Below are 57,622 nucleotides of genomic sequence, written 5' to 3'. Positions count from 1 at the left end.
AGCCATGCCAACAGTACATCCTTCCTGTGTCACATTCGTTTGCTATTCCTAGAATCTAGAGAGCCCTCGTGTTGCCTTTTCTGCAGCTCCCTATCTTTAGTGTTAAATTTCACTTTCCGGTGCCAGGTGCAGTGGCCTAGCAGCTAAAGTCCTCATCTTGAATGTGCCAGGGATCCCATATGGGCACTGGTTCTAAGCCTGGCAGCCCCACTTCCCATCCAGCTCCCTGCTTGCGGCCTGGGAAAGCAGTCAAGGACGGCCCAAAGCCTTGGGACCCTGCACCCGTGTGGAAGACCTGGAAGAGGATCTGGACTCCTGGCTTCAGATTGGCACAGCACCAGCCGTTGCGGTCACTTAGGGAGTGAATCATTGGTCGGAAGATATTTCTCCCTGACTCTCCTCCTCTCTATATCTGACTTTGTAATAAATAAATCTTTAAAAAAAAAAATTCCACTTTCCAAAACTTTTTCTATTAACTCCTGCTTTCCAAAAGTGTGCCACAGACAGGCAAAAGTAGCTCCTCCCTTAAATATGAGGAGTCGAAGTATCAGGAACCAGTGTAGTGTAAAAGGGGTTAAGAAACCATCTGCAATACATCCTACTTAGATGCCAGTTTGTGTCAAGGGTGCGCCACTCATTGAGTTTCCTGCTAATGGCTTGGGATGCAGTAGATGACTAGTCAAGTACTTGACCAGTCTGCCACCCACGTGGGAAACCTGGATGGAGTCGCAGGTTCCTGGCTTTCGCTTTCGCCTGGGTAGCCACAGCTATTGAGGGCAAGTGGAGAGCAAATCAACTGGTGGTATCCTTCCTTTCAAATAAAAGTATATTTAAATAAATTTCAAAAAAAAAATCATTTTTATTGGAAACAGTGATCTACAGAGAGAAGGTGAGACAAACAGAAACAAACAGAAAGATAATCCATGCACTGGTTCACTCCCCAAATGGTCACAATGGCTGAGCTAAGCCAGTCCGAAGCCAGGAGCCTCTTCCCAATTACCCATGCATGTACAAAATCCCAAGACTTTGGTCCATCATCTGCCTTTTTCCGAGGCCACAAAGCAGGGAGCTGGATGTGAAGTGGAGCGTCCAGGACACAAACTGGCATCCACATGAGAAACTGGTGTTCGCAGGTAAAGGGTTAGCCAACCAAACCTTCACATCAAACCCAAGCAGCACTATATTATCTAAAGGAAGTATTAGAGACACTATCTAAAGGAAGAAAGGAGAGTGGAAAAAACTATCTACTTTAACATGTATCACACTCATCTTAACTACCAGCCTGTCAGATTGCTAAACACCTTTGCTACCTGTTAGAAAACAGATGCACTGGCGTTCTGGTTCAGTAGGTAAAGCAGCTGCCAGGGACACAGAGCATGGGGAAGAAGCAGGTCAAGCCGCAGCTGCTCCAATTCTGACCCAGCTCCCTGCTAATGTGCTTGGGCCCCTGCTGCCTGATGGTAGACCTTGAACAAGCTCTGGCTCCTTTCTTTGGCCTGGTATAGCCTGTGCCTTTTCAGCCATTTGGAGAGTGAACCAGCAGATAGAATCTGTCACCCTTCTCCTTGTCTCCCTCTAATTCTGCCTTTCAATCATCATTGAAAATAAAGTACAGGGCCCAGCAGCATGGCCTAGCGGCTCAAGTCCTCGCCTTGAATGCCCCGGGATCCCATATGGGCGCCGGTTCTAATCCCAGCAGCTCCACTTCCCGTCCAGCTCCCTGCTTGTGGCCTGGGAAAGCAGTCGAGGACAGCCCAAAGCCTCAGGATCCTGCACCCGCGTAGGAGACCCGGAAGAGGTTCCTGGTTCCCGGCTTCTGATCGGCGCGCGGCTCACTTGGGGAGTGAATCATCGGATGGAAGATCTTCTTCTCTCTCTCCTCCTCTCTGTATATCTGACTTTGTAATAAAATAAATAAATCTTTAAAAAAAAAAAGTACAAAGTATGAAAAAAATAAAAAGTTTAAGAAGTCTTCTGAGTACAAAACACATTTCCCTTTTCTAATTCTGCCTTTCAGTCAAGGACGGCCCAATGCTTTGAGACCCTGTACCCACGTGGGAGACCCGGAAGAGGTTCCTGGTTCCCGGCTTTGGATCTGCACAGCACCAGGCGTTGTGGTCACTTGGGGGAGTGAATCATCGGCAGGAAGATCTTCCTGTCTTTCCTCCTCTCTGTATATCTGACTTAGTAATAAAAATAAATAAATCTAAAAAAAAAAAAAAAAAAAAAAAAAAAAAAAAAACGGGGCCCGGTGCAGTGGCCTAGCGGCTAAAGTCCTTGCCTTAAAGTGTGCCGAGATCTATCCATATGAGTGCTGGTTCTAACCCTGGCATCCCGGCTTCCCATCCAGCTCCCTGCTGGTGGCCTGGGAAAGAAGTCAAGGATGGCCCAAAGCCTTGGGTACCTCTACCAACGTGGGAGACCCGGAAGAGGCTCCAGGCTCCTGGCCTCAGCTCCAGCCATTGTGGTCCCTTGGGAGTGAACCATTGGATGGAGGATCTTCCTCTCCTACTCTCTGTATATCTGACTTTCAATAAAAATAAATTAATCTTAAAAAAAAACAGTAGGAAGTATGAAAAAACAAATATTTGAGTCTTCTGAGTACTATACACATTTCAAAAACCATTTACTTTTTCAGAAGTAAATCATCTCAAATTTTTAGTCTTAAAAATCAAAATTTTCGGTAAAGAATCCAAACTTTCATTTACATTATTTCACCAAAAAACCTTGCTTAAATTCCTTCAACTGCACTGCTCTATGCCCTGTGAATAAATAAGGACTATTAATACAAGAAAATATGTGACAGCAGACACTAAAGAACCACCTAGATTATTTCACTAATAAGCACAAGATTTTCTTGGCAATCTGCAGTCCAGTGGGAGTACTACCGTATCACACAATGCTCACACTCCTCAACAGGTAGGAAAAAGAAACTGGTGCTTTTTGGAAACATGAATTTACTTCATTTATCCTAGAAAATCCTCCAATAAAAACATTTTTCTGGTCTTTAGATCATTTAAGAGTTGCTTAAAGAGTACAATTTATAAATAATAAACTAGTCACAAATTACAAAAATCTTCACTGGAAAATCCATAACAGATAAAATAACAAATATTAACGAAATGACAGTTTGATGGTTTTTTTAAGCCATTGAACCTGATAGAATGTATGCTCTTAAGTCTAGAAGTGAGCAAGTGACAGACAAGTGCTTCCTAGCCTTTTGGCTAAGGTAAGTGTGATGCACAAACCACAACTCCTTAGGTCTTGGCTGAGCTTCCAAGTAGCCCCTCTGGAAATCCTCTAGTACCAGCTTCACTTCCTTCAAATGCCACGTCACCTCAAAAAAAGTTTATCTTCTAAGGTATCTCAAGGCCTACCACACTGCCAAGAGGGATTATATTTCTCAAAATCTTTGCTTAATGTTCTCAACTCCCACATAGGAAGTTACTCATTTGTCCCTGTAAGTTATGATAGACATATGACTTAAATATCAGTAACTGTTAACACGACATTGAGAACACATTAACTATTTCTGAAAGGTCCAAGTAACTCACATTTAACTTAAGTCTCTAACTACATGTTCAATCGTTAATATAACCTAGTTACTTTAATGTTGGGAAACATACTTTAATTTATGGGAAACAAGGGATTCATATGCATATGATTGAAACAAAACATTTAAAAATCATTCAGTAAAAACACTTCAAAATCAGTTTAAAAACTTTTTGGTGGACTAGCTTAACTTTTGCAGCTGGGTATCCATTTAGATACCGTCAACATATAAAAGATCTCTGATAGGTAGGTTTGAACACTGGAGGTCTACATAAGGTACTTCCGTCATTTGTCACAATCAATTTGGCCCATTTAGACATTATCACACCCCCTGGGAAAATGGAAGATACAGGGTAGGGAAAAAGAGATTTCTAATAGAAGGGAGAAAACTTAGCCTAATAACTTTAAACAGGATACATCTGTTTCACCCAAAATAATTTTTATCATGTGTGAAGGACTTAGTCTTTTGCTTGGTCGCTTAAGTGCAGTGGGAATGTCCCTTCAGGGACATATTAAATTCATTAAGAAGAGCACAACACTTCACAAGGTTGTGCTTGCTGCTGGTAGGTTCAAGCCTTCAGGTAGCAGCATCTGATGGATGGCCACCGCTTCTGGACCAGGATGTGCCACGTTCCAGGTGAGGGTAAGGGAACAGAGCCCAAGCCACGGCCATTACATGTTGCAAGCTTGCAAGCAAATGGAGCCTCAAGTAAAACAAGTTTTCCAAAGTCTATCAAAATCTGCCTTCAGTGGTGGCTATTACAGAGGCAGATTTGAACCCAAAATGACAAAACAAGAAGCATCATTAATATTAAGTGTAAACCTAACTGCCAATAAAAGAAAAATAAGGTAAGCACATCAACAAATTATGCTCAGAGCTCAAAGGAGGATCTTCTTAGATCACAATGAAAATCAATGAAGCCAAAGATTTACTAAAAGGTCACACTAAAAAAATAAGTAAACATGAATTCCCAGTTCAAACTGGTGTCTGTGTGAGCAACAACTTTTTATAATAACTCAGAGCTACAATTTTTTAAAATGATGTAGAAAAACAGCACAAATAAGTACCCACTTTTTTCAAGATTTACCTATCTAAAAAGCAGATGGAGGAAAGAAAGAGAAGGGTTATCTTTCATCTGCTGATTTCACTCTCCAAATGTCTGCCAGGCTAAACTGAAGTCAGGTGTCTGGAACCCCATCAGAGGCCCCCACTGGAGTAGGGCAGTGGGAGTGGTGTAGGAAGAAGTGCAAGTACTTAGGCCACCTGGGTGTTTTCCCAGGTGCATTAGTCGGGAACTGGATGGGAAGCAGAGCAGCCAAGTCTCAAGCCAGCATTTATATGGGATGTCAGCTTGGAAAGCAGCATTTAACACACTGAGCCACAATGGTGGTTCCAGTATCCAGTTTCTATATTCATCATTTCCACAGAAAGATTTTGAGGGAGTTGAAATGAGGGGAAAAGAAGAAAGAAAAAAGTTTCATAGTTCATCTGTAACTGTATTCACAAATATAAAGAACAAGCATAATTCTTTGATCTATTACTTTGATCTATTACATTTCAATTAACTCGAAAGTCCCTATCAGTATGTTTACACAGCTTATCTACCAACTTGCATCATAAAAACATGTGGTTTCCTGTTACCTATTAGCAAACAATTCATGATAAGATAAAGGTCTTGCTTCATATTTAACTTTCAATTTTGTTTCCCTGAGGAAATACCACGGACTGGCTGATCAACTAACTGCCAAAGAAATCAAAGTAGATGCTTTTACACAAACCTAAATTTAGAAAGAACTTCCCATACATACAGGGCTTTTTTTGTTTCCCAAAGTTGTGATGGGTTTTTTTCCCTTTGCCAACACAACCTCAATTAACTTTAACATTTGTTTATTTTTATTAGAAAGATTTACATAGAGAAAGAGACAAAGGTCCTCTGTCCGCTGGTTCACTCCCCAAGTGGCCACAACAGCCAGAGCTGAGCCGATTTGAAGCCAGGAGCAAATAGCCTCTTCTGGGTCTCCCACATAGGTGCAGGGTCCCAAGCCTTTGGGCTGTCCTCCACTGCTTTTCCCAGGCCACAAGCAGGGAGCTGGATAGGAAGTGGAGCAGCTGGAAAGGGAACTGGTGCCCATATGGGATTCCGGTTGCAAGGCGAGGATTTAGCTACTGAGCATGCCCTGGGGCCTCAAATAACTCTTGAATCACACCATAAACAATTGTTAGGGGTAGGCATGTAACCTACCACTTCAGATTTGGTTAAAACATCTATGCCCTACTGAGAAGTATCTGGGTTTCACACCCAGTGAAAGCATCTGTCTCTAGTTTTTAACTCCAGTTTCCTGCTGATGGATAGGCTTGGGAGACGGCAGTGATGGCTCAGTAACTGCATTCCCACCACCCACATGGCACATGTGGACTGAGCTCTTGGTTTCACCTGGCCCCATCACATGCTGCTTCAGATGTGTCCGAGTGAAAAACAAGATGGGTGTTTGTCTCTCGCTCTCTGTCTCTGCACATTTCAAATAGATAAATGCTCACTAAAAATTTTTTACTGAGATAAAATTGTTAAGTCAGATCATGCTTCAACCAATACGACTGCTCTATAGATACTTCAAACAAACAGTTCTACTTCCAACACTGATAGCAAACCTTGTGAAGATATACATGCTAAAATCCACACTGGCATATTTCCACAAACCTTAGTCACACACACAAAAAATTCACACATTTTCGTTTCTGCAAAAATATTAAGTCCCACAATATCCTGAACAAGACCTAGTTTCAATACCCCTGTATTATGGGTTTATACAAGAAATCTTAAGGCTCTTATCCTATTACAGTCAGGTTATCTAAGGGTCTAAGAACTCATGTTTCTCACTCAGGACCAAAGAAGAAATCCGTTTTGAATAAAAATGTGATTTTGACAAGCAATTATGTAATTTATGCATCTTTTCTTTCTGTAGCTTAGAAGCAAAATTTTCTGAAAAAATAAGAAATCCTTTTATGTGAAACATGACATCCTCTATGTAAGTAAGAAGACAACACAGTTGGAAACTCAAATCTGACATTTTCAAAGTCTGGAAACAAGAAAGATTTTGTCTTTAAAATATAAAGTATACAAGCTGGCCAAACATAACTCTTTTTCCAAATGTTCATTTTAGGTGAGCAGGCAATAATTAATAATATTTTATAGGGGACAAGAAAACGTTTTCTATAGATGAAATTAGAAATCCTTAAATCCCTAACTAAATAAAGGCAGTCAACTACTGCACCAGTGTGTATTTTCAAGTCAATACAGAAGCAAAACTCATTAACTCTTTTAAAAATACACACATTTAATGTTGGTCTGTTTTAATTCTAAGTAAAGCAATTCCAAAAATACAAACTGAACATCAGAGCCATGTGAACCACCATAATAAAATAAAACAGACATTCACAATAATTAAGTCTAAAGACAGTTCAGCTTGATAAATTGCTTTCCAAGTATGTTAAAGAAAGAGTTACTAAAAATACTGCTGGTGTTCAGTTAGAATTAAAGGACTTTGGGGAAAATGAAATAATATTATACAGGTGGAGTGAATAAAGTTACACGGGATTTACATTTTCCATTACCCCTAGATATAAACAAACATTCAAAAATTAACACAAACTTTGTGTGTTATCCAAAATATTGCAGCTGCAGGAAAGGCAACTTTAAATTAATAGCTAGGGGAAAATCAAGTTTTGGTGGAGGTAAACAGAAATGACAGTTTTTAATTTGCACTTTTGTAAAGCTCATTTACACCTGGCCAACCAAGAACCAAGTACAGGACAACCAAGTTCTCTGCTTCTTTTGGCTATAACGTGACTCCCCCCCTTTCCAAAAAAGGTCATCTTTTGAAGATGTTTAAAGAAATAAAGCAATTTTCTTCATAAACAGTCAAAAAATCATCAATGGAATAAATAAGTACTAACCCACACTTGCACCACTCTGTAATCACTACACTTTACATATTTTTCCATTTTGGTGGCAAATACCCCAATTTTTAGTCTAAAATCCACCAACCACTTTTAAAAGTAAAATGGACAGCCACCAAGAAAGAATATTCTTCTGTTTACTCTTTGGCTAAAAACAAAACAAAACAAAAAGAAATAGAAGACAACTCTAACACTGGTGATAAAAGAAATTGGTTTTTTTTTTTAACATGTAAAATAAAGTTATCAATTTAAATCTTGGTACATTTTATAAAAACAAGAGGTAATGTTGTAATAAGACAGCAGGAGCCTCAACTGGCAACATACTGCTTGTTAACCCTGTGCAATAAAATACTTTGTTCATACTACACTTATCCAAACATGACTAACAGTTACTACAAACATTGTAGGAATCTTCAAGGGACTCCTATAGACTTACTGTTAAAACCGAGACATTTACAATCATAACGTGCCATGAAAACGTGAAAACGGTACTTCTAGTAGGAGATAACGTTCATCTTATTTGAATTTGTTTTAGGTACTGAACAGCTGAGTTACAAGGACTGAAAGTGAAAAGCATTCTAAAAGCCCATGAACACTTCTTCACATCCTTCTTCAGAACACACTAGACTTGTTTGACACATTTCTCTTCATACATAGTAAGCAACAGCACCCAAAAAAGCCTGAGAAGAAATGCTGCTGTGTAAATACTGCAACTATTCCTGAAAAAAGAATTATGGGATATATATACTCCAAAGCTGCCCATTCCCATAATTTGTATTGCATAGGTCACATAATCACACACATATATATACACATATGTGTATATATATGCACATGCAAAGAATATATTAAGACGACAATGAAGTCTAGTCACAGAGCAATTTACAGGCTCAATATATTTTTTACACTTTGCTTGAAAGAAAATTTCAATATTTTACAGTCTTTTCAGTAGGCATTATATACACTGCACTTTATGAAATCGAAAAGGTACTGAAATAAATCTTTTCCAACATTTTGGTAACAAAACAGACAGTGTTTCTCCAAATACTTGTGCTATCTACATGATCTCTTTGCTCTGATAACCACTAATCACAAAAACTGACTCAATGGACTAATTAGAAAAGTTATCTAACACCATGCATGGGTTTGAATCATTTTTAATATCCTATCCTAGAAACACTCTACAAATCTTAAGATTTAAAAAATTAAGTCTCTGTTCTGATTTTTAAAAGATATCTTTTTATGACAATATCCATAACATTAACAGGTCTATGTTAAGGCTAGTATCGTCCCCATTTGTGAATTTTTTTGACCTTTCCCTCCCCCTTTCTTGTAAGAAAGATAGTAAAAGCCAGACTCCTTTAGGACTTTCAACTGTACCTACAGAAACTGAGTGCAGTGAACATAATGTTCAAGTCTTACAGTCAGGATGCAGTCGCTCCTTCCCATTCCACAAGATACTGCACCTTTCCGTCAAGTGTCACCCGACGAGCCAAAACTCGGTATTTTTCACCACATGCTATTCTACCTGCAGCACCAAAATAACTAGTAATGGAGTTTTTCAGGTGATTGAGTTGTAACTCCTGATCTGCTAAGTTATTTAGGATCTCTGTGTTGAGTTCATCAAATTGATAATCTTCTTTGCCTTCATCATCTTTTACAATTTCTGAGTTCTGAGTCTGGAGTGCTCTTCTTGGAAGCCGACCTCTTCTTCTCCGCAAATGTGGTATTGCAGCAGGCCAAGATCTTCCAGTTCGAGTTCTTTTTCTGGAGTCAGACAATCTGTGAAACCGAGAAGATAAAAACTGTCTACCAAGCATTTAAAGCATCCTTTGCCCAAGCAATATGTTCTGACTTTTTAAAAATCACTCTTCTGTAAGAATATATCCTAAAATCAGCCAAAGCAAAACAGAACATGCTATATAAATGCACTACCATTTGCCTTTATTACTTTAGATGCCACCACCTCCTTGGGATTGACCTTTGTAGAGCTTCCCCTCCTTAACCATGCACTATTAAGCGTAAAAGAGCCAAGTTTTAAATAGGAGGGCAATGAGGCAAAATATGACTAAGTAGTCCATTATTGCCAACAACCTCATCATAAACAAGTTTGCCAAGTACCAACTACACACAAGACACTATTCTGTGTGCTTAAAAAGTAGAACTAAATATTCTCTTATTACTAATTCTCTGCATAGCGAAGTAATGTAATGAACAGGAATAAACACAAACTAGAATTCAGAATGCGCTATTACTAGGCCAAATAAAATTTCTTAACTTCGGTGCTCACATATTTGATTAAAGCCTTGAGCTACACAATATTTGAAGCCCTTTACTCAAAACAAAAATGTAGTAGTATGATCTTATGACAAAAGAAACAGACAGCATAAAGGCTAAATTCAAAGACTTTACAATCACATGGCTTCAAATTTACAACGCAGCAATTTTACACAAGTTAAATATGCAAAGTTGCTATTTAACGTCCTCTGAGCCTCAGCTTTTTTTCTTAAAAAGATTTATTTTTATTGTAAAGTGAGATACATAAAGAGGAGGAGACACAGAAAGATCTTCATCCAATGATTCACTCCCCACGTAGCCAAATTGGCCAGAGCTGCACCGATCTGAAGCTAGGAGCCCAGAGCCTATTCCGGGTCTCCCACACAGGTGCAGGGTCTCAAGTCTTTGGGCCATCCGCAACTACTTTCCCAAGCCACAAGCAGGGAGCTAGATGGGAAGTGGGGCTGCCAGGATTAGAACTGGCGCCTATATGGGATACCAGTTTGTTCAAGGCAAGGACTTTAGCCACCCAGGCTACTGCATCCGGCCCCAGTTTTCTCATTTGTAAATGGTAAGAGCAGGATCTACAACTCAAAAACTGTGACTCCAAGTAGACTGTGCTCTTCATATTTGACATGACACGTTTTAGGACAAATTGAGCCTGGAGAGTTAAGTTAGATAAAATAAAGTTATATATCACTTAACAAGAGAACATGTTCCAAGGAATACATACTTAGGCAATTTCATCATGGTATCATAGAGTATACCTCCACAAACTAACACCTCAATATCACTTATCAATATGAATTCATCAGACCACCACATGTGAGATTCATCATTGACAGAAATATCCTGTGTTATATGACTGTATTAGGGAGGAGTCTACATACATGGGGGATCTGACTAAACCTCCTGGCTTCAGCCTGGTTCAACGTTGGTTATCGCAGCCTTCTAGGGAGTGAACCAGTGGATGGAAGATGTCTCCCTCTCTTTCAAATTGTTTCAAATACATATATAACTTTTTTTTTTTTTATTTTTCTAACTCTCTGAAAAGCCAGGCATGCTTACATATAGCAGGAACACAAAAAGGCCTAACAGAAACAAGAATTGCTTGTAACCATTGGTCTGCAGTGGAAAATTTCCTAGAAAATCTGAAAAACGTGATCCTTGTGGCTCTAAAAAGAAAAAAAATACTCAATTATTAATACGCTGCCTGGGACATCAACATTCAGAGTATCTGGCTCAAATCCCAGTTCTTATGCTTCCAATCCAGCTCCCTGCTAATGTGCACCTTGGGTGGCAACTACAGACGGAATACCAGGCTCCTGGCTTCAGGCTTCAGTCTGACCCAACCCCAACTACCGCAGCAGAGTAAATCAGCAAATTACTCTATTTGTTTCTCTGCCTATCAAATAAAATTAAAATTAAAAAAATTTTAGAGTAATAAAGAGAATCCACGTATGGACTGCTTCTAAAAAGGTACAAGATACATTTACATCAGCTTCAACTGTTAAAAAATTGCTACACCAACACTTTGCAAAGAGAAAGAATCTAGAAAAAAATTAACTAAAAATATTAAATATCTACCCATAATGCCTGGAAATGGTAGACGAGGTAGTTTCTTTCGTACTGGAAGCACCCGTGAAATCCACATCTGAGGTATTGGATGAATGTGCAGTTCCCTCAGTTCTCCTGAGACAAAAGAATTTAGATGGTATAAAAACTATATTACACAACAATAGAAACACTAATTTCCCCCCAAAATAAAATTCCTAAGAAAGCAAAAAATTATTTTCTATTTACCCTATAGAACAAGGTAAATCCAAAGCAGGATTCTCAGAAACTGATTCCTTATCCTGGAAGACAGAATGATACACTAAACCATGGTTCTAAAGCATGCGATACATTACTAACTTCCTGGTGACGCCACATACCCTTCTTTGACAACACACATGAATATATCCTCTTACCAAAGGTGGCTCAGCAGTTTTTTGAATCATTTTTCTTGTATATGGGCCAGGAGGACGACCCACTGACTTTTTCTTTCCTTTTTTTTCTATGCCATTGCTTACTTCCCTAAAATAGAAACCACAACACATGTTTTTAATCTTCACACAAAGAAAATTAAAAAATAGCAGCTTTATATATGTAACTAGATCTATACATACTGTACTTTTATATTAATGACAACATAAAAATTGCATTTAAATTCAAACATTTAAGAGATTTTTTTACATTATAGAAGGTTGATATGAAAATATCTTTTATGCTAATTAAAAATATATACCATCTAAGATCAGCAACAACAAAAACCAGATAACTAGTAGATGCAGGATTTGAAAAAAAATTTAGTATGCATTCTCCTATTTTAGGAATGCTTAAAATTACCACTAAAAATGGCTATGAATTTTAGCAGTTAATCTTCAGGAGCTAGGAACTATCGATGATAAAATTATAGTGAATTTGAAGAGGGACTGTCTTTAAAAAATTGTGTATGTCTGTCTGTCTGTCTTCCCAAGTTCTATTAACATGTAGAGAATTATGCCTGGGTTAGCAGAATGTAAAAAAAAAGGAGTAAAGAATCCTTCTCACACTGGCAGCAAGTCACTCACTCAAAAAGCAAAAGGAAGGAAAACTGGGGTAAATAGCCAAGGGCACTTCCAATTAATACAAAGGAAGAAAAAAGGCAAACAATAGTATACAAACATCTATTTCATTTACTCAACAACAGCTATCATATAAAAGAGACACTAGATAAAAAGGAAACAAAAACATTTACTGTGCTAGAAAGTTCATAATATAGTTCAAAGACCACAAATGTATATACAAGCAAGGTATTAGTACTATTTCTCATTAACCTATGGAAATTCAATTTCAAAAAGGGAAAAAGGAACAATACTACATAACAGGCGTAAAAAGGGTAAATGGGAAGTAGGGGAACACCACGGTGTATCAGCCTGAGCACCTGTGACACCAGCATCCCATAGGGACACCCGCTGGAGTCCCAGCTACTCTGATCCAGCTCCTTGCCAATGTGCCTGGGAAAGGAGCAGAGGACAGCTGAGGTCTTTTGGCCCTGAACCCGTATGGCAGGCCTGGAAGCTCCTGGCTCCTAGTTCTGGACCAGCCCATGTCTAGCTGCTGTAACTATTTTGGTGAGTGCACCAGTGGGTGGAAAATTGTTGTCACCTTTTCTTTCTTTGTAAACCTACCCTTCAAAAAAAAATAAGTAAATATTTTTAAAGGGGGGAGATGGGAAGGATTAAAGGAGAAAATTAGGGAAAACACTATCACTCTAGAAATTAAACTAAGGTCAGAGAGTAAGGATGAAGGACAAATTTAAGGGAGCCATAAGAAATAAAAACAGAGCACAATTAGACCTATAATCCAAACAGGGCAAAGCAAGGCGGATGGGACACAAAATGTTTTGAAAGATGATCAATATAATCCCTAAGGATCACTGACTAAAGAAAAACTAAAAGACCCTGTCCATACACAAAGCCCAGGAGAAATTGAGAGTGTCTTTAAAGAAACCTGGAATTTTGGCGGCTGTGGGGGGTGCCCCTACCGGGTCGGACCCAATGCTGGGGACTCACGCCAAAGGCACTGCCGGAACACAGTGAACAAGTCCTCGGCCTTGGGTGGCCAGTGCACCAAGTGGTGCCAGCTTTGCTTGCGGGCCACCCGGAGGCGAACTCTGGGGTTTTTATGATATGTAGTTGCTGCCTGGGGACACTCATGATTAAGGCCAGTTTTAGTGTAGGTGAGAAGTGAATTCTGCGTGATACCCAGTGACAGGGTCATGAAAGTTTCAGGCATGCGTGGGGACCGAGGCTGGTGGTTTAGAGAGAAGTATCCAGAAGATAATTTGGGTTAGACAGATTCACCAGCCCAATTAGGAATCCAGAGATGGGCTGTTAGTATAGAACATCACTGATCGCCACACACCAGCCCACACCAAAGCTATGCATGGGGGCCTCTTTGGCAGTGTTAGGTACCATTACCCGACTGAGTGGTGGAGTGGTCACATTTGGAGGGTCAAGACACTATCCAGCACACAAGAGAACGTGGTCTGGGGGTAAACTCTGTGGAGCTGTGTGGGCCCAACCCTGTGGAAGCACAAGTCCCACTGGTTAGCTCGCAAGCTGGGGTTGCGATGGACTGTTAGGTGTGACTATCCCACCTGCCATCACTCACAGGTAAAAGAATCCACAACAGTCATGGCAGGTCAAGGCAGCAGCACCTGAATGTGCATCCTAAAACAGGATGTGGGGTGGGCTGGGCTGCCACTGGAAGGGGGCAGAATGGGCAGGGCTGAACAAACCTTAACTCACAAGAAACAACAGAAATCAGGTTGGAGCACAGGTCACACCAAGTAGGCCCTTGCACCTACTGATCTGCGTGAGTCAGGGACGCTAAGCCACAGCATCTAAGGGGCCAGGACAAGTGAAGGGCTCTGCCAAGCTGAGTCAGAGCAACCACTGGCCTGCACGTGATCTATGGCTGGGAATAGGCCCGGTTGGGCAGCTAAGGGGACACCCTAACTGGGTTGAATTTTCCACCAAGCAGTGCATGGACTGGAACTGGTACTGCGTTCTGATCAGGATATGGTTGTAATCTCACTTGGCACAAGTCTGGACTAGGACTGGAAGCACCAACCCGGGCCAGACTCCAAAACCATCTGGTGCTCTGGAGGACCAGGGGAGATGTGTGACAGACTAGGCTAGGTCTCAGCCCTTACTGAACCATGTGTGAGTTGTATGGGGGTATGGCAGAGCCGTGGCTGGGTTGAAACATCCTACAGTAAAAACCAGATTGGGTTGAAGGCCAGTCAAGATAAGCCACTGTTCCTGCTAGGACAGGAGGTGAACTGAGTAGGGCTGGCTCATGGACCCACTGGTATGTGCGAAATCTGGCACTGCAAGAGTTTCTGATGGAGGAGCCTGGGCAACTCCTTTGGCAGGACACAGTCCCTGCAGGTAAGCACAAGAAACACAATAGGAAAACAGCCCAGAACAGGCTATGGAAATTATCCCACTGGCATACACATGGCATGGGTTGGGGGCAGACCAGGCTGAACCTGTTCACATCACCCGCTGGTGAGTCCGAGCACCAGAATAGAGTGTGGGCCGAGCAAGGTTTGGCTGCGGCACATACCAGTACACATTAAGGAATGCCAAGGTGAGATGAGCCGTACCAGATGTGGTTGCAGCGCCCAAACAGCACATGTGAAAACCCGGGGGAGGAGGCAAAGCTGACAGGGGAATGTGGGCTCCCCTGCTGGACAACTACTTCCATTGGAAAGCATGAGTCGGGATGGGGACAGATCAGACTAGGCAGGGCTATAACACCTGTGGGCCTCATGTGAACTAGATAAGGGAAGGGTCACGGTGGGCTGACTGTTCCAACTGGTGCAAACTAAAATTAGAGTGGGTGAGGGATGGTTGGGCTTAGCCGCAGCATTAGCTGGCAGAGGCTGGCACTGGGAGCTAATTCTGTCTGGTCAAATGCCAGAACCACCTGGAGAGTGCATAATCTGGGAGTGGGTGTGGCCTAGGAGGGAAATAGTAGGCACCTCCCTCAGGGTTACTACTCACTGGACAGCACGAAAACCAGGACAGGGCAGCAGTAGCTAGACAGACAGGCATCTGCCAGTAGGTATATAGGATGGATAGCAGGTTGGTTGGGTTGAACTAGGCTTCAATGCCCATTGACATGTGTGAGAGCTAAATGGGATGTGGGACAGACTGGACAAGTCTGCGGTTCATACTGGCAAGCATGGGAACCAGGGTAGGGGGCAGAATTGGTGGGGGTTATGGGGAGTCGCCCCAACTAGGCTGCAGCTCCAACTGGTTTGCATGAGGACTGAGTATGAAGTGGGTAGGATCAAGCTGGACTACAACACCTGTTGGTTCACGAGGAAGACAGGGCTGGAAACAGAACAGACCCAGCAATCCCAACAACCAGCATGTGCATAAACTGATTGGTGAGACGTACGGTGTTGGACCCTGTACTAGCAAATTCATGCAAGAATCAGGTCTGGGATCATCTCAGATGAAGTTTCTTTGGAGATCCCTCTAACTGAACTGCTGATCTTAGAACCCCAACCATGAAGAGACTGTCAGCCAGTGGACTCTGAATAGGTTTCATTGTGATTGGAACTGCAAGACTGGCAGCAATCCAGAACTGATGAACTATCAAAACTGTTTGAGCAGGACCTTCAGAGCGCGCCTCCCGTTGGGGATCTGGGATGGGTGGGAGGTTGGGTGGGGCTTTTCTCTTTGTTTCTCCCCTGACCCCAGATACAGGGGGAAAATATTAGTGTGGAAACAATGGTATTACCCACTTTCGCCCTGTAGCCCTTGACCCTTTGTACCCTAATCAATTAAGTAAGCTTATTACAAAATAATTTAAAAAATAAAACTATCCTTGTAAACAAACAAAAAAAGAAACCTGAAATTCTGCCCAGTAGCACCACACACGATCCATTCTCTATCAAAATCGTAACAGGGGGCCCGGCGGCGTGGTCTAGTGGCTAAAGTCCTCGCCTTGGGCATGCCGGGATCCCATATGGGCACCGGCAGCTCCACTTCCCATCCAACTCCCTGCTTGTGGCCTGGGAAAGCAGCCGAGGACGGCCCAGAGCACCGGGACCCTGCACCAGCGTGGGAGACCTGGAGGAAGTTCCTGGTTCCTGGCTTCAGATCGGCATAGCACTGGCCGTTGCGGTCACTTGCGGAGTGAATCATCGGACAGAAGATCTTCCTCTCTGTCTCTCCTCCTCTCTGTATATTGACTTTGTAATAAAAATAAATAAATCTTTAAAAAAAAATAACAGGGATGACACGGAGCATTAGTGAAATTCCTTTTCTCCTCTAATTCATAATTTGGGTAACTACAATACTAGCAAAAGTTCAGTGATAAATTCCAACGTGATAGGAATAATGAGCATGCTTTCAGGAAAGACATGTTAGCAACCACTCTTACCAACTTCAAATGGCTATGATGTATTGTAAACCCTTTGCTAGTTTGTAATTTTCTAAGAGTACCTGCTTCATATTTTTTATTTCCTCCTTACATTTCCCTCTCTTTACAACTCTCTTATCTATCTTGGCCTCCTATCTCATTGTGAAAATAGCTCTTGCAATCAGGGAAAAACTTTAGTGATTTTCTAACCATCCAAACTACAAAGAGAATTAGCATCTGTAAATGCCTTGCCTTTTCATCCCAACTAAAAAAAAAAAAAAAGGCGTCTCTCTTCCTATCAATACCTTCTATTGGTTTTTCGAAGGCACCACAATCCTTTCAGTAGGTTTGACTCCTATAACAACCTCTTATCCATGGGCTCATTTCTACCAGCACAGAGATTCCAACTGTCTCCCATTTAAAAGACGACCATTTAAGAGGTTCCATCTTCATTTGTTGTTGCACTTTTTATGATTTATTTTTATTTAAAACGCAGATTTACAGAGCAAAGGAGAGGAACTTAAAGATCTTCTACCCACTGATTTATTCCCCACGTGACTGCAACAACAGCTGGAGCTGAGCCACCTGAAGCTGGAAGCTTCTTATAGGTCTCGCATGCAGGTTCAGGCTCCCAAGATTTTGGGCCACCCTCTACCACTTTCCCAGGCCACAAGCAGGGAGCTGGATGGGGAATGAAGAGGCCAAACAGGAAACAGTGCCCATATGAGATCCCAGCCCTTGCTAAGTGAGGATTTAGCCACTGAGCCCTGTCATTCCATTTATTTAATTCTCTTCAGAGTATCACTTTTTTTTTAGAAGATTTAATTTTTATTTTTACTGCAAAGTCATATATATACACACACACACACACACACACACACACACACACACACACACAATTTATATATATAGAAAGAGAGAGAGAGGAAGAGAGACAGAGAAGAAGATCTCGTGTCCGATGATTCACTTCCCAAGTGACCTCAACGGTCAGAGCTGAGCCAATCTGAAGCTAAGAGTCAGGAACTTCCTCCAGGTCTTCCACATGGGTTCAGGGTCCCAGGGCTTTGGGCTGTCCTCGACTGCTTTCCCAGGCCACAAGCAGGGAGCTGGATGGGAAGTGGAGCTGCCGGGATTAGAACCGGTGCCCATATTGGAACCTGGCGCATTCCTGGCGCATTCAAGACAAGGAATTTAGCCGCTAGGCCACGCCGCCATGCCCCAGAGTATCACTTTTAAGAGTCAATGAAATATGTTCTTCCACTTTCTCTTACCCACTCCAGAATTTTAAATTGCAAGGCTTACCCCTTCTTGTTATAACTGTTTTTGAGTCTACTTACAACCCTCATACTTTTTTCGCATGTCATTTTCTGTCATTCACTGGCATTTAACATAGCTTAACGTACCACCTTTCTTCAAACATTCCCTTTTTGGTTTTCAGGGCTTCATGCTTATCTCACTGATCATCCTTTCTCAGCCTCCTTTGCCTATTTCATCTCTTACAGATTTGTCATCTGGGCTACAATGCATTCTTTTCGCTACTTGCTCCTCTAGTTAATTTTACTCATACTCATGGCTTTATGAACTCAAATTTTTATTTCTTGTCCTGACTTTCCAAACGTTCGTAAGTTACAAGTCCACATATCTGTATCTCACACTATAATTTAGATACGTCTAAAACAAAATTCAAGTTCAATGAGTAGAAACAGAAGAAATTTTCATTTTGCCAAAAACATACTTGGATAACAACTTCAACCATCCACCAATTGGTTCAAGCCAAATACTCCTATTAACTTTATTTAACTTTACTCTATTTAACTCTATTCTCCTTTCCTTCAAAAATTCAAATAGCAAAGCCAATAAATTTTGCCTCCAAAAGATGCCCTGTTTCTGTCTCTCTCCTTAAACTGTTAACCATTTGCCTCGACAAAGGAATCATCACCTATTTCCCACTTAGACCTATTCAAAAGCCCCAATTGCTTGCTGTGTCTGTTACTTAACACAATATGGAAATAATTGTTTTAAAAATGACTCAATCTGGGCCTGGCGCGGTGGCCTAGCAGCTAAAGTCCTCACCTTGAACACACAAGGATCCTGTAAGGTTGCCGGTTCTAATCCTGACAGTTCCACTTCCCATCCAACTCCCTCCACTCCCTGGAAAAGCAGTGGAGGATGGCCCAAAGCTTTGGGACCCTGCACCCACATGGGAGACCCGGAAGAGCTCCTGGCTCTTAGCTTCGGATTCGCTCAGCACTGGCCACTGTGGTCACTTGGGGAGTGATACATCGGACGGAAGATATTCCTCTCTGTCTCTCCTCCTCTCTATATATATACATCTGACTTTTTTAAGAAAAATAAATCTTTTTTAAAAAATGATTCAATCTGCATTCCAAGTGTCCTCAGAAACCACCCAAACTTAACAGACCTATAAGACCCTACACATTCCAATTCTACCCGATCTTCCTAATACCAGATGCTACGTTCTAGTCCTAACACAATATTCTGAAAATTTCTAGTATATGCTACAAGTCTTTGCATTTTATATTGCTGCCACCCTTGATCACCTCTGTTCTTCACATTGTTAGATTAGTCTCATTAACTCTCAGCTTAAATACTATTTAAATCATCCCACTTTTAAAACAAATTTCCCATCCCTACTAATCTCAGTTAAATTACTGTTAAAACAGTATGCTTTTTCCTAGCAACAAGCGATTATTCTACTTATCAGCTTTCCTCCCCCTATACATATACTCCATCAAGGTAGAAAGAAAATCTGTCTTATTATTGATTCCCCAGCTCTTAAAACAGTAAGACATTGACAAATGGCACGAATTAGTAAGTGAATTACTGAATGAATGATAAATGAGTAGGTCAGTTCCTAAGTTAATATGTAAATAAAACAGGGTTTATTACTGGAAAGCAAAAAACCTAAAACAAGTATCTAGCATCAATTTTATGTATCTTGTCTATGTAAGGAAACTACAAACAGGAAACAAAATGTCAGGGTTAACTGACACTTGCTTTGTAAAATATGAGATTAAACAACATTGTTAGTTACAAATAAACTAATGAGAAAAACTAAGCCATAATTTTTACCTTGAATCAGCTATAGGTTTAGATGCCTTTCTGCCTTTAATTTTAAATTCATGGGATGTTCCTTCAGGTTCTTTCTCTGCTTTGAAAGCTACATTTGGCGGCACAGGAGGAACACGAATTCGCAAACCAAATAAATGCTTCTTCTTCTTTATTTCTTTCCCAGACATAAACCTAAATTTTTGAGAAAATTAGCTTAAAATTTAAATATTAAAAACAAATACATGGTAGATACTAACTCATAACTTTCAGATACAAGGTCTTTATATATGAAAGTCCACCAAGTAATACAAAAACTCTTGTTGCCTTCTGCTTTCCTTAACTTTTATTTGTCCAACTGGGAGGAACAGGAGCACAGAAGAGAAAAGCACTCTTACACTTCTCTTTTTAAAACATGGCCTCTAACTCTTTAAAGGAAGAAGAGCACAAAGCATTGTCTTTTTTATTTTTTTCCATTATTTTAGCACTGTAATAGAAATCTAAAAACAGCTTTAGAAGGAGAAGCATTTCCTTTCTGAGCAGATCTTAAATAGTCTTGGTTGAAATAACAGGTGACACTACTTGAGGAGAAAGATAAATCCCAGAAGCCAGGAAAATTAAGAGTATTAAATACATACTATTGGGCATCTACACAATACGGCCCTCAGCCCTATCCTTTAGCTTCACGGTTCTTGTCCCCAAAAACCTCCATCCACTTCAGCTCTGCTGTAGCCCAGCTGGCCACAATAACCTCCACTTACAATCTGGAATCTTCTTCCACTCTTACATGCATTTAAGAAAGGAGACCCCTATTTCTACATACCAGCTATATTTCATTGCACATTGAAATTCCAAATTAACTGTTCTCTAAAATAACTTTATTAGTACAGTAACTATTCCATTAACTTAGGGCTTTGTTGAGTTGGTCTGAAGACCTAGCCACGAGAAATTGCTATCATTATTTAATCTTTAAAAAGCTACTAAATTCAAATCAGCAACCTGTTAGTAATGAAAATGTATACCTCGAGAGTTCATAGGAATCAATACATGCATTCATAAACCTTTTATTTAAGTAAAATTTTGAAAATATTTCAAAAACATACATACGTTGGTTTAAAAAAACGAGGGAGATACATATGAAAAATTATCAAGCAATATCATTTCATTATCTTACACAACTTGACATAGAAAATTATGTCTATAATGGACAGCAGTTACACATCTCAAACCACCAATTTCAATGTTTTTTAAAACTTTATACATTAATCTTTCAATGTTTTTTAAAACTTTATACATTAATCTCACAATTCTTAAGACAATGCCACTAATTTTTATATATACTAAATGTATTCTCACTCATAAGGATACACAAATCAACTTACATGGTCTTGTAATCATTTAATGCCTCCAGAACATGCTCATATCTTTCAGATTTTGGTGTGTCTGCCAGCTGTGAAGTATCAAGAAAAAATTTATCATACTATAATCGCATCAGTAACATAAACATGCCACACAGAGGCAACGTGATATAGATAAATGTACTCGTAGTCCTAAGACCTATGTTCTCATTCCAGACATTCACTGATATTACAGCCATCCATCAAGTCTCATTTTCTCACCCTCAAAGATGACAGTATGAATTCTACACCAACCAAATTAGTTCAATACATGAATCAAGTCATAGATGATTATTAGGAAACTGCAAATCGGAAATGCTATAAAAACTGGATTTTTTTACTAGCTATTAATATTCAGGAAATACATTAAGTGTATTTAATATTTACAAAAACTTCTAACAGCAGATACACAAAATGAAAGTAGTAAGAAGCATACTGCTTTATTTCCTACATCATCTATTATTTTCATAAACTAATAATCTCTTACTTTTAAAATTTTATGTGAGTCAGCACTGTGGTATAGATTTAACGCCAGCTGACATCCCACATGGGAGTATTAAAATCTTGGCTGCTCCACTTCCAATCCAGGCCCCTGCTAATTCACATGAGTAAGCAGCAGAAAATGCCCAAGTGCCTGTACCTGGCCAACCCTCAGCTGCAGCAGCCATCTGGGAAACAAACCAGCAGACAGATCTCTTCATCTTTTTGTAACTCTCACAAATAATAATTTAAAAAAATACGAATTGGAGAATTTTTATTTTCGTTACAGACCTTAGCACTAAGTGGCTCAATAATTTCTCATCATCATAAACTATCTATAAATACTGAGAGGTCTTGAGGCATGGAGGCTCAAGTTGCCACTTGCTACTTCAGCATTCCACACCAGAAAGTCAGTTTGAGTCCCGGCTGCTCTGCTTCCAATCAGTCTTAAATTGCACCTGGGAAGGCAGCAGAAAACATCAAGTGCCTGGCCAAGGCCACTGATGTGGGGAGAGCCAGATGAAATTCCTGGCTCTAGACTGGCCCAGCCATGGCTGTTGTAGCCCTTTTAGGTAGAGAACCAGTAGATGAAAGATCTCTCGTCTTCCCTGTCCTGACTCCCCACCATATTCTTTAGCCCTTAAGATTTCTAGGCCTCAAAACTTGAAAAACCAACACATTAGTCAAAAAAAATGCTCAAGCTAGATGAGACTTAAAGATCATCTAGTCCTATAATAGTTTACACAATTTAACAAATACAAAAGTTAACTGAAATGCTCAAATTAACCTGCCGATGTAGGAAAAGAACTAGAACCTGACCCCAGGTGTTGATCAATCAACTGTCAACATTTACTGAGAGCTCAGTCTCTGCTAACATGTTGGATGATACCAAACACATAAAAAAAGAAGTTATTGGTGCTCATTCCACTGTATCATACCACCTCCAACTATTTTAACTTTGGAAGAGTCCAGTAACAAAGAATTTTTCTTGAAATATAGAGAGAGTCTAACTTTAAAGATCCTTAGTCTAAACTCAATCTTCCACCAAGATTACAGTCTCCGATTACCACAGTTAATGAAGAATCCACTCAGGAAATCCATTTAGTAATTATGCAAAAATCTTCTATCTTAAAATGCTTTTATTCTCTCTTTTATAAACTTACCAAAAACTTGAAAGCTACTATAATATCTAAGTATGAGATTGGGTTGAACTTTTTAACAGCAACAATGCTTCTTCCACACCAGACTGTGCTGATAAAAAATATGAACATCTAAACTCTAATTCTTGCTTTTGATAAATACACCATTCATTATTACTGACTTCCATGAGATTAAGGCATTTAAGAATGCCAAAGTTTAAGTAATCTGTTTTAGCAACATTTATGCTATGTGCTAACCATACAACACTCAGACCCCAAGGACTGCTGTTAACCAGATTTCTATTTTAGCAGTTAACACATCATGTCACACCCTACTACAGTGGCTCAGGTTGCTCTGCTTCCAGTTCCAGCTTCCTGCTAATGCACACCCAGTTCAGGTTACTGGGTCCCTGCCACTCATATGCAAGAGCCACACTGCTCCATCCTGGACACAGCCTGGCCCATCTCCAAGTATTGTTGGAATGTGGGGAGTGAAACAGCTAATGGGGAGACACTGCAATCCCTCACAACTTCGGAAAAATGTATTAAAGGACACCTCTATCACACCTTTCTTTTTTCTAGCCAAAATAGCATTTACATCATAAAAGTTTGAGCTGCACCCTTATTCTTCTTATTTCCCTCAAATCGAGGTAGCACTCAGTATTATACTTTTTTCAAGAGTTATTTATTTTTACTGGAAAGGCAGATCTTTCACCTGTTGGTTCACTCCAAAAGTGGTCTCAACGACCAGAGTTAAGCTGGAGTCAGCAGCTTCTTTTGGGTCTCCCACGCTGATGCAGTGGTCCCAAGGCTTTGGGCCATCTTCAACTACTTTCCCAGACCACAAGCAGGGAGCTGGATGGGATATGGAGCAGCTAGGACATGAACTGGTGCCCATATAGGATCCGGACACTTGCAAGGTGAGGATTTAGCAATTAAGCCATCACACCATGCCTGATACAGTCCTTTATAACATGTATTTATTTTATTTGAAACACAGTCCACCTCCACGCACTGGATCAGAATACAAAAGCCTGGACACCACAGCAGGCTTATGAAATAGCTTAAACACAAATATATTGGGGCTGGTGGTGTGGCACAATGAGTTAAGCCCCTGACCGTCCAATTGGCATACCACCTATATCCTGGTTTCAGTCCCAGTTGCTACATTTCCAATCTAGCTCCTATCAGAAGTATCTCGGAAAGAAGCAGAGTTCAAGTGCTTGGACCCCTGCCAACAATGTGGGAGACCTGAATGGATTTTAGCCACTAGGCTATCATACCGGGCCGAAAAACAAATGCATCTTAAACAACTAAAAAAATAAATAAATAAATAGAAATATGTGGGGGCCCAGCGGCGCGGCCTAGCAGCTAAAGTCCTCGCCTTGAACAAGCCCCGGGATCCCATATGGGCGCCGGTTCTAATCCCGGCAGCTCCACTTCCCATCCAGCTCCCTGCTTGTGACCTGGGAAAGCAGTCTAGGACGGCCCAGTGCTTTGGGACACTGCACCCGTGTGGGAGACCTGGAAGAGGTTCCTGGTTCCCGGCATCGGATCTGCGCAGCTCCGGCCCATTGCGGCTCACTTGGGGAGTGAATCATCGGATGGAAGATCTTCCTCTCTGTCTCTCCTCCTCTGTGTATATCTGACTTTGTAATAAAAATAAATCTTTAAAAAAAAAAAATATGTGATGCATAAATATTAAATTCTGCCTTTCAGTATGAAAGGAGATTATCTCTAAGATTATTTTTTGACACATTCCTTAATATTTAAAAAAGCTGCAGTCTTAAGTAGTAACAATTCCCCATGTATTTCATCAAATATAATGCACTACTCTGGGCAATATACTGATAATGGACCAGGCAACTACACGAAAAAAAAAAGAAAAAAAAAAAAAAAACACGGGTTATTTCAATATCCTCTGTTCAAATATGCTGTAAGACTACATCTATCTGCTGTTTAAAATTAAACTTAAAAAACAGGGCCCAGGGCCTGGCACGGTGGTCTAGCGGCTAAAGCCCTCGCCTCGAAAGGGCAGGGATCCCATATGAGTGCCAGTTCTAATTCCAGCTGTTCCACTTCCCATCCAGCTCCCTGCTTGTGGCCTGGGAAAGCAGTTGAGGATGGCCCAAAGCCTTGGAATCCCGCACCTGCGAGGAACACCTTGAAGAAATTCCTGGCTCCTAGCTTCTGCTCTGCTCAGCTGTGGCCACTGAGGCCACTTGGGGAGGGAATCAACGGACAGAAGATCTTCCTCACTGTCTCTATCTATATATCTGACTTCGCCATAAAAAAAAAAAAAACCTCAAGGAAAAAAAGATTAAAAGTCTTTAAAATAAATCTTTAAAATTATTTCCTTTCTGACAATCCAAAACAAACAAGCACAACACAAAAAAGATGATTCAACCAAAGATGACCAGAATATTTACAAATGTACATATGAATTAGGCTTCCAAAATAATACACAAGTATCACTGAAACTTAATCAGTGTCATCATACAAAAAAATTATTAAACAAGCGAAAAGGACAAATAAGTGTCACGCTGGAAGTAGGTGTGCAGTATAAACAGATCTCTAAGCAAAATGCAAGAAAAACTTTTCAGGAACTTCTCAATACAAACCATAAGCTATTTTTAATTTTGTCTGCACTTAATTTCCACATTAAACAGAAACTACTGCATGTTCTTTTTTTTTTTAAAGATTTTATTATATCTTTATTTGGAAGTCACATACACAGAGAGGAAGATCTTCTGTTCAGCGATTCACTCCCCAAGTGGCCAAAGCAACTGGAGCTGAGCCGATCCAAAACTAGGAGCCAGGAGCCTCTTTCAGGTCTTGCACAATATTGCATGGTACTAAGATTTGGGCCACCAATATCTGGGCCGTCCCCCACTGCTTTCCCAGGCCACAAGCAGGGAGCTCGACAGGAAGTGGAGCCGCTGAGATTAGAACCAGCACCCATATGGGATCCCAGCACATGCAAAGTGAGGACTTTGGCCACTAGGCTATCATGCCGGGACTTTGCTTCATTTTTAAGAGAAATTTATAATGCAAATGCTTATATAATCTACAGTGTTTATAATAAGCTGATAAAAAAATCACTTTAATACCTCAAGTACTCAATTACAAATGTAATGGGGGCCTGGCCAGGTTTGGTTGCAATAAAAAACAGTACAAAACACAAAATGCCAATGTGAAATGGCCTGTGCCAGTAGGGAATGCAGCACCCAACCAGCACACCTCCCACTGGTTTAGGTGAGGGACTAGTGTGTGACGGGCAGAGCCAGAGAGAGCTGCAATACTCATTGGTTCCAATGGAGGTCGGGGCTCAGAATAGATCCAACCCAGGGGTTACAACCACCAGCTGATCGGAGTGATGGACGGTGGCAGGCACTGTGCTTACTAGTAGTACATGTAGGAGCCTGGCCTGGGAACGCCTCAAAGTTTCTTTGGGGATTCCTTTGAACAAAATGGAGGAATCAAAACATTAACCAAGAAAAGATGGAAGATGGAGTAGATCAATCAACCACCTCAGCTATATGCTTGCAGCGGAAAACTGGACCAGGGGAAACTCTAAGATGGACTATGTCAATCAGTGGACTCTGCACCAGCCTCATCGTACCTGGACTGTTGCTGATGATATGTTGGAGCTTCTAATTGCTAGAGGTGACGCTCTGCTGGCTCTGCCTTCAAACCTGAGAGGGCCTCCCTAAGAGGCCGTTGAACTTGACTGGATATTGGGATGCTGGACTCTGTATGGTGTGAGCTTGTAATTAGGGAATCCCAACGGAACCTGAGCTGTGGTTATGCATCATGGTGAAGGAATTCACCATGGGGAAGGGTTTGGGGTGAAGGGGGGACAATCCCAGTACCTATGAAATAGTGTCATGTAATACAATGTAATTAATGAAAAAAAATTACAAATGTAAATATATTAATATATTTAGCATATATTTCTCATGCTTTGACAAGAATAATCAGCAGTTTTTAGAAAAATGTTGAATATAAACAAATTTCATTAATCTAAGAATGGATTAGTGACTCAGTTTTAGCTTTGCAATCCGATTTCAGCTAATAAAGATTTACTATTAAAATCATGTGGAGGGAAAAAAAAAATCATGTGGAGGGCCTGATGTGGTAGCCTAGTGTCTGAAGCTCATCCTTGCATGCACCTGGACCCCACACAGCGCATATTTGTACTGTATAGTAAGAACGGGCCAATACTCTAGGACCCTGCACCATGTGGGAGACCCAGAAGAAGCTCCTGGCTTCGGATTGGCTCAGTTCCGGCCATGGCGGCCTCTTGGGGAGTAAACCAGTAGACAGAAGATCTTTCTCCCTGTCTTTCGTTCTCTCTGTAAATCTGTCTTTCCAATGAAAATAATCAATCTTGAAAAATAAAAACTGGAATGGCACATTATTCGTATTTATTTCATATCTGAACTTACCAATACAGACATTTTAAAGTCTAGAAAACCAAAAACACTGCATAAACATTACATATAGACTGGCACAAACTTAATGATCCCTTTATTAACAAGTTTTCCTTAAAATCTAATTGCACTGGGGCCGGCGGCATGGCCTAGAGGCTAAAGTCCTCGCCTTGAACAAGCCCCGGGATCCCATATGGGCGCCGGTTCTAATCCCGGCAGCTCCACTTCCCATCCAGCTCCCTGCTTGTGGCCTGGGAAAGCAGTCGAGGACGGCCCAAAGCCTTGGGACCCTGCACCCGCGTGGGAGACCCGGAAGAGGTTCCTGGTTCCTGGCATCGGATTGGCGCGCACCGGCCCGTTGCGGCTCACTTGGGGAGTGAATCATCGGATGGAAGATCTTCCTCTCTGTCTCTCCTCCTCTGTGTATATCCGGCTTTCCAATAATAATAAAATCTTTAAAAAAAAAAATCTAATTGCACGGCCCAGTGTGGTGTCCTTTCGCTAAAGTGCTCACCTTGAATGTGCCAGGATCCCATATAGGTGCTGGTTCTAATCCCAGCTGCTGCACATCCCATCCAGCTCCCTGCTTGTGGCCTGGGAAAGCAGCTGAGTACAGCCCAAAGCCTTTAGGACCCTGTACCCATGTGGGAGACCCAGAAGAGGCTCCAGGCTCTTGGCTTTGGATTGGCTCAGCTCCCGACATTAAGGCCGCTTGGGGAGTGAATCAACAGATTGAAGATCTTCCTATCTGTCTCTCCTCCTCTCTGCATATCTGACTTTCCAATAAAAGAAAATTCTTTAAAAAAATATAATTGCAGTACAAAGGTATAAAAGACAAACAGAAAATAATTAAAACCCTCAACTTTAGTCAACTACTCTGCATGATACTTAATTTTCATGCAAAGCTACAGCAATGAGAAAGGATTCTAATAATAAATTTGATGGCTCAAAAAATAATATTTCTAAGACATTACTCTCACAGATCACAGAAAACAAAAACATGCAATTGCTGAAGTAAATTTTTCTAATATGTATCAGAAGCTCAAGGAATTGAGGTATATGGAATTTACAGTTTTTCTTTAAAAATACTTTGTTTTGTATTTTCAGTCCCTCACGTAAAATCTAAATATTTACATTTTACTATAAGATCAGGTATTTAACCTCCAATGAAAGAATGTCAACTGAATTTGAACTATGGTAATGCAACAAGGTGGAGCAATCCGCCGTGGGGGGAGGGTGTGGGGAGGGGCGGGGGGAATCCCAGTGCATAAAAAATGTATCACATAATGCAATGTAATTAATTTTCAAAAAAATGAAATGCAATAAAAATATGTTTAAAAAAAAAGATCAGGGGCTTGGCAGCGTGGCCTAGTGGCTAAGGTCTTCGCCTTGATCCCATATGGCCGCTGGTTCTAATCCCGGCAGCTCCACTTCCTCTCTGTCTCTCCTCCTCTCAGTGTATCTGACTTTGTAATAAAAATAAAATAAATCTTTAAAAAAAAAAAAAAAAAAAAAAAAAAAGATCAGGTATTTAAACTAACTGCAACTCCATTTTTTAAATGTGTACTACATACATCAAGTTAACAATTATAGTGAACAGGTAACAGTCGTATGGGTATATAATAGTAGTGAAATCAAGATTCACTTATTTTCCTCGGAAAGGCAGATTTACAGAGAGAAGAAACAGAAAGACCTTCCATCCAGTACATCCCCTAAATTCCCACAACTGCCAGAGTTGAGGGGATCACAAATCAGAAGCCAAAAACATACTTCAAGTCCCCCATGGGGTGCAGGTACCCAAGACTTTGTGCCATCCTCTGCTGCCACAAACAGAGAACTGGATGGGGACTGGAGCAGCTGGGACACAAACCAGTGCCCAGATGGGATATTGGAGCCTGCAGGCAGGCATTTAGCCAGTTGAATCACTGCATTGGTCACAAGGGTCAGGACATTTTGAAAGCATTCTACAATTCAATATTTAGATAATTTTAAGGAGCACAACAAGGACTAGTGCTGCGATGGAGTGAACGCAGCCATGCCTGCAATGGCATCCCAAATGAGCACTGGTTTGAGTACCAGATGCTCTACTTCCAATCTGGCTCTCTGCTAACGCACCTGGGGAAGTAGCAAGGCAGATGAGCCAAGTGCACAGGGTCTCTGCACTCATTTGGAAGATTCAGATGAAGCTCCTGCCTCTCAGCCTCAGTCTGACCCAATCCTGGCCATTTGGGGTGAAAAGCAGCAGATGGAAGATCTGTATAACTCTTGGAAGCTCTCTGTAACTTTTTCAAACAACATAAGTCTTTGAAAAAAAGTCCTAGTTACTAGTACTGCCTTACTTTTTTTTTGTTACAAACTGATTCATTAAAATTTATCACCCAGGGCCAACAGGTAGCTTAATTCTATAATTTCTGATTTTAATACTACTTCTGTAAAGAAACACCAACCAAAATGGAAAGAATACTATTTACACATGTAAGTTAATAGAAAACACAGAAAAAAGGAGGTGGAAACTGTGAATCCAACACTAAGGATTGTTCCCTTTTATTTTTTGCCACAATCATTCTCACTTCAGAAACTGGAAAACTTAACCAATTTATTTCCTCCTGCAATCTTCCTAAGCCAACAAAGCAATGAACAATGCATAAAAGGGCTGTCCTGATAACCAAAATTATTTCTCAGCAGAGTTAACTAAAATTCTACTTTAGTGTCTCAGTTATATAGGTGTCTTAGTTGTTTTTCACAAAAACAAAACAAAAAAGACATCAAGTAGCTAATAACTTAGCTCCAAGATCACCTACCTCTCCAGGGTGCAATCTATCCCAGTTTTCATTAATGTATGTCATAAGCTCAAGTTCAGAATCAAAGTATTTCTTCTTGTGAATAACACTTAGGTTGTAAAGGCAAAGGTGTGCTATATCTACCCTGGAATCCAAAAATAATCAAAATATACGAAATAATGTTTGTGTTTATTACTAAATCACAATTTCTTTATAGAACTTAAATTTTAAAATCTGATATATTTCAGTGCATGAGGACAATATTCTAAGTCATACTCATAAACAATGAATTACATATAAAAACAATTGGAATACACTGACTAAACATCTATTTATCCTTCAACAACTATCAGTTACCTGAATTATTTCAATGCATTCATAGAGGATATGACCTTAAACTACAGAATACTTTGCAAACGTTATTTTATTCATGAACAAAATGTTTCTATAAAGTATCTAACTAGAATTGTCAGCACTTTATTACTCAATCTCCAAAATTCATCACTTTTCCATAAATACAAACTGGCTTGAAGCAAAATTGTCAATTTAATATAGTCCTCTCTCTTCTACTGAATTCTAAAGGTCCAAAAGAAATGGAAACCTAAATAAGGATACTGATGGTTCATACACTGCCAAAAAGCTACACTGATGCCCTTTCTCATGAATAGTAATAAAACTGGGTAGTCCTTGGTAAAGATGATATGAAGCTTAAGATAAAGCTGAGCATAACGAATAACCATATTAAAATGGCATGTTGAAAGAGTATTGTTTAAGGGTACAGCCTTCTTTTTGTTTTTTCCTAACAGAACTGCTTACCACTGTAATGGTAGACGTTTGAGGTATTCTGGTCCAGAACTGCAGACAGAGCAAATAAATGTATAAAACCTAAGGGAACACAAGAAAAATCGTATACTGAGTAATACAGAGTACACAAAAATTTACAATTATAGCTATTTACAGTCAAAAAGTAAGTATCCTACAATTGTTATAAGGAGTGATAAACTAAAATGCAATTATGGCACTGTGATCCAATAACTTTTCCAGTAACAACAGAAAGCTAATTCCAACTGAGGGAGAAGGGACAGTTTTATTTTTTAACCTTGAGAGAGCACTAAGGATCACACATACTTCTCTAAGTGTCAGGAATTATGATGGATGTCCCTTACACATCAGTTCATTCAATGTTCAAAAAATGACCTGATAAAATAAAGTCCAAAGAAAAAAAGCTGACATTCTTGAGAAACAGTAACAACAACAACAAAGGCTTAATAAGCCTTAACAAGCCAAGATTTAAACATCAGCTTCCTGCTAACGTTCATCCCTTAAAGTACCTGGATTCCTGTCCCCACATGCGTATCTGCATTGAGTTCTGGGCTACTAGCTTCAGCCAGGTCAAGCCCATTTGGGGAGTGAACCAGTATACAGAAGATTCTCCTCTTCCCCCCCTCCTCCCTCCCTCTCTCTCTCTCTCTCTCTCTCTCTCTCTCTCTCTCTCTCTCTCTCACACACACACACACACACACACACACACAGAGTAAAATTAACAAGCCCTGGTTTTCTCAGAGGGGCACTTGGCAAAACAGTTAAAACGCCATTTGGGACACACCTGCATTCTATATGAAGAGTGCTTAAATCGAGTTCCAACTCCATTCCCAATTCCAGCTTCCCACTAATGTGCACCCTGGCAGGCAGCAAATGATGGCTCAAGTACTTGAGTCCTTGCCCACATGGAAAACCTGGATCGAGTTCCCAGCTCCCATCTTTCGCCTGGCCTGGCGCTAGCTCTTGTGGCATTTGGAGAGTGAGCCAGACATGGCAGATCGCTATTCTGTTTTGTTTTCTCTGCCTTTCAAATAAAAAAAATCTTTTAAAAAAGAATAAATTAGGTTTTATTATGCCACATTTATTGTTTTGTTTCTAGTGTTCATTCTGCTATTCCACATCATCATAATATAAACAGCGGAATAACTCCACCTAATACCAAATGTAAATCAATTGCAATTTTAGAAATTCCTTATATTCAAGATACAAATTCTGTCTGTAACAAGGTCCTATTGCCTTTTCCAATTCTCTATCCCACTAACTCTAAAGCTCATGAAACAAAAGTCAACAGTGAGAGTATTTCAGATCACCATAGCAGAACAGGAACAAATGTAAATACTTCAGAAGCTTCTTGGAATAATATCAAAAAGCAAAAAAATTGTAAGTTTTTTAAATATATTATTCCATATTTTCCCTCTAAAATGATTTCTGATACACTTATTTTTAGAAACCTAAAACTGTATTCTTAAGCATGCTTGAAGTCATAAAAATCAATTGAAAGAAGTTTAAACATACTTCTCACCTGTCTCCAAATAGCATTGGTTTTTGAAGGCATTGCACACAAGCTTCATGAAACCACTGCTTACATTTGCAGCACTGCAGCATCTTTAAATACCAGCTATAAGAAAAAGTTAAGATCAAAATCACTACTTCTTATTGTAGTAAAATCTTCACTATTTTAAACAAAGTGGAATTATCTAGAACATAGTTCAGATTAAAATATCACATTTCTATTATACTTTGGTGTGAAATATCTACCACTGGTTTGTTAATATCTACCATTTTATTCTTTTTCTCTATTTTGTAGGACCTTGAAATTTATAACTCCTTGAAAGACGCATCTACTATTTCTAGTCAATAATGTCTGGTTTTCATACCAGTAAGGGATTTCTCTCTCAAAGCACAAGCCTGGGATTTTTTTCCACTTCAATACTCTACATCAAAAGAGACATAAGACTCAGCTGTATCACTGTTTGCCTGACATACCAGATGGTCTCAGGAAAACTTTCAGTTAATCACATTTCATTTTACATCTTCTCTTTCTATTATACCGGTATACTACCATAAAAGGTAGTGCAAAGATAAATCTGATTAACAAAATCATAAACCTCAACTCCCCCAGATGCACTGGTCTTGTGACAGGTTTCACTTTCTGGAGGACACAGATGTTTCAGATGGTTCAAGATGCTAAAAATAAGTCTTCCTCTAAGAAAAACACCATTCTTTTCAGTTAGTACATGGTTTTTACATGATGGTATCCTTATCTGAAAATAATTAAAGATAGGAGAGGTATTTAGCCTAAACATTAAGCAGTACACATTCCAAATCAGAATACCTGAGTCCAGTTTGTAGCTCCTGATCCTGATTTCAGCTATCTGCCAATACTGACCCTGGGAGGCCGCAGTGATGGCTCAAGGTAACTGAGTAACCCAAGTAGGAGACCTAGTTTGAATTCTAGCTCCTGGCTTCTGCCTTGGGTTAGTCCTGACCATTGGTGCATTTGGAAAATAAACCACAGATAGGAGTGCTCTCTCATGCATTCACTTGCTTTCTCATTCTCTCTTCTCTTGCAAATAAATTAAGAAATTAAGGAATTCTTTACAAAGACAATATTTTCTTTCAACAACCAAGATCTTCATCAATTTTCAGCCATACAGAGGCAAAGGCAAGAAGAGTTATTAGGTAAGCTCACTCATTCATCAAGTGACTATTAAATACTAACTACATTCTGCTAAGTACTTAACAATATCAGACAGTTCCCGTCCTCATAAAGCTTAAAGAATGTTCTTCATAAACTTTAGATGTTTAGAATAACATCTACCTATTTGAAGGAAAAGGATTATTTTTAAGGTTATTAGTAGGTCCTTTTTAAAGTGAATTTTTAAAAAACCTAGGAAGAATGTTTCTTAAAATCTTCAGATAAGGGGTCAACCCCTTGTTACAGTGAGTTAAGTCTCCACCTGCAACACAGGCATCCCATATGGGTGACAGTTCAATTCCCAACTGCTCCACTACAAATCCAGCTCCCTGCTAATGGACTTAAGACTATACTACTGGACATGTCCTCGCCTTGAACGCACCGGGATCCCATAAGGGCGCCGATTCTAATCCTGGCAGCCCTGCTTCCCATCCAGCTCCCTGCTTGTAGCCTGAGAAAGCAGTCGAGGACAGTCTAAGGCCTCGGGACCCTGCACCCACACAGGAGACCTGGAAGAAGCTCCTGGCTCCTGGCTTCTGATCAGCCCAGTTCTAGGCTGAGTGACCATTTGGGAAGTGGACCAGTGGATGGGAGACCTCCCTGTCTCTCTTCTTTTTCTAACTCTGCCTTTCAAATAAAAATAAAATCTCCAGGTAATCAAAAAACTGAGAAGGGTTACAAAAAGTTAAATCAGAAGTAAAAACAACATAGATTCAGAGATGACACAGAATGAAGAACCAAAGATATACTCATTTATATATACATTTTTATCAAACACGTTGTAATCTCAGCATTTTCCTACACCATAACATGTTCCAGCTGCTTCACTTTCAAGAAAGTTTCCTGCTAACGGTCTAGGAAAAGCCATAATAGATAGCCTAAAGTGTTTGGATCCCTGAAACCCATGTAACAAACCCGATGAAGCTTCTGACTTTGGTGTGGCCCAGCTTTGCTTGTTGTGACCATTTGGGGAATGAACCAGTAGATGGAAGATCTTTCCGGTTCATATTCTGACAAACTGTAATTTCCAACATGAAATCATACTTCAAGAGTAATTTCCAAATATTGAAGAGCTTTCCAAATATTTCCAAATATTGGAGAGCAACAAGAGACTTTGGAAATTATGTCACAAAGAATGTTCAATACTAACGGAGATTCTGATCTCGAAAAAGAGATCATTATTGCTATATGTATTATGAAACTGGAAAATATTAAGCGCTGCTCTGAAATTTTAAGAATTAACACTTAGGAGGGTAAGACATATTTAAGAGCAAAACCAGAGCCAATAAAGTAGTTAAAAGCAATTTTCTAGGGCCCGGCGGCGTGGCCTAGCAGCTAAAAAGTCCTCGCCTTGAACAAGCCCCGGGATCCCATATGGGCGCCGGTTCTAATCCCGGCAGCTCCACTTCCCATCCAGCTCCCTGCTTGTGGCCTGGGAAAGCAGTCGAGGACGGCCCAAGGCTTTGGGACCCTGCACCCGCGTGGGAGACCCGGAAGAGGTTCCTGGTCCTGGCATTGGATTGGCGCGTACCGGCCCGTTGCGGCTCACGTGGGGAGTGAAACATCGGATGGAAGATCTTCCTCTCTGTCTCTCCTCCTCTGTGTATATCCGGCTTTCCAATAATAATAATAAAATCTTTAAAAAAAAAAAAAGCAATTTTCTATATTTTAATTAAAACTCTGATTTAGTACTTAGCAAATACAATGTTAAATGACAGTCTGTAATTATGGATACAGAAGAGTCAGTTTCAAATGCTTTTCTTTTACAGTCTTGTCAATAATAATAACTGTTTAGTAGTCATCCAAGAATTAGGAAACCCTAGGAAAAAAAAGCATAACACAACACACCCAGGGGCTTGGTGCTCGGATGAAACAGGTAAAGCAGCTGCTTGAAACACCAGGATTCTATATAAGAGCTCTGGTTCAAGTCCTGGCTACCCCGCTTCCAATCTAGCTTCTTGCAAAGTGCCTGGAAAAGGACGGAAAGATCGCTCAAGTGGTTGGGCACCTGCCACTCTCGAGGGAAAATGAGATGGAGTTCTGAGTGCCTGACTTCAACCTGCCGCGCCCTAGCAATTGCAGCCATTTGGGGAGTGGACCAGCCGAACAAAGATCTATTATTCTTCCTTTCAAATAAAAACAAAACATTTAAAATGCACACTGCACAAAGAATATACTAAACACTGAAACAGAATATCTTCAGTAGGGCCCAGCGGCGTGGTCTAGCGGCTAAAGTCCTCGCCTTGAACACGCCGGGATCCCATATGGGCGCCGGTTCTAATCCCGGCAGCTCCACTTCCCATCCAGCTCCCTGCTTGTGGCCTGGGAAAGCAGTACAGCACGGCCCAAAGCTTTGGGACCCTGCACCCGCGTGGGAGACCTGGAAGAGGTTCCTGGTCCCGGCATCGGTTCGGCGCGTACCGGCCTGTTGCGGCTCACTTGAGGAGTGAAACATCGGATAGAAGATCTTCCTCTCTGTCTCTCCTCCTCTCTGTATATCCGGCTTTTCAGTAATAATAAAATCTTTAAAAAAAAAAAAAAAAAAGAATATCTTCAGTAAATATAAATAAATATCTATAAATTAAATAGCCTATCAATTCTCATTAGATATATAACTCCCATTACAACTCTCCAGTTAATCTGGATGGGACATTCTCAGGTAAAAACTTCTTAAAACTTATAGTATTTTCTTAGTAATTGCTTGGTCTGAACTCCTAAAAAATCCAATGTGCAGGGATACCATAGAGTCTATAAAACAGTTCTATCTTGACTCTAGAGTCAAATCCCAAATGGCCTCTTTTTCTCAAATGATATTAAATTTTTTTTCAAGATTTATTTTTATTGCAAAGTCAGATATACACAGAGTAGGAGAGACAGAGAGGAAGATCTTCCGTCCGATGATTCACTCCCCAAGTGAGCTGCAATGGGCCGGTGCGTGCAGATCCAACGCCGGGAACCAGGAACCTCTTCCGGGTCTCCCATGCGGGCGCAGTGTCCCAAGGCTTTGGGCCGTCCTCAACTGCTTTCCCAGGCCACAAGCAGGGAGCTGGATGGGAAGTGGAGCTGCCGGGATTAGAACCGGCGCCCATATGGGATCCCGGCGTGTTCAAGGCGAGGACTTTAGCCACTAGGCCACGCCGCCAGGCCCAAATGATATTAAATTAACTAATTTCTAAATAGCTGATTACAATAAATATAACCTCTAATAACACTAGGTAGACTTCACACCTCACACTAAGTCTCGGTAGTAAATGTTTCCCTCTTCTAGTTTATTTTTCAATAAACCAGCATTTACAATTCAATTTAAATTTCTACACTAACTTAAGAAATTTTTTCAAACATATGGATATATTAAAACACTTGTTGAGAACTTTTTGGTGAAAATAAAGGTAAATTTTTGTTTTCCTCCTGAAATTCACAAAGATTCACACATCATAACCATTAAAATAATAGTGTAAGTAATTACAAATTACTGAGAGTATTAGATTACTGTATTTACTTACTCTCCAGGGCCTCCACAGTAGCAGTAACACTGCTGGACATTGGTTTTATGACCTGCATCCCATTCAAGATCAGCCACACTATAGGGTAATGTCTGCTTCATGACTTGCAATGCTTTGGCATTTGGTCCTTTCTTAAGTGCACCACCCCTCTATATTAGAGGGAAAAAAATTATTTGAAAGAGCGTAAGCTAAAATTTTAAACATAATTTATACTTTAAAAACATCTCTACCGCTTCTGAAAACATTTCCATCCTAGACTTTCTCTAGTATCACAAACATTTCTGCCCCAATTCCAATGGCACTATGGTAAGCACATAATTTCAAGTCACTACGTATCTTAAGTTAAAAATAAAAAAGCTCTTCTAATAGCACTGATTACTCGTTTCATTCAAATGAACTTCCCATGTATGCCATCATGACTTTGCTAGTGCCTTACAAATTCCACTTAGGGCCTTAGCCCAAAACACTTAAAAGATACCTTTGTTGTTGTTGCAAAAACACACTGTCGACACAGCCATTTTTCATCTGAGTCAATCACAGTGGAATCAATGTGAGGTGTGTGACACAACTGATGATACCCTTAATCCAAAAAAAGCATAAAGCAAATTCTATTTATTCATAAGTATTGCAAACACAATTTCAAGAAGGCATTTTAACATGACTGACCGACATTAAAATATTTACAATAGACAAAGTCAGTATAGTAGCTTCAAATTACCAATATGAAATATTTTCGTGTCTTCAAGGGGGCACTCTGTATACAACCAACCTTTTCCACTGGATTAAAAGCAATCATATTTACCTTGGCCACACTTATCACATATAACCATTTCATTGGGAGCTTCTGAATACTCTTCTTGACATATCGTACAGACCATTTCCCCACTTCCACTGGCTCCTGAAATATTTAAAACATCTGTTAAAAGAAACTCACAAAGAATTTTATATAAAACTACTTTCCTAACTCCAAGTGTAGCTGATATGTACAACGTTTACAAATCAGATAATGTCTCACAAGGTAAAATAGACAAAATGCTCCCTGTCTGTGGTGTTCTCAGCTATAAGATGCCTGACTGGCACATTCAAGATTTAAACTGCTTTTCAGCAGAGGGAATCATTTAAATTGCTCAAGAGTTTCCCCCATTACTCATTTCTGGCATTCCCACTCTCAAGGGTGGGGCCGAGAGGGGGTATGGGAGGTCTTATGAGCACTTTACTTCCAGGACACACAGCTAGCTACCTTTGTTTACATACTCACTCATCCTATATTACTAATACTATAAGACTCAACAAAGGGATAAAATACACAGGATCTTACACATTATCCTTTTATCTCTGGATTCAGAGCACTTTTTATTTACTAATTTATTAAAGGCTGAACCCCAATTACTTAAATCTGAAATCCAGAAATATGGTATCTAACAATGTATTCTGACAAAATTCTATTGCAATAAAAAAATTGGTGTTCTACAGTTATTAATTATATTTATAACGTGAACAAGAAATCACCTCTTCCTAAATTTTTTATTCTTTTAGGAAAAAATCCACAAAATTTAAGAATGACTATAACCCAAACACAACTAACATTCCTATTATTTCCAAATAAACAAAACCATAATACATACACTTTATTCAATAACAACAAATATGGCTCAAACACTGTGCTAAACTATTACATATATATTTTAATATAACTGCACAACTAACTTGATAAATATGCTTTTCACAGAAAAACACTGAGATACAGATAGCTCTCGTCTCCTCAGCTTTGTTTGCTTCCCAGCACACTTAATAGGACATGGCCTTCCGTAACTGCTAGGTTTATGGTTTCAGTAAGGACAGCAACTAGACTGGGCCTCAGACTGTTGAGTTCCATCTTCAATTGCCTGGAAAAAAAGTGATACAGCCCCAGCGTAAGGTGGATATCTGATCTGACACTCAGTGTAATCGTGTGGACTAATGAGGAAAGGAACATTCCTCAGAAAAGGGAAATTAATCAACAAAGTATTCTTCAGAAAACAATGCTAAGGAAGCTCACAATTACCTTTACTAAGGAAATCCAACTGTATCTTTTTTTGTTGTCAACTTTCTAAGAATTTTATAGCCTCCATAACTATAAATCCAACTGACCAAAAGTCTTGGCCATTTCATCACAGAAATAACAAATTCTTGTTTAAAATAAAACTCCAGGAAACATCTTTACCACATTTCTTCTCTTGAATTATTTCTTAGGAAACTAGGCCTAAGAAAGTCTATTGAATAGATGGAAAAACTACTAAATCCACTTCTCACTGAAGTACAACATAAGGTAGCTCTGAAATAAATTTGTTCACTACTACAACTGTGTGTTGTTTTCTGGGTGCTACAAAGAGATGAATGTCCAAAGAGCAACCTCCTGTCTATCCTGGGATAATGTAAGGGATCACGGAAGAAAGAACTGGACTAGTAAACTAGATGGGGCATCTACTGGACAAGATTGCTCACTTTCAGAGCTTTCTAATGACACATACCACTGGCTTTCCTCTTTTCTGCCATTTTTAGAAGGAAAAGCAAGGGAGAGAGGAAGGAAGACGACAAAAGGCAAAGAAACACATCTATAGTAAACCCGCAAAAACCTCCAAATCATAGAAAAGATGAAAAGAACACACAGCTAATGGAACAAGACAGTATGGCTGTTTCATTCCCACTAAGGAGACCCCACATTGTAAAATGAACAGGAACAATTTTACCTCCTCTCAAAGTGATACTGAGTTACTGCAGTCAGCAAAGGCCAGAAAATGACATGTTACATTTCAATAGCAACCATTTTCAAGAGAAACAGTAACACCTGCCTGTTTGAATGTCCTTCCAGAGAACCCAGGATTTAGAACTGTCTTCAAAAATGATGAAGCAGCTCTGTTTCAGTATGTTTATCTGAAATACAGAGGAATACTTATGGATAGCTCTTAAAATTATAAACATAAAATTAAATTTTAAGATTATTAAAAGTTTACTGCAAAAACTATCTTAAGGTAACTTGCCTTTTTGATAGTTCCAAGATAAAATAAGCCATCTGACCATCTAGCTAGGACATCCTGACCCTCTTCAAATTTACATGCTGGCTTTTTGGCTTTATGTCCATCCTGTAAAGACAGCTTGGTCAAGGATGTTGGGGTCTTTTGGTTTCGACGTAAAGGAGACCGCTTGTGGACCAGTGAATTACCTGCCCCTGTAGAGTCTCTGTTTAGGGAATAAAAGATCTATTTAAGATTTACTTGTTGAACTTATTTTATACCATTGATATACTTCATGTGTATTTCAAATCTGATTATTAAAAACCTTAAATTGAGGAAATATATAATAAGTACCTTAAGTCACAAATGTCGCCCAGAGGATTTGAAATAAATTAACAAGTCTCAATATTCACTCATTGCTTCCCCTAAGTAAGGACAGAATTCAGCAGTCACTCCGAAATAACATGAGGGCAGCCGTGATCAAAATGACAGCTGCATTAAGTTCAGGTGGGCAGGCATTATTAAGTCATGAGCAAAGGAAGCATTAAATCTCATGACTGCATTTGAAGAACAGAATTGACTTAAGTTTAATTACACCACATGTAACTAGCACACTAACCAGTAACTCTGGAAGGTAGATAGGTATATCCACACTCATTAGAAGAGCAATCATGGCCCTCTTTATACCAGGACTCATCAGACAAGCAACCATCACCAATTTCTGAAGAAATTAAAAAGCTGAGCCTTCACTGAGTGTACCACTGTCCTTTAAGTATGTAGACCAAGAGTTCAAAAAAATTAAGAACCACCAATTTTACAAAAGCATACTTAAACGAAAAGCATAAAAGCATCTATCTTTTAACCAAAAGACCGCCATACTAAATTATATAAACTAGATACTGCAAAATTATAGTCATTCCACAAACAGTACACTATACCATCAAAAGTATAGTGTATACTTTCTCAAAGGTACCCAAGCAAAGGATGGTTTCACTTTTCTAGCTTAAGTTTTTCACTAATTAAGCATACACACACAGACAATAATCTTAAAACAGCATGAAAGTTCAGTAAAAATAAAACAAGCACAGAATGGGGAACAATTCAATATCTGAAAATCACGAAAATCTAATTTCAAGACCTAAAATTAAACATATTTCAAAAAATTCTGTCACTATTATAGAACAGATGTTTTAAAGACACTACACTACTTAAAATAAGTCAGACAACTATTGTATAATTCTACTTACTTGAGGTAACTAGAGAAATTACTCATAGAAATGGAAGCACAGTGAAAAGTAGGTGCTATACAGAAGGGGGAATAAGGAGTATTTAATATTTACAGTTTCAGCCTGAAAAAAATTTATACAGAATGTATCTGAAAAAAATAACTGCTATTTCCCATATCTGCTTAAAAGTAAATCTGTACATCCAAGAAGTCCGACAGAGTCCAGCCAAGATAACCCAAGAGCTCTACAATTAGTCACATCATAGTGAAAATAAAGACAGAAAATGTTAAAATCAGCAAGACAGAAATAACTTATCACACACAAAATTTTCAGTAAGATTAACTATAGACTTCTTTTTTTTTTTTAAAGATTTATTTATTTTATTACAAAGGCAGATATACAGAGAGAAGGAGAGACAGAGAGGAAGATCTTCCGTCCGATGATTCACTCCCCAAGTGAGCCGCAACGGGCCGGTGCGCACCGATCCAAAGCTGGGAACCAGGAACCTCTTCCGGGCCTCCCACGCGGGTGCAGGGTCCCAAAGCATTGGGCCGTCCTCGACTGCTTTCCCAGGCCACAAGCAGGGAGCTGGATGGGAAGTGGAGCTGCTGGGATTAGAACCGGCGCCCATATGGGATCCCGAGGCATTCAAGGCGAGGACTTTAGGCGCTAGACCACGCCACCGGGCCCAACTATAGACTTCTCATCAGAAATAATGAAGGCCAGAAGGCAGTGGGACAACACATTCCAAGTGCTGAAAGAAAAAAGCTATCAACAAAGTTAAATCCAGCAAAACTTTCTTTCAGAAATGAAAAAGACCCTCAAAAAACAAAACAAACAATTAAACCTGTTTTACTAGTAGAGCCACCTTACAAGGAAATGTTTAACAGAGTCCTTAAGATTGGGTTTGGACCGTTAGCCTAGTGGCTAAATCCTCTCCTTGCATGCCCCGGGATCCTAAACGGGCACCAGTTTGTGTCCCAGCTGCTCCACATCCCATCCATCCAACTCCCTGCTAGTGGCCTGGGAAAGCAGTCAAGCATGGCACAAAGCCTTAGGATTCAGTACCCATGTGGGAGACCTGGAAGAAGCTCTAGTCTCCTGGCTTCGGATCAGCTTAGCACCAGCTATTACTGTCACTTCGGGAGTGAACCAGCAGACAGAAGATCTTTCTATCTGTATCTCCTTCTCTCTATATATCCCCCTTTCTAATAATAAAATAAATCTTAAAAAAAGAAAAAAAGAATATCCTTAAGGTTGAAAATAAAATCTCATTCACGTAAGATATTTGATAATCATAAAAGATAGTATGACTGCCTCATCCAAATCAAGTATACAAAATGATATTTGTACTGTTAAGCTTAAAACACAAAGAAATGTAATATATTTGACAACAGCACTAAGTGGTTGGAGGTAGAAAAACTCCATTACACAACAAATGTATAATCGAACCTGTGCAGCTAGTTAAACTGCACCCTCAGTGTCCCATGCAGGAGCAACCAGGTCAACTATTTGGGGTGGAATGGGCAGCTAGGAGTTCTATATGGAATCTTCTTTGCGAGTGTCACAGTCAAGTACTCGAGCCATCATCTATTGGTTCCCAGGCACATTAGAGGGGAACTAGAATAGAAGTGGAGTAGTTGTGACTTCAACCAGCACTCAGAACAGAGATGTGGGCATCCCACATGCCAGTTTAACTGGCTGTACCAGTGCATCATAAACCAGCCCCTAAAACAATGTTCAAAGAAAAAGCTCCTTGTTCAACTGGCAATTCAAACAATAGCATTTCATGCATACTTCCTGTTTCATGATTCATGACATTAAAAGCTTACGCTCAATGTTCAGATTTAAGGACATTTAGCTTTACTGTTTCAATAACAATTTTCTGTCACATGAAATAATGTTTGTTGTTTACCATCACTCCCCTAATTCATGTTAAAGCACAAAGGCGGCTTATTTAATAGTGTTTTTAGCAAATCCACACAAATGTCAATAGGAAAGATAGAAACCTCTTATAAGGTATATTACCATGAAAAGAGCTGTGTGACACAGAAACAATTTAATACACCTTTACAACACAGTATGAACATGACTGTAGCAGCAGGCAACTTCTTAAAATGCCTGCTAAGTGTAGTAGGTATGTGAGAAATTTTGTGTCCCTTAAGTAACTAACCAAGCCCTAAACAACATAATAAATTTTGAGTGAGAAAAGACCTCAATGAAAGACCAGATTGGGCTAACAGCTAGATTCTAGAAGAGAAACTGCACCAGAAGAAATCCTAGAAGAAAATCAAAACAAAACTGCATGTTTTTGAATTCTACACATACTGCTATTTTTGAACAAATTCTGTTCCTTTTTCCTACTGTCAAGGTTTACCTGTATTATCCTCCCCACTGTACCACACCCACTATAAACATATCTTCAGATGGACCCTAAGATAGCAAGCATTTATTTATTTTTCCATCTCCCAATGCTTCTGCTGTTTCTACTAATATTTCTAGTGTGGTATGTCTCACTAGGATGTAATGTAATAACCTAACTTACAAGGAAGACGGGGCACTTGGCCTGGTGGGCAAGCTGCCACTCGGGATGCCTACTTCAGAATGCCTGCGTTTGAGTCTCTGCATCTAATTCCAGCTTTCTGCTAATGAAGAACTTGAGTCTCTGCCACCAACATGGAAGATCCAAGCTGAACTTCTGACTCCAGGCCTCAGACCGGCTCAGGCTCGAGCTGCTGCAGAAACTGGAGGAGTGAATCAGCAGATGAAATACTGATCTCCACCATTCAAATAAATAATTTTTAAAGTGAAAATTCCGTTATCTTCTCTCACACAAAAGAAAACTAATAATCTCTTCATTTTGCTTATGCGCAGCTCATGTAAACTTAATTTTTAACAAAAAAAATAGAACCACATATGCTTTTTGTGTAACTTTCCTACCTACATGAAAATGGATCCTTCCATCTACTTAGTACCATCTACTGAGTATTAAACATTTAGGAAGCCTAGCCATTACGCCTCCCATGTCCTACAGAGCACCAGGGTTTGCTGTCCTGCTCCAGCTAACTCCAGCTTCCCGCTAAAGCAGATACTTGGGGGTTGCATTAATGGTGCAAATAATTGGGTTCTCATCACCCACATGGAAGGCCTGGGTTGAGGCAGGAGGCTCTCAATGTCATCCTGACTCCATTCCGCCTGTTGTGATCTCGGGACAACTTAGCAGATGAGAGTGTACACATTCTGTGTGTGTGTGTTTATGCCTCTCAAATAATTATGCAATATAAAAGTATATAAAAAAACCTTTTCATCAACTAACATGTTACTTTCTTTCTACTCATTACCCAATTACGGAACATTTATGCTCTTTCCAATGTTTTATTATTACAAGCAATAATACAAAGCTCATTCTTCACATTTCCAATTAATATCTAAATTCTTGAAAATTACTATATCAAAAAATACATTTTCCTTTTCATCATATAAAATACAAACACAAAATTAAACAAAACAAATATAACCAATTATCAAGTATCTATCACTAGCTTTTAATTCTTATCTCATAAATACCTTTCATGTATATACTCCTGCCCACCTCCCATTCCCATATAACTTTTAATGTCTTAATATTCAAATTACTCTCCCAAGATACCAATTAACTCTCCCAGTGACACTATCATAGTATTCAACGACCCAACTCTTCAAAAAGGAGTGTTACCATCCTTGTGTTGAAAACCCACATGCTACATGCATGAATGTGATCACTCTCTATATTTTCACTTCTATTATTATTGTAGCAGCATTTTTTTTTTTTTGGAAAGGCATTTATACAGAGAGGAGGAAAGACAGAAAGGAAGATCTTCCATCCGATGGTTCACTCCCCAAGTGGCCACAACAGCTGGAGCTGATCCAATCCAAAGCCAGGAGCCAGGAGCTCTTCCGGCTCTCCCACGCGGGTGCAGGGTCCCAAAGCTTTCGGCCATCCTCGACTGCTTTCCCAGGCCACAAGCAGGGAGCTGGATGGGAAGCAGGGCCATCAGGATTAGAACCAGCGCCCATATGGGATCCCGGCATGTGCAAGGCGAGGAGTTTAACCACTACGCTATCGCGCCAGGCCACGTAGCAGCATTATTTACAGGATGTTAATAATTTGTATGTCTGTAAAAACTGCAGTTCATGTTCTTTGCCCATTTTAACTGGAAATGTTAATCTTTCTTCTAACAGTTAAAGCATGCTAAACATTATGAATAGCAACCTGTTAAACATATTGCAAGTATTTTTCCCAAGTTCCAAGTATATTTTCCAAGATTTGTTATGATAAATAGATTTTTGACTGGAGAAATCAGTACTACTTTGGGAGGTGCCCATCTGACCTTTTGAAAATTTATTTTTACTTGAAAGGCAGACATACCGACAGAGAAACGCAAAGTGAAAAATCTTCCATCCTCTGATTGACTCCCCAAGTGACCAAAACCGCCAGAGATGAGCTGAACTGATCCAGCTCCCTGCTTGTGGCCTGGGAAAGCAATCAAGGATGGCCCAAAGCCTTGGGACCCTGTACTCATGTGGGAGACCCAGAAGAGGTTCCAGGCTCCTGGCTTCGAATTGGCTCACCTGCAGCCAATGCGGCCACTTGGGGAGTGAATCAACAGTTGGAAAATCTTCCTCTCTGTCTCTCCTCTCTGTACATCTGACTTTCCAACAGAAAATAAAATAAATCTTAAAAAGGGGGGGGGGCGCCCCGCAGTAGAGTACCTGGGAAGTATCAGCTGTGTTGCAATTCCAGCTTCCTCTTGATACACATTCTGGGAGGTAGCTGACAATGGCCCAAAGGCTGGGATCCCTCTCACCCATCACTGAATTGCCAGCTCCAGGGTTTGCCTGGTTCGGCCCAGCCCAGCCCAACTAGTGCAGACATTTGAGGAGTAAACCAGCAGATGAGAAGTGTCTCCCCTAACCCAAGCCCCCACATACAACATGTGTGTGAACCTTTGAATAAATAAAATTGTTTTAAATATCAAAAGAAATCAGTCAAACCTAAAGCACAGAAAACGTCTTAAAGATCAGTCCTACCTTCTTGCTTATTATTAAGAACAAAATACAGCAAAATACACTTTTTTCCAAGTATTTTTTATGAAATATATTTGATACAAAAATGATACTATTTTTATCAAACAGTACATAAAGATTGAATGAAAAATAGTTCTATCATTATTTTCCACACACCAGTCCTGCTATCTGACAGATTTGAAAAGCAGAGTGAGAGACAGTGAGATCTTCCACCTGCTGGTTCACTCACTCAACGGTAGTGACAGCAAGCCAGAAGTCAGTAACTTAATCAGTCTCCCAAGCGGGTGATAGGAGCCAAATATGTACGCAGAAAACTGGCCTGCAAGATACAGCTGGGACTCAAACTAAGACTCAAACCACAATGCTGGCCCACTCCCCAGTCCTACTTTCTAACAGTGCCTATTTAATATTCCTACATTACTCCTTCTTGGAGGTACCTCCATATTTCCAAATAAAGTTGTAAACTTCTCTTTTTTAAAATCCATCAATTTTACATTAACTTCTTGAGACATGCTGGCCGAGCAGCTAAAGTCCTCACCTTGAACACGCCGGGATGCCATATGGGTGCCAGTTCTAATCCTGGTGTGGGAAGCCATACATACAGGCAGAGGCCCATGAAGCAACGGACAAAGACCTAAGCAGCTCCCATGATCAGGAACATATATTAAAGTTAAACATATAACTGACTTTTCCCCCTGAACATAGCTACTCCCCCTGAGACTAGCCCCAGGGAGTAGTGAAGACCCATCCCCCGACCAGGAGACTTGATTACCATAGCAACCCTACCTGGAACTCTGCACCCTTGGTTTTATGACCTTCTCACCCTGCCAATATCCCACCTTATCAGGTCTAACACCCTCCCCCTGCTGCGCCTGGAATCCTGACTGCACTAACATTTGACTAACCCTAATTGCTTGCCTACCCTATCCTTCCTTCTCTCAATGTCCCACCGGACTGAGTATATCAGCCGGCTTGTGAAAATAAAAAAACGCCACTTGATCAGACTCTTGTCTTGTGGTCATTTTCCTCTGCGTCTCTTGTCCCCCATCCCTCGGTCTTGCAGGGTCTTCGTCGCACGTTGATGTCCCGCAGGACAGGACATCCTGGCAGCCCCATCCAGCTCCCTGCTAGTGGCCTGGGAAAGCAGTCAAAGACAGCCCAAAGCCTTGCAACACTGCACTCAGAAGTCCCTGGCTCTTGGCTTTGGATCAGCACAGCTCCGGCCATTGCAGTCACTTGGGGAGTGAACCACTGGACAAAAGATCTTCCTGTCTTTCCTCCTCTCTGTATATCTCACTTAGCGATAAAAAAAATAAATAAATAAATCTTAAAAAAAAAAACAACCTTGGTAATTCACACCTTACACAAATCCTACTTCCTACCTCTAATTCTCTATCAGATTTATTGGACTACTTTCGGTGAATTAAATTTCATTTACTTAAGCTATAAATATCAGTCACTGAAAACAAATACTTCGCAATGGAAATACAAAGTATTTTGAATTAAACAATAAAAACTGCACACTAAAGTTTGTGGAGGAAACCTAGAGCAGTTTTTAGAGATAAAGTCTGAAAACATGTACGTGGGAAGAAGCAGAATAAAGGCTACTAAACTAAGTATTTACATATCAAATGGGGAAAAAAGGAGAACAAATCCAAAAAAGTAGAAGAAAAACTTAAAAACAGAAATTAACAAATGAGGGGACTAGCGCAGTAGCCTAATAGCTAAAATCCTCGTCTTGCATGTGCCGGAATCCCATGTGGGCGCCAGATCATGTACCAGCTGCTCCACTTCCCATCCAGCTCCCTGCTTGTGGCCTGGGAAAGCAGTCCAGCACGGCCCAATGCTTTGGGACCCTGCACCCGTATGGGAGACCTGGAAGAGCTCCTGGCTCCTAGCTTCGGATCTGCACAGCACCGGCTGTTGTCACTTGGAGAGTGAACCATCGGATGGAAGATCTTCCTCTCTGTCTCTCCTCCTCTCTATATATGACTCTGCAGTAAAAATAAATAAATCATTATTTAAAAAAAATGGTGTTCCATCCCCTGGTTTACTCGCCAAATGGCTGTGACCTCTAGAGCTGAGCCCATCTGAAGCTGGGAACCTGGAGCTTCTTCTGGGTCTCCTGTGTGCGTGCAGGGCCGTCCTAGACTGCTTTCCCAGGCCACAGGGAGGGAGCTGGATGGGAAGCGGGGCTGCTGGGATTAGAACCGGCGCCCATATGGGATCCCAAGGCATTCAAGGGGAGGACTTTAGCCATTAGGTCACCGCTTCAGGCCCTGGAACATCTTTCTATCTCTCCTTCTCTCTGTAAATATACCTTTCCAATAAAAAATCTTTTTTTAATTTTTTTATTTTTTATATGCATTTTATTATTGCTATGATTTTATGATACAGCTCCATATTCTCTTATCCCCTCCCCAATTCCCTTCCCCCCACCTAGTTCCTCTATATCATTACTAAAGTATAGTTCTTCATACAGTCATATGTCCATCATTGCGGGCATGGACGATGGCAGAGAGTCCAGCATCCTATTGTCAAGATATAGTAAACAGCTTCATTGTAAGTCCATCTTTGTCTGGAAACAGAAATGCATACCATACTGCATCCTCACATCTGGATGTTAGTCTCCATTTCACAGCTACTGTATATCCCCTTAAATGAAAAGTCATGATACAAAATCAACAATAGAAAGAAAAATAGAAATTTACAATGCCACGAGGTTAAATGACATGTTACTAGATACGACAGTCTCCATTACACAACTACTGTACATCTCCTTAAATGAAAAGTCATGATACAAAATCTTTCTATCTCTCCTTCTCTCTGTAAATATACCTTTCCAATAAAAAATCTTAACAAAAAAAATTAAAACAGGGCCCAGAATGATATCCTAGTGGCCAAATCTTGCCTTGCACACACCAGATCCCATATGGATGCCAGCTCAAGTCCCAGTTGCTCACTTTCCTTCCAACTCCCTGCTTGTGGCCTGGGAAGGCAGTAAAGGATCGCCTGAAGCATTGGTACCCCATACCCATGTGGGAAACCTGGCTTCAGATCAGCTCAGCGGCCATTTGGGGAGTGAACCAGCGGATGGAAGATGTTTCTCTCTATATCTGCTTCTCTCTGAATATCTGCCTTTCTAATAATAAAGACAGATATTGATAGATAGATAGTCCATAATAAAGATAGATATAGACAGAGAGAGAGAGAGAGAAAGCAAACGAGCACTGTGGCACAGTGCATTAGGCTTTTGCTTTCAACTGCTATATGGGTGACAGTTTAAGTCCCGATTGTTCCATTTCTATCCAGCTCCCTGCTAATGTACCAGGGAAACTAGTAGAAAATGACCCAAGTGCTTAGGCCTTTGTCACATACATGGAAGATTCAGACGCAGTTCCTGGCCTGGCTTCAATTTGGCCCAGGACTGGATGTTGTGGCCAATGGGTGACCATCACAAAGGAACACTGACTCTGTCTCTGTAACTCTGCTTTTCTTTTTTTCTTTTATTCCCACCTTTTTTTTTTTTAATTATATTGTTGACAATCTTTACATAGTTAATTACGGTAAAAAGGTTCAGGGGCTATAGGAAAGTGGGTAAGACTATTATGTCCATATTGTTTCCTTCTTGTATCTGAGGTAAAGGGGGATATTGAGGGAGAAGCCCCACCCGGTTTCCCACCCACCCCTGCTTTTCAAATTAACAATCAAACAAACAAACAAAAATATTTAAAAGGAAAGAATGTAAAAACTCTAACATTGGGCCCAGTGGCGTGGTCTAGCGGCTAAAGTCTTCGCCTTGAAAGCCCCGGGATCCCATATGGGCGCCGGTTCTAATCCCGGCAGCTCCACTTCCCATCCAGCTCCCTGCTTGTGGCCTCGGAAAGCAGTTGAGGACGGCCCAATGCATTGGGACCCTGCACCCGCGCGGGAGACCCGGAGGGGGTTCCTGGTTCCCGGCTTCGGATCGGCGTGCATCGGCCCGTTGCGGCTCACTTGGGGAGTGAAACATCGGATGGAAGATCTTCCTCTCTGTCTCTCCTCCTCTGTGTATATCTGACTGTAATAAAAATGAATAAATCTTTAAAAAAAAAAAAAAAAAAACTCTAACATGTGAAAATACAAAAAGGTAGGGAAAAATTATTCATGCGGAAGATTACATTTACACCTTTGGTTCCTGCTTTTTCCAGACATTTGACGTTTTTGCAAGTCAACTACCTTGGTAGTAGGCTCTACATTCTGCATCTCTTTCTCCATGAATGAAATCAAGACTAAATAATCCTGGGGAAAATACTACATAAACAATGCCATGTGTTTACTTGTTTGACATCTCTACATCCACCTTGCCACTGTGCCATATGTTCCGCAGGAACAGTAAAAATAATGCTATTAAATAATGTATTTAAGGACTAGCGTAATGACTCAGTTGGCTAATTGTTCATCTGCAAGTGCCAGAAGGGTTCCCCTGCAAGCACCAGTTCATATACCCACTGATCCACTTCCATGCCAGCTCCATACCAGGGCAACAGAGGTAGACCTGGGACCCTAAGTCACCTGGCAGACCAGGAAGAAGCTCCTGGTTCCTGGCTTCAGATAGGTTCAGTTCTGTCAACTGTGGCATTTGGGGAGTGAACCAGTGGATAGAAGATCTTTCTAATTATCTCTACTTCTCTCCATAAATCTGATCTGCCTTTTCAATAAAAGTAAACAAATCTGGAAAAAAATTATCCCCTTGAAAAATAAAATTTATGCTTAAAAAAACAGCCAAATGTCACAGAAAAAAAAATGCCAAAATCTCAATGAGCTGAAAAATAGACATATACATAAACTAATTCATATACATAATGTAATGTGCAAGGAAATAGCTGTTTTTAAAGACTGATTTTTTACTGCAAAGCCAGATATATAGAGAGAGGAGGAGAGACAGAGAAAAAAATCTTCCGTCCGATGGTTCACTTCCCAAGTGAGCGCAATGGCCAGTGCTGCGCTGATCCAAATCCAGGAGCCAAGAGCTCTTCCGAAGGGTCTCCCATGTGGGTGTAGGGTCCCAAGGCTTTGGGCCTTCCTCAACTGCTTTCCCAGGCCACAGGCAGGGAGCTGGATGGGAAGTGGAGCAACCGGGATACCAACTGATTCCGAGCACATGCAAGGTAAGGACTTTAGCCACTAGGCGACCACGCCAGGTCAACAAGGAAATAACTAAAAAGATGTTAGTTACTGCAGAAAGAGGAAGCTGATGAAATTTCTTTTTTTTTTTTTTTTTTTTAAAGATTTATTTTATTTTCATTACAAATTCAGATATACTGAGAGAAGGAGAGATAGAGAGGAAGTGGAGCTGCCGGGATTAGAACCAGCGGCCATATGGGATCAAGGCGAGGACCTTAGCCACTAGGCCACGCTGCCAAGCCCGCTGATGAAATTTCTGTTGGAGCACTGAACTTTTTCATCCACCAGGTATTAGTTCAGAGAAAACAAGCTACGAAACACGAAATTTCTTAACTTTCTCATGTACTCACCCTAAACCTAGCCACATTTACCGAATCTACTTTTGTGAGAACATGCCTCTTCCCAGCAGTACTAGAGAACTCATACTCACAAAGCCCTCACTTTATGAATAATCTTTCCTCTTTTTTATACCCTTTACAACTCTCCTTTGACAAATATATGCCACAATCAGAATCAAAAACAAGGGACAGCTCTGGGGCACTGCAAGTTAAGCCACCGCCTGCAGTACCAGCACACCTATGGGCGCTAGCTCAAGGCCTGGCTTCTGATCCAGCTCCCTGCTAATGTACCTAGTAAGGCAGTAAAAGACGGCCTAAGTGCTTGACCCCACTGGGGCCAGCTAGTGAATGAACCAGATGGCAGAATTATCTGTCTCTCCTTCCAATTCTGAATAGAGTGAAAAACAAAATAAAGTTTTAGAAAGTTTAGGGCCCTGGGCCCGGCGGCGTGGCCTAGCGGCTAAAGTCCTCGCCTTGAACGCCCCGGGGATCCCATATGGGCGCCGGTTCTAATCCCAGCAGCTCCACTTCCCATCCAGCTCCCTGCTTGTGGCCTGGGAAAGCAGTCGAGGATGGCCCAAAGCCTTGGGACCCTGCACCCGCGTGGGAGACCTGGAAGAGGTTCCTGGTTCCTGGTTTCGGATTGGCTCAGCACCAGCCCGTTGCAACTCATTTGGGGAGTGAATCATCGGACGGAAGATCTTCCTCTCTGTCTCTCCTCCTCTCTGTATATCTGACTTTGCAATAAAAATAAATAAATCTTTAAAAAAAAAAAAAAAGAAAGTTTAGGGCCCTGTGCGATAGCGTAGCAGTTAAAGTCCTCGCCCTGAACACGCTCAGGATCCCATATGAGCACCGGTTCTAATCCCAGCAGCTCCACTTCCCATCCAGCTCCCTGCTTGTGGCCTGGGAAAGCAGTCGAGGACAGCCCAAGGCTTTTAGGACCCTGTACCCATGTGGGAGACCCAGAAAGGCTCCCGGCTTCGGATCAGCTCAGCACTGGCCGTTCCGGCCACTTGGGGAGTGAATCTTCAGATGAAGATCTTCTCTGTCTCTCCTCCTCTCTGTATATCTGATTTTGTAAATAAAAAAATTTAAAAAATCTTCTTAAAAAGTTTAAAAATACATTTTTTTCATTAATAAACTGAGAAAAGCATTTTCTGCTTCACAAGTTATAAACTGAGTTCTGTCCTGAGAACTATCAATGGCATCTAATCTCTAAATGACCAACTGCCAGACAATGCTCCGATTTCAGTTCTCATTGTCCTCAACCTTTGCATGTCAACTGAAGATCCTGGCCTATCTGCTCAAATTGTCTTCCTTTCTGTGATGCCTGCCACCCACAGTACATGACTCTTTCCCCATCTGTCCAACCATGCCTTTTCTAAACTGATTTTCCCTCTCTGTTAAACCTGTTCACTGTTAAGTTGCCCAGGGTTCCATTCTCTTATTCAGCAAGTTTTGTCTATCCTAAGTGGAAATATCTTCCTAATGCTTCACTTAATCTTCATCTGTTAACTGTTTCTAAATCACTTTAGCTCAAACCTGGCTCTCATGCTTCAGACCCTTTTCCAACTGCCTCCACTAGACAATTTTATCTGGATTCTACCAATACCTTTAACTTAATAATAACACTTCCTAGTATTTTCCTTCTTCTGGCATTCTCTAACTAGCTAATGCCATTACTATCTGGAAAGGCAGTAGAGGATGGCCCAAACCTTTGGGTCCCTTCACCTGTGTGGCGACCCAGAAGAAGCTCCTGGCTTCAGACTGTCTCAGCATCGGCCATTGCAGCCACTTAAGGAGTGAACCAGCAGATGAAAGATCTTTCCCTCTATCTCTCCTCTCTGTAAATTTGTCTTTCAAATAAAAAAATAAATAAATTTAAAAAGGAAGGAAGGAAGGAAGCAAGGAAGGGAGGGAGGGAAAATGACCAGAGAGGTCATAGCTTGATGATTATTTTGTCACAACAGAAGACACTATATGTGGTAAAAATGAAGAATAATTCACCTTATAATGCACAGGGAGATTTTGAACTTCCTCAGTTCCAAGGCAGTCTTTCATCTTTAGGTTCCTATGGCTTCCAGGGTTAACAGATATGACAATTCCTAATACGTGAATACAATTACTCCTAATACCATACTGTCCAATACTACTGCGTAAAGCATTTAAATTCTAGTTTTACTAGTGAGCCAAATTATAAATTCAGTTATTAGCATCACCAGTTACACTACTAGTGTAATTAATGCTAGCATTCTGCACAAAGCAAATATAGAAACTGCCATCACTACACAAAGTTCTACAGGACAGCAACATCCTAACAATACATATCACAGGGGCAGTCCTGGCAGCACAGCTATCAGAGATCCAGTTCAAGCACCAGCTACTCTGATTTGGATCCAGCTTCCTGCTAATGCGCCTGGGAAAGCAGCAAATGATGGCCTGAGTACTTGGTTCTCTGCTGACCTGGGGGAGACCCAGGTAAGAGTTCTGGACTCCTGGTTTCAGCCTGAACCTGCCCTGGCTGTTGTGGGGCATATGGGGCACGAACTAGTGCATAAAAAAATCTCTCCTCCTATTTGCATCCCTCCCTGTTACCCTGCCTCCCAAATAAGAATTTAACAAAGAAATATCGAGTCCTGCACTATAGTGTAGTGGCTCAAGTCCTCGCCTAGCACACACCGGGATCCCATATGGGCGCCGATTCTAGTTCCGGCAGCCCTGCTTCCCATCCAGCTCCCTGCTTGTGGCCTGGGAAAGCAGTTGAGGACAGTCCAAGCTCTTGGGACCCTGACCTGCATGGGAGATCCAGAAGAACTCCTGGCTTCTGCCTTCAGATTGGCTCAGCTCTGGCCATTGCAGCCGCTTGGGGAGTGAACCATCAGAAGGAAGATCTTCCTTTCTGTCTCTCCTGCTCTCTGTATATCCATCTTTTCAATAAAAATAAGTAAATATTTGAAAAAAAAAGAAATATCAACAAACTTCTACATTCTAATAGAGGGCTGTATTTCACAAGAAACAAATTTTCCTAAAGCACAAGGGACACACACATAAAAATATCAAGCAAGGAATATTGTTCAGGAAGCACTTAGGTTCTACATTCAAGACTATCACGCTACAGGCATTGGCCACGACAACTCCCCAGAAGCAAATTTCTCCGTTTGTTAAAATAGCCCACCACTATACTTTCAATTTCCTCAAGTCAACTGTAAAAATTATGCGTGTTTCTCTTACAAGCAAAGCAAATTATCCCTTCGAAGATCTAATGAAAAGGTATGAGTATTTATAATCCACAACATTAGTTTATGACCCATAGCAAAATATACAGAATCAAATTCCTTTCAGAGAGCTTTGAGGCCACAGACATAATTTAAAGCACTATTAAAAACACTTGTTTCATCTAGAAACAAGGATTAGCCAGGTGATTTCTATACATCAAGTTCTAAAATTTGCTTATGCATTTCATATATTTGCATTAATGTCCATTCGTATTAAAAATCTGCAGTTAGCAGGAAGCAGGTGCATTCTTAATTCAAATATTTAGAACATTTTTAGCACTTCAAAAATATTAGGTGAGCAAATTTTAAGATCTGAACATACATACATTTTATATTTAGGAACTTAACAGCAAGCGCTATTCTCTCAATACTATCACTGCAAATACTTGGGAAAGTGCCTAGCATGCCAAACACAAAAATACAGCACTTTATATTAAGAAACCTAAAACTCTTTTCTGGTAAACTAAACCACTGATTAACTTAAAAACTGTTGGTCAAAATGGTTGCATCTGAAGCATTTTCAAACCTTTGAAAAGGCCAATTAAGAACTTCAGTACATTTAATTATTTATTCACAATACTTTTAAGTTCAACTGTCTTTGAAATTCACCGCACCCATATCCCTACAGAATAACAATAATTCAAAAGAGATTTAGAAACATGGAAATTGAAACCAGCCTATCGGCAAGGTAGTATACAGGAGGGTCACATGGAATCCATCTGAAGGAGAAAGTTACCACGAGGGGAGCATCTGGAGTCAAATGAAATCAGACACTATTTACATATTTCTAGCTCCGTACTGACCTCACATGGTGCTTTCCTGTATGTTATATATAGGCCTCCCTCGGTTTTTTACACTTGAATTGGTCTAAGATGGTTTCTATCTTTTATTAAAGCTAAATGTCTTCAACAATAAAATAACATTCCATAACCCTTTTCCCATTGTTCACGAACCTTCACTGTTCATCCAATCACCCCAATAAAACCATCTGTTACCTCTAGTCGCTTCCAAAGAAATTCTCACAACCAAGGACACCAGATTGTAAAAACACACAGAGTTAAGAGTTCTGGCACTGCTGAAATGTTAAATCTTGGCAAATGGGTTGAAATCCCTTAAACCGTAATTATCTCCGTGGTAAAAACGAATACAACGCTCCCCTCCATCTGAGCAGGGGCTATGAGTCGGACTCGAGCCCGAAGCAACGCCTCCGACACTCCAGGCGCTCCACACAGGGTCCCCCCTCACCCACCTCCAGTTCCTCCCACTCCTCCTCCCCTGCAAGCTTCCAGGGCTGGCTCCCAGGATGCAGTTACCCAGCCCCACACGCAATCCCCACCAGCCTTCCCCGGCGCCCCTGCACTCGGCTCCCCGCATCTCCCTCGGCCCCACTTTCCTGACGGCTCCTCCCCTCGGCTCCCCACCGCCTCGTCACCAGGTTCATCCTGCCCCTCCAACCGTCTCTCCCGCCCCCAGGTTCCTTCCTGCCCTCCACACACAGCTTCCCCGGCTCGACCTTTTATCTCGTTCCTCCAACCGACTTCCCCAACGTCCTCCTGGCTACCGGAGCCCCAGTGTTCCCCGGCACTAGGCTGACTGACTACTCCTTCCCACCCATTCTTTCCCACACGCAGATGTGGGAAAGGCACCCCACAGACAAGAGCCCCCACCCCCACCTTGCTCCTCCATCTTTCCCTTTTATACTTGGCGTCCTTTCTTCCTCCTCCTCCTCCCCCACCTCCACCTCCTCCGGAAGAGTCGGTTCCCAGGCCAAGGTCTCTCACCTCATTCGGTCACTTCAGTGGTGCCAACCGCTTCATACAGGAAAAAACAACCAATCACGTCCCCGTGGGCGCTTCCCTTGCGACTCCGAGCACTTACCGGGCACCCGCCCCACCGGGCACCCCGCACATACGCACGCACAAACGGAGGTCCTTGGGGACGAGGGTTGCAGGTAGACTGAGCGCTCGTAACACCGGCCTCAAACACAGCCGACTTCGCTACAGCCCTTCGCCATTTTGGTTTCCCGCGGACTGCCGGTGCATTCTGGGATCGCAGAGCGACGCCGGTGCCGAATGGCAGCTCTCCAGGGCCGCGGCGGGGGCGGGGACTGCGCGGCGAGCGCGGAAGAACACCGCGCCCTGCGGCCCGGGCCGGGGCTGAACAAAGAGGGACTCTTTGACATTGCTGTGAGCCTCAGTCCTTCCGCGGCCGGTGCTAACACAATAGTGAGCGCTCGGCTCCCCGCCGCCGGCTTGGCTGCGCTGGGTTTCGGGAAGGGGAGACGCGTCGAACCTTCCGTGGGAAACGAGACAGTACGCTGCACCTCTTGCTGGGCCGATTTCCTTTACGTGGGGGGAAAACTTCGGCTGAACCACGTTTTGTCCAAACCCTGAGGTCTGCGGTTAGAATTTCCTTCAACCGGGAGGAGACTTCGTATGTCAGAATTAGATCTTGTTAAGCCCCGAACTCCTTATGAGGAG

The 57,622-nt window shown here is 40.9% G+C and overlaps 1 protein-coding gene and 1 pseudogene across 8 annotated transcripts; one reads left to right on the top strand and one right to left on the bottom strand.

Annotated features, from left to right (window-relative positions):
• The first annotated feature begins 4,228 nt into the window (after positions 1 to 4,228).
• On the top strand, positions 4,229 to 4,565 carry LOC101518774 (mitochondrial import inner membrane translocase subunit TIM14-like; annotated as a pseudogene).
• Positions 4,566 to 6,868: 2,303 nt separating this feature from the next.
• MTF2 (metal response element binding transcription factor 2) lies at positions 6,869 to 57,256 on the bottom strand. 8 transcript variants are annotated; one of them, XM_058659233.1, is made up of 16 exons: positions 57,059 to 57,256; positions 56,924 to 56,953; positions 40,095 to 40,293; positions 39,906 to 39,987; positions 37,877 to 37,972; positions 37,553 to 37,653; positions 37,075 to 37,223; positions 32,396 to 32,491; positions 30,868 to 30,936; positions 30,073 to 30,196; positions 21,205 to 21,272; positions 19,847 to 20,017; positions 11,758 to 11,863; positions 11,591 to 11,643; positions 11,375 to 11,479; positions 6,869 to 9,292 (listed from the first exon to the last, which is right to left on the bottom strand). In XM_058659233.1, exons 2-16 carry the CDS (start codon positions 56,926 to 56,928, stop codon positions 8,935 to 8,937), a joined length of 1,782 nt encoding a protein of 593 aa, XP_058515216.1. In that variant the 5' UTR covers positions 56,929 to 56,953; positions 57,059 to 57,256; the 3' UTR covers positions 6,869 to 8,934. The 8 variants fall into 8 exon arrangements, with proteins under 8 accessions (XP_058515216.1, XP_004582106.1, XP_004582102.1 ...); XM_004582049.4 differs by having other exon boundaries at positions 40,095 to 40,196; positions 40,277 to 40,293; positions 56,924 to 57,254; XM_004582045.4 differs by having other exon boundaries at positions 56,924 to 57,255.
• Between the last annotated feature and the right edge of the window lie 366 nt (positions 57,257 to 57,622).

The sequence above is a fragment of the Ochotona princeps genome, chromosome 2 (assembly GCF_030435755.1).
Source record: "Ochotona princeps isolate mOchPri1 chromosome 2, mOchPri1.hap1, whole genome shotgun sequence".
NCBI lineage: Eukaryota > Metazoa > Chordata > Mammalia > Lagomorpha > Ochotonidae > Ochotona > Ochotona princeps.
The sequence above is the reverse complement of the archived record's forward strand: the minus strand, read 5'-3'. Positions and strand labels throughout refer to the sequence as shown.

Excerpts from the sequence above, each read along its gene's own strand:
- MTF2 (XM_058659233.1), bottom strand. Across the intron at positions 11,644-11,757 it reads AAACTGCTGAGCCACCTTTG|GATAAGGAATCAGTTTCTGA; the intron begins GTAAGAGGATAT and ends TCTGTCTTCCAG. Across the intron at positions 11,480-11,590 it reads GATTTACCTTGTTCTATAGG|GAGAACTGAGGGAACTGCAC; the intron begins GTAAATAGAAAA and ends CTTTTGTCTCAG.